At 40.9% G+C, this 61,592-nt stretch overlaps 1 protein-coding gene and 1 long non-coding RNA gene across 2 annotated transcripts; one reads left to right on the top strand and one right to left on the bottom strand.

Annotated features, from left to right (window-relative positions):
• Positions 1-27,659: 27,659 nt before the first annotated feature.
• Positions 27,660-54,806, bottom strand: LOC125288732. Its single transcript, XR_007192522.1, has 3 exons — positions 54,680-54,806; positions 49,793-49,872; positions 27,660-28,974 (listed from the first exon to the last, which is right to left on the bottom strand). It is a non-coding gene; the product is annotated as an uncharacterized LOC125288732 (long non-coding RNA).
• On the top strand, positions 54,046-61,064 carry atp1b1b (ATPase Na+/K+ transporting subunit beta 1b). Its single transcript, XM_048235317.1, has 6 exons — positions 54,046-54,272; positions 56,530-56,658; positions 57,999-58,154; positions 58,648-58,832; positions 59,059-59,142; positions 59,513-61,064. Exons 1-6 carry the CDS (start codon positions 54,182-54,184, stop codon positions 59,771-59,773), a joined length of 906 nt encoding a protein of 301 aa, XP_048091274.1. The 5' UTR covers positions 54,046-54,181; the 3' UTR covers positions 59,774-61,064.
• The last annotated feature ends 528 nt before the right edge of the window (positions 61,065-61,592 follow it).

The following is a 61,592-nucleotide window of genomic DNA, read 5'->3' as shown; positions in this document are numbered from 1 at the left end:
TTGATTACAGCTTGGTAGTTGTAGTCTGTGAAATTAAAAGCATCGTGTGTGTGAAGTATCCAAACAATGACACCTTCATTTCATTATGGCTGTTTTAGCAAAACACCTTAAGCTACTGTGTAGTAGGTCCCATTTAGAAGTGGCTACTTCATTTTAAACTTTCATTGACTCATGGAGCTGCGTGAATGTTATTACAACTTTAGCCACGATATGACAGTTTAAGTCCGCTTGATACTGTAAGGCGTAAGCCATTGGTTTCAAAGGAGATTTTATTTGTGTAAGCCAGCATAGCCTATTGACAATTTATGTTGTCAATAGGCCTACCTTATAATCCTACCTGTAGCTTAGGGGAGCTAACAACTTTCTATTAGGATCTAGTTTGTTAGTTACCGTTTTGTCATAACTCCCTGATGCATTTTTGCATTTAGAATAGCCAGAGCGTATATCTCAATCGGAAAATTAAACAATATCGGTGCCTATGGACTAGGCTGGGTGAACCCAGCCTGATCTGCGCCGCTATTTATTTTTTGATTTCTTAAAAGATTGAGCTTGGTCTGATGAAAGCCAGACTAGCCATGGACCTCAGTTAAACAATGCAAGGGGAACATGAATCAGCCTATATTTGCACTAACAATAACGGACAAAAGCTCTTCAACGTTGGCCCGTTAAAATGTGTATGAACAGTCTAGCGGCGCATTTCATCAAGGCCCATTTGGACATGTCAGTTATTTGCCACTGGTTAGATGTAAAACAGCACTTCGCTTCAGACTAGGCTACTGTTACTTAATTTGTGCATTAACAATAACGTTTCAGACTACTGTTACTTAATTTGTGCATTGACAATAAAGTATTACATGAACTAAAGATGACTAAAATCTTATGTAGAAGAAGAAACATTCACAAAAATCCATCCATCCAAAAATGACCTTTGTTTTTGATAGCTGTTGAAAACGGCATGGAACTGACAGAGATGTTTTTGTTTATAAATACATAAAAATAAATAAATAAATAACATTATGCTGATACCTTTTGCTTTTCCCAAATACAATGTAGCCTACAGGTGTAAGTGACCTTTCATCAATCCAGTTGCAATGGATGAACTGTGATGAACTGCCCCTACTTGTGATTGTTTAGAGATTTTAAAGGTTTTATAACAATTCTACATCTTCTTTGGCTATTCTACAATCTATTCACCTTTTCAGCACCAGTAGGGTACTTTCTGTGCAGCCGCTTTACACACACACTCAGGCATGCCAAACAAGCATACACAAAAAGTTTCAAGAGTGGGGATGGAGTAAAATATGGAGACAAATTGAAGTGTGATTTATTTTCGGCGGAACGGATGTACAGGACTGAGCGGCGGTCATATTTTTACCGCTTATGCGGTACATCTAGTTTTGTTTTAAGTGCGTGCAGGGTGTGAGAGGGGAATCGATGTGCTTTGATTACAGCTTGGTAGTTGTAGTCTGTGAAATTAAAAAAGCATGTGTGTGTGAAGTATCCAAACAATGACACCTTCATTTCATTATGGCTGCTTTAGCAAAACACCTTAAGCTACTGTGTGTAGTGGGTCCCATTTAGAAGTGGCTACTTCGTTCGGCTTTCCTTGACTCATGGAGCTGCGTGAATGTTATTACAACTTTTCGCCCGCGATATGACAGTTTAAGTCCGCTTGATACTGTAAGGCGTAAGCCATTGGTTTCCAAAGGAGATTTTATTTGTGTCGCCAGCATAGCCTATTGACAATTTATGTTGTCAATAGGCCTACCTTATAATCCTACCTGTAGCTTAGGGAAGCTAACAGCTTTCTATTAGGATCTAGTTTGTTAGTTACCGTTTTGTCATAACTCCCTGATGCATTTTTGCATTTAGAATAGCCAGAGCGTGTAGGCTATATCTCAATCGGAAAATTAAACAATATCGGGTGCCTATGGACTAGGCTGGGTGAACCCAGCCTGATCTGCCGCTATTTATTTTTTGATTTCTTAAAAGATTGAGCTTGGTCTGATGAAAGCCAGACTAGCCATGGACCTCAGTTAAACAATGCAAGGGAACATGAATCAGCCTATATTTGCACTAACAATAACGGACAAAAGCTCTTCAACTTTGGCCCGTTAAAATGTGTATGAACAGTCTAGCGGCGCGATTTCATCAAGGCCCATTTGGACATGTCAGTTATTTGCACCACTGGTTAGATGTAAAACAGCATTTCGTTTCAGACTAGGCTACTGTTACTTAATTTGTGCATTAACAATAACGTTTCAGACTACTGTTACTTAATTTGTGCATTGACAATAAAGTATTACATGAACTAAAGATGACTAAAATCTTATGTAGAAGAAGAAACATTCACAAAAATCCATCCATCCAAAATGACCTTTGTTTTTGATAGCTGTTGAAAACGGCATGGAACTGACAGAGATGTTTTTGTTTAAAAATACATAAAAAAAATATAAATAAATAAATAAATAACATTATGCTGATACCTTTTGCTTTTCCCAAATACAATGTAGCCTACAGGTGTAAGTGACCTTTCATCAATCCAGTTGCAATGGATGAACTGTGATGAACTGCCCTACTTGTGATTGTTTAGAGATTTTAAAGGTTTTATAACAATTCTACATCTTTGGCTATTCTACAATCTATTCACCTTTTCAGCACCAGTAGGGTACTTTCTGTGCAGCCGCACACACACACTCAGGCATGCCAAACAAGCATACACAAAAGTTTCAAGAGTGGGGGATGGAGTAAAATATGGAGACAAATTGAAGTGTGATTTATTTTCGCAGAACGGATGTACAGGACTGAGCGGCGGTCATATTTTGTACCGCTATGCGGTACATCTAGTTTTTTGATTTCTTAAAAGATTGAGCTTGGTCTGATGAAAGCCAGACTAGCCATGGACCCCAGTTACACAATGCAAGGGAACATGAATCAGCCTATATTTGCACGAACAATAACGGACAAAAGCTCTTCAACTTTGTCCCGTTAAAATGTGTATGAACAGTCTAGCGACGCATTTCATCAAGGCCCATTTGGACATGTCAGTTATTTGCACCACTGGTTAGATGTAAAACAGCATTTCGTTTCAGACTAGGCTACTGTTACTTAATTTGTGCATTAACAATAACGTTTCAGACTACTGTTACTTAATTTGTGCATTGACAATAAAGTATTACATGAACTAAAGATAACTAAAATCTTATGTAGAAGAAACATTCACAAAAAATCCATCCATCCAAAAATGACCTTTGTTTTTGATAGCTGTTGAAAACGGCATGGAACTGACAGAGATGTTTTTGTTTAAAAATACATAAAAAATAAATAAATAAATAACATTATGCTGATACCTTTTGCTTTTCCCAAATACAATGTAGCCTACAGGTGTAAGTGACCTTTCATCAATCCAGTTGCAATGGATGAACTGTGATGAACTGCCCTACTTGTGATTGTTTAGAGATTTTAAAGGTTTTATAACAATGCTACATCTTCTTTGGCTATTCTACAATCTATTCACCTTTTCAGCACCAGTAGGCTACTTTCTGTGCAGCCGCACACACACACTCAGGCATGCCAAACAAGCATACACAAAAGTTTCAAGAGTGGGGGATGGAGTAAAATTGGAGACAAATTGAAGTGTGATTTATTTTTAGTGGAACGGATGTACAGGACTGAGCGGGCATATATTTTGTACCGCTATCGGTACATCTAGTTTTACTTCAGTTATCCTTTTACAAAAGTAAACACCACCACAAGTACAGATTTAGCAGTTATATCAGTTAAGTAGTCCATGTGAGGTTGAGGTTGACTGGATGCTAGGCCGTCTCAAGGAGAGGAACAAAAAGAGGAGAAGTTGAGGGAAACTGCAGAATGTGTCCTTTCACACACACCGTAGTTTAAACCAGCCCTATAGCAATTTCCTCACTGTGTGTCTCACATACAGTAGTCACAAGACTGTATTCACTCATTTCCTTTTTGTCTTTATGGCTTCTTGTTATATCAGAACAGACAGTTGAATGAAGATATTGCACAATGGGGTAGAGAATACTGCAAGATCTCATTTATGAAATTAGGACTTTATTGTCATTGTGTCAGAACAAAACTGCAGAAGGTGTCATCCTTAAATCAATTGTGTCTGTTTACAGGATCATACAAATAAAACGTATGACAGAAGTACAGTATAAAATAGGATTCCTTAAACAGCACACTTATTATGACCGCCGCGCAGCGAAGCGGCGGTCATATAGGTTTAGTCAGATTTTTTTTTTTTTTTTTTTTTTTTTTCATGCCCAAATTTCCGTCAATGATTCCCGGGACACTGAAAGACCGGGGTACACGAAACTTGGTGGGCATGTAACCCCACATGGATAGCATGGAACCATCGTTTTTCGTTTTGATCTGTAGCCCGCCCGCTGGACTGGACCCCCCGAAAGGAGGGTAGGGCAGACACAGTTTTCTGTGAATATCTCGAAAACCGTAGGGTTTAGGAGGACCATTTTTTTGTATGTTGATCTCAAGGGGCCATGTCAACCCATTCCATAACCACTCATTTCATGTATAGCGCCACCTAGTTAAACACAAAAAAGTAAAAATGAGGTGTTGTAATTGAAGGTATCTGTGACCTAACATAGTCAAAACTGCACGAAATTGGAAGTGTAGGATCATTATGACACCCTCTGTATGCACGCCAAGTTTTGTGGAATTCCGTTCATGGGGGGCCACACAATAAATTAATTTATGTTACTATACACCAACTGGCCTGTAGGTGGCCGGAGACAGTTTTCTGTGAATATCTCGAGAACCGTAGGGCCTAGGAGGTCCACCTTTTTTATGTATGTTGGTCTTAAGGGGGCATGTCAACCCATCCCATTACCACTTATTTCATGTATAGCGCCACCTAGTTAAAAATTAAAAAAGCAAAAAATTAGGTGTTTTCATCACAATATCTCTGGCTGACAAGGTCAAAACTGCACGAAATTAAAAGTGTAGGATCATTATGACACCCTCCGAGTGCATGCCAAGTTTTGTGTACTTTCGTTCATGGGGGGCCAAACAATAAAATAATTTATGTGTACATTTAGTGACGTACACCAACAAGGATTCCCGGGACACTGAAAGACCGGGGTACACAAAACTTGGTGGGCATGTACCCCCACATGGATAGCATGGAACCGTCATTCTTCGTTTTGATCTGTAGCCCCCCCGCTGGACTGGACCCCCCGAAAGGAGGGTAGGGCAGACACAGTTCTCTGTGAATATCTTGAGAACTGTAGGGCCTAGGATGACCAATTTTTTCCTCCAGATGTTTGCCTCCAGGGGTCATGTTAACCCATTCCATGTGCACACATGTGCATAAACAGATACACACGCACACACATACATTTACAGTAATCATACGTATGACACATACTCACATAGTAGACATATGTACGCATGCATGCACATGCACAAACACACATACGCAGGCAAACACACAAGCACGCACATACACACACACCCACACACCCACACACATAAACATCAATTTGTACACGCACACATGCACATAATTCAAGAATTTTTCCCGTCATCTACTCCCTGAATTTTTGGTCATTGATACCGGGACACTGAACCACCGGGGTACATGAAATTTGGTGGGTATGTAGCCCCACTAGACTTTTACGGAAAAATTTCATTTCGTACCCGGGGACCACCACCAGACCCCCCCCCCCCCCCCGGGCTGGGCCCCCCGAACCGCAAAAAAAACGAAACAGTTTTTCCTAAATAACTACCTGAACCGTGGCACTGAGGATGAAGAATCTTTTATGGTATGTTGGTCTCAAGGGCTCACATCAACCTGGCTCATGATCTCATTTGTGATTTGCACCCCCACCCCCCGGTAAAAAATGAAAATGCAATATTATTTTGCTTTAATTGCCCCTATCTTCAGTTAAGATGTTCAGAACTGCACCAAATTTTATGTGTATGATTGACCTGGCATTCTCTGGGGGTATGCCAAGTTTCGTAGAATTTCATCCATGGAGGGGTCTAAAAAAATTAGGTTATGTGTACATTTAGTGACTGTACACTCATTGGCCTGTAAATGGCGGTGCACACATATACACATGCACACACACAGGCACCCACATACTATCGGTATTAGAACGGCCGATACATAATTACAAATTCAGTAGGATTAAAAGAAAGCCAAAATAAATATTCATCATCATCATCATGGCTGCATTTTCAGTATTGGCAATAAGTAGTCGTTTGTCCACTAGATGGCGATCGCTGTTGCAGTGAGGCGTAATTTTGTTGGAAGTTAAAAGTGGGTTGGAAAAAACAATGGACGCTTCCTACAAGGACTGTAATTTACCGCAGTGGACATCTAATAAGGATAGGACGATGTTCACATAAAGTGTAATTCCCATTTCTTCTTGAAGCGAAATAAATCTGAGGATGTTTATCGGACATGCTTGGTTTTACTGCAGGTAATTAATCTTGTAATATCAATAAGGACCTAGGTAATGTTACCGTTAGCTTTGGTTGAGTGATGGAGGCATTTGATTTATTGCATTTGTAGAAAACTATAAATGCGGTTATACCAAGCAAATGTATAGCAGCACTGTTTGTATCTTTCGACTGTCATTTATTGCACGTGCTACAAAATCATTCTGTGCAATGGAAGATTTACCAACGTTACACTGGTCTGATACAGTTTTGCCTATACATGCGTGAGACTGAGACGCCTGTTTATTTTGTTTTAAGTGCGTGCAGGGTGTGAGAGGGGAATCGATGTGCTTTGATTACAGCTTGGTAGTTGTAGTCTGTGAAATTAAAAAGCATGTGTGTGTGAAGTATCCAAACAATGACACCTTCATTTCATTATGGCTGCTTTAGCAAAACACCTTAAGCTACTGTGTAGTGGGTCCCATTTAGAAGTGGCTACTTCGTTCGCGCTTTCCTTGACTCATGGAGCTGCGTGAATGTTATTACAACTTTTCGCCACGATATGACAGTTTAAGTCCGCTTGATACTGTAAGGCGTAAGCCATTGGTTTCCAAAGGAGATTTTATTTGTGTCGCCAGCATAGCCTATTGACAATTTATGTTGTCAATAGGCCTACCTTATAATCCTACCTGTAGCTTAGGGAAGCTAACAGCTTTCTATTAGGATCTAGTTTGTTAGTTACCGTTTTGTCATAACTCCCTGATGCATTTTTGCATTTAGAATAGCCAGAGCGTGTAGGCTATATCTCAATCGGAAAATTAAACAATATCGGGTGCCTATGGACTAGGCTGGGTGAACCCAGCCTGATCTGCCGCTATTTATTTTTTGATTTCTTAAAAGATTGAGCTTGGTCTGATGAAAGCCAGACTAGCCATGGACCTCAGTTAAACAATGCAAGGGAACATGAATCAGCCTATATTTGCACTAACAATAACGGACAAAAGCTCTTCAACTTTGGCCCGTTAAAATGTGTATGAACAGTCTAGCGGCGCGCATTTCATCAAGGCCCATTTGGACATGTCAGTTATTTGCACCACTGGTTAGATGTAAAACAGCATTTCGTTTCAGACTAGGCTACTGTTACTTAATTTGTGCATTAACAATAACGTTTCAGACTACTGTTACTTAATTTGTGCATTGACAATAAAGTATTACATGAACTAAAGATGACTAAAATCTTATGTAGAAGAAGAAACATTCACAAAAAATCCATCCATCCAAAAATGACCTTTGTTTTTGATAGCTGTTGAAAACGGCATGGAACTGACAGAGATGTTTTTGTTTAAAAATACATAAAAAATAAATAAATAAATAACATTATGCTGATACCTTTTGCTTTTCCCAAATACAATGTAGCCTACAGGTGTAAGTGACCTTTCATCAATCCAGTTGCAATGGATGAACTGTGATGAACTGCCCTACTTGTGATTGTTTAGAGATTTTAAAGGTTTTATAACAATTCTACATCTTTGGCTATTCTACAATCTATTCACCTTTTCAGCACCAGTAGGGTACTTTCTGTGCAGCCGCACACACACACTCAGGCATGCCAAACAAGCATACACAAAAGTTTCAAGAGTGGGGGATGGAGTAAAATATGGAGACAAATTGAAGTGTGATTTATTTTCGCAGAACGGATGTACAGGACTGAGCGGTCATCATATTTTGTACCGCTATGCGGTACATCTAGTTTTTTGATTTCTTAAAAGATTGAGCTTGGTCTGATGAAAGCCAGACTAGCCATGGACCCCAGTTACACAATGCAAGGGAACATGAATCAGCCTATATTTGCACGAACAATAACGGACAAAAGCTCTTCAACTTTGTCCCGTTAAAATGTGTATGAACAGTCTAGCGACGCATTTCATCAAGGCCCATTTGGACATGTCAGTTATTTGCACCACTGGTTAGATGTAAAACAGCATTTCGTTTCAGACTAGGCTACTGTTACTTAATTTGTGCATTAACAATAACGTTTCAGACTACTGTTACTTAATTTGTGCATTGACAATAAAGTATTACATGAACTAAAGATAACTAAAATCTTATGTAGAAGAAACATTCACAAAAAATCCATCCATCCAAAAATGACCTTTGTTTTTGATAGCTGTTGAAAACGGCATGGAACTGACAGAGATGTTTTTGTTTAAAAATACATAAAAAATAAATAAATAAATAACATTATGCTGATACCTTTTGCTTTTCCCAAATACAATGTAGCCTACAGGTGTAAGTGACCTTTCATCAATCCAGTTGCAATGGATGAACTGTGATGAACTGCCCTACTTGTGATTGTTTAGAGATTTTAAAGGTTTTATAACAATGCTACATCTTCTTTGGCTATTCTACAATCTATTCACCTTTTCAGCACCAGTAGGCTACTTTCTGTGCAGCCGCACACACACACTCAGGCATGCCAAACAAGCATACACAAAAGTTTCAAGAGTGGGGGATGGAGTAAAATTGGAGACAAATTGAAGTGTGATTTATTTTCGTGGAACGGATGTACAGGACTGAGCGGCGGTCATATTTTGTACCGCTATGCGGTACATCTAGTTTTACTTCAGTTATCCTTTTACAAAAGTAAACACCACCACAAGTACAGATTTAGCAGTTATATCAGTTAAGTAGTCCATGTGAGGTTGAGGTTGACTGGATGCTAGGCCGTCTCAAGGAGAGGAACAAAAAGAGGAGAAGTTGAGGGAAACTGCAGAATGTGTCCTTTCACACACACCGTAGTTTAAACCAGCCCTATAGCAATTTCCTCACTGTGTGTCTCACATACAGTAGTCACAAGACTGTATTCACTCATTTCCTTTTTGTCTTTATGGCTTCTTGTTATATCAGAACAGACAGTTGAATGAAGATATTGCACAATGGGGTAGAGAATACTGCAAGATCTCATTTATGAAATTAGGACTTTATTGTCATTGTGTCAGAACAAAACTGCAGAAGGTGTCATCCTTAAATCAATTGTGTCTGTTTACAGGATCATACAAATAAAACGTTATGACAGAAGTACAGTATAAAATAGGATTCCTTAAACAGCACACTTATTATGACCGCCCGGCAGCTTAAGCGGGCGGTCATATAGGTTTAGTCAGATTTTTCTTTTTTTTTTTTTTTTTTTTTTCTTTTTTAGCATGCCCAAATTTCCGTCAATGATTCCCGGACACTGAAAGACCGGGGGTACGAAACTTGGTGGGCATGTAACCCCACATGGATAGCATGGAACCATCGTTTTGATCTGTAGCCCGCCCAGCTGGACTGGACCCCGAAAGGAGGGTAGGGCAGACACAGTTTTCTGTGAATATCTCGAAAACCGTAGGGTTTAGGAGGACCATTTTTTTGTATGTTGATCTCAAGGGGCCATGTCAACCCATTCCATAACCACTCATTTCATGTATAGCGCCACCTAGTTAAACACAAAAAGTAAAAATGAGGTGTTGTAATTGAAGGTATCTGTGACCTAACATAGTCAAAACTGCACGAAATTGGAAGTGTAGGATCATTATGACACCCTCTGTATGCACGCCAAGTTTTGTGGAATTCCGTTCATGGGGGGCCACACAATAAATTAATTTATGTTACTATACACCAACTGGCCTGTAGGTGGCCGGAGACAGTTTTCTGTGAATATCTCGAGAACCGTAGGGCCTAGGAGGTCCACCTTTTTATGTATGTTGGTCTTAAGGGGGCATGTCAACCCATCCCATTACCACTTATTTCATGTATAGCGCCACCTAGTTAAAAATTAAAAAGCAAAAAATTAGGTGTTTTCATCACAATATCTCTGGCTGACAAGGTCAAAACTGCACGAAATTAAAAGTGTAGGATCATTATGACACCCTCCGAGTGCATGCCAAGTTTTGTGTACTTTCGTTCATGGGGGGCCAAACAATAAAATAATTTATGTGTACAATTATTGACGTACACCAACAAGGATTCCCGGGACACTGAAAGACCGGGGTACACAAAACTTGGTGGGCATGTACCCCCACATGGATAGCATGGAACCATCATTCTTCGTTTTGATCTGTAGCCCCCCCGCTGGACTGGACCCCCCGAAAGGAGGGTAGGGCAGACACAGTTCTCTGTGAATATCTTGAGAACTGTAGGGCCTAGGATGACCAATTTTTTTTGTATGTTTGCCTCCAGGGGTCATGTTAACCCATTCCATGTGCACACATGTGCATAAACAGATACACACGCACAAACATACATTTACAGTAATCATACGTATGACACATACTCACACAGTAGACATATGTACGCATGCATGCACATGCACAAACACACATACGCAGGCAAACACACAAGCACGCACATACACACACACACACACACCCACACACATAAACATAAATTTGTACACGCACACATGCACACAATTCAAGAATTTTTCCCGTCATCTACTCCCTAAATTTTTGGTCATTGATACCCGGGACACCGAACCACCGGGGTACATGAAATTTGGTGGGTATGTAGCCCCACTAGACTTTTACGGAAAATTTAACCGGTTTATCGGACATGCTTGGTTTTTACTGCAGGTACGTTAATCTTGTAATATCAATAAGGACCTAGGTAATGTTACCGTTAGCGTTGGTTGAGTGATGGAGGCCGCATTTGATTTATTGCATTTGTAGAAAACTATAAATCGCGGTTATACCAAGCAAATGTATAGCAGCACTGTTTGTATCTTTCGACTGTCATTTTATTGCACGTGCTACAAAATCATTCTGTGCAATGGAAGATTTACCAACGTTACCGGTCTGATACAGTTTTTGCCTATACATGCATGAGACTGAGGCAGCCTGTTTATTTTTGTTTTTTAAGTGCGTGCAGGGTGTGAGGGGGGATCGATGTGCTTTGATTACAGCTTGGTAGTTGTGGTCTGTGAAATTAAAAAAAGCACGATGTGTGTGAAGTATCCAAACAATGACACCTTCATTTCATTATGGCTGCTTTAGCAAAACACCTTAAGCTACTGTGTAGTGGGTCCCATTTAGAAGTGGCTACTTCATTCGCGCTTTCCTTGACTCATGGAGCTGCGTGAATGTTATTACAATTTTCGCCACGATATGACAGTTTAAGTCCGCTTGATACTGAACAGCTTTCTATTAGGATCTAGTTTGTTAGTTACCGTTTTGTCATAACTCCCTGATGCATTTTTGCATTTAGAATAGCCAGAGCGTGTATATCTCAATCGGAAAATTAAACAATATCGGGTGCCTATGGACTAGGCTGGGTGAACCCAGCCTGATCTGCCCGCTATTTATTTTTTTTGATTTCTTAAAAAGATTTAGCTTGGTCTGATGAAAGCCAGACTAGCCATGGACCTCAGTTAAACAATGCAAGGGAACATGAATCAGCCTATATTTGCACTAACAATAACGGACAAAAGCTCTTCAACTTTGGCCCGTTAAAATGTGTATGAACAGTCTAGCGACGCATTTCATCAAGGCCCATTTGGACATGTCAGTTATTTGCACCACTGGTTAGATGTAAAACAGCATTTCGTTTCAGACTAGGCTACTGTTACTTAATTTGTGCATTAACAATAACGTTTCAGACTACTGTTACGTAATTTGTGCATTGACAATAAAGTATTACATGAACTAAAGATGACTAAAATCTTATGTAGAAGAAGAAACATTCACAAAAAAATCCATCCATCCAAAAATGACCTTTGTTTTGATATCTGTTGAAAACGGCATGGAACTGACAGAGATGTTTTTGTTTAAAAATACACAAAAAATAAATAAATAAATAAATAAATAACATTATGCTGATACCTTTTGCTTTTCCCAAATACAATGTAGCCTACAGGTGTAAGTGACCTTTCATCAATCCAGTTGCAATGGATGAACTGTGATGAACTGCCCTACTTGTGATTGTTTAGAGATTTTAAAGGTTTTATAACAATGCTACATCTTCTTTGGCTATTCTACAATCTATTCACCTTTTCAGCACCAGTAGGCTACTTTCTGTGCAGCCGCACACACACACTCAGGCATGCCAAACAAGCATACACAAAAGTTTCAAGAGTGGGGGATGGAGTAAAATATGGAGACAAATTGAAGTGTGATTTATTTTTGCGGAACGGATGTACAGGACTGAGCGGCGGTCATATTTTGTACCGCTATGCGGTACATCTAGTTTACATACAGACACCCAAACACATGCAGACACACATGCACGCGCATACACACACAGAGGAAATTTCTTCTAATGAACAAATATTGCACATGATGCATGATGACAAATCTGTGGATGGATATGAAGTGTGTGTGTGTGTGTGTGTGTGTGTGTGTGTGTGTGTGTGTGTGTGTGTGTGTGTGTGTGTGTGTGTGTGTGTGTGTGTGTGATGGAAAGAGCTGAAATAGAATATATGTCCAGGATGTGTGACGTCTCTTTTGATGGTACACAGCGAGTGTAATATGAGAAGGGCTAACACTATCTGGATTCCCTTAAATTGGTTGTCCTTGTGCGTCAACAGTCATACCAGGAGTAGCAGTTCTGCATTAATACAGCATTAAATCTTCATTATGTACTCATTGGTTTTGCGGTAAAAGCAGTTTGCATCACACTGCTATCTATTGTTATGAGAGAGGGCGACATGAGTGTAGTGTGTGTGTGTGTGTGTGTGTGTGTGGGTGGGTGGGTGTGTGTGAGAGAGAGAGCGAGAGAGAGAGTTAGGGGTGGGAATCACAGAGTAATTCACAAATTTATAATCCAGATACTTTGGCCAAGTTAACAATAATATCTTGATACAGCTATCCAGCAGTACTCAATATGTTGCAGAATACTATTGCGTAAAAAATCGCATGCCTTCGTGATAGCATCATATCGTCACCTCTGTGGCAATTCCCACCTCTATTATTTACTGTGTGCATACTCATGCATATCATTTACACATACAGTATGTCTGTTTATATGTCTGTATACGCACCAGTGCAAGAGTGAAAGGAAAAGTTACATTTTGTAAATCACTAAGCATGTTAACCTTTCAATCCTACCGTAGCTCACAATTCCAGTAATATCCTGGGGCCGCAGCCAAGAGGCCGTATATCTGAGTGACACTTCCCATTTGCTGGCCAACTATTGGACCAACTACACCATAATGAATATTTTAATTACTGTTTGCTGTACACATTTCACTGAATTACAGTGCTCGTGGAGATCTATGCTGCAGTTCTTGGTATGTACTTTATCTTTCAGGAGGTGAAAGAAAGTATGTTTGCAAGACTTTATGACTTGCTTCACAGCTAAAAGCCATAACATATCCAGTGACAACCACTAGCTACCCAGGGCCATTGAACCGTTCAATGCTTCACTTAAGGGAAGAGGAGAGATAGACTTCTCTGCATAGTCTGTCTGCCTCTTCACCCCCTCCATGTTTGGATACTGTCTGTCCACGAGCCACTTTTTACCACTGTCTTTCTGCCTCACTGTTTGCGTGCTATATTAGCACATATGCATAACCCCTCCCTCCATGCCACAGCCGGACTGTGGCCACACTTATACCTTTTCTTAATATAGTTATATATATAGATATATAGATATATAGACTTTATTCTTGCACTGTTGCACTCATTTGCACTATCACCATGATCTATCACTCACTAATACAGAGCACCTTACCTTACCTTACTATGCACAGACACATTCTGCTGTCAGTGAATGTGTGTGTGTTGTCTGTATGCTACTGAGACCTTGAATTTCCCCTGGGGATCAATAAGTATCTATCTATCTAGCTGTGCAACCAGCAGCCTTTAGCTGTGTTTTCCTTCATTCAGCTGCATGCTAATTCACAGATCCACGCAGTGTCTCTGACAAATCATAGATGTGTAGTATCAGCTCCAGCCTTGCATAAATGTTGCATTGCCTCTGCAGCCAACTAAGCAATATTCCAGTCAGGGAAGTTGAGCTGATCTGGTCACAGACAGGAGAGCCAGAGATGGTATTCATCACTGTCTGTGGATATTGATTCTGACATAAACTCACACAATACTAGACTCATCCGCCGACAATGGATTAACGGACTCCGTACAGTGATTAGCTTCGCCGTTTTTTAAGCCAATAGTTATTTTAATTATTTTTGGATTAGATGTTTCTCTGCCCGCATGTGTTGGCATATGGAGAGAAATGTGAATGTGACGACTCTCGAGAAACGTGTTTGATGGTGGCAGTGCGTCTCTGACATACAGATGTCATTTTCAGAAAAGCCATTTAAATGTCAGTTGGAGGATTAGCACGAGAGTGGCACAGACATAAGGGATTCTTGAATAGGACATTTGAATATTTGTGAACTAAGGCACACAAAGGATTTTTCACAGATTTCCGTTCCACTAAACGATAATCAAATGACATTAAATTAATTTTAAAAACATATACTGTATACAAGTGCACAATGATAATGGCAAATACTGTCTTGTTACTAAGCAAATTAGAAGTGATTCATACTGTGTAATGTGTGTGTGTGTGTGTGTGTGTGTGTGCTGTCTGTCTCTCTCTCTCTCTGTTTGTGTCTGTGTGTGTGTGTTTGTGTGTGCTGTCTGTCTCTGTGTGTGTGTGTATCTGTCTGTCTGTCTATCCGTCCATCTGTCGGTCTCTGTGTGTGTTGTATGTGCGCCAATTGCCGCACACAGGCACCCTCTGCCCTTCTGTAGACAGTTGAATGAGTATTTGCTAGTGATATAGAGAGAGAATTCATGCAGTATACCATATGTCAGAAGGAAAGAAAGAGGAAGAGAGAGAGAAAGAGGAAGCGAGAGAGAGAGATAGAGAGATGAAGAGGAAGTGTGACTCTCTGCGACCCCTGCCTCTCTAATTGCGCTGGCACTGTTCAGATGTGAATCAGCCTCAGCAGGATGCGTGTGGTGGAGAGGTGTGAAAGTGCTGGTACAGTTTGTCCTCATCTCGTTCCGAGTCCTTTCCACGACCATGAGCCGAGGGAGCACAAATAAAACCGTCATCTCAGCAAAATATGGCTTAGCGCTCCATGCACTGCGGTGGGAAGTGAAAGAGAAGACGGAGAGATAGCGTGTCTCTGTCACATGATCTCTTTCTCTCCTTCCTGGAATTGCTTTGTTCCTCTCATTCTCTCACTGTCTTTCTGTCTGTCTACCTCTTTTCACTGTTCTGCTTCTTCTTATCTGCTTTCTGTCTGCGTGCGTGTGTGATGTATGTGCATGACAGTGTGTGTGCGTGCGTGTGTGTGTCTGTGTGTGTGTGTGGTGTATGTGCATGACAGTGTGTGTGTGTGCATGTGTGTGTCTCTCTGTGTGTGTGTGGTGTATGTGCATGACAGTGTGTGTGTGTGCATGTGTGTCTCTGTGTGTGTGTGTGTGTGTGTGTCTGTCTGTGTGTGTGTGGTGTATGTGCATGAGAGTGTGTCTGTGTGTCTGTGTGTCTGTGTGTGTGTGTGTGTGTGTGTGTGTGTGTATCTGGTCTGGTCCATGAGGGTATAAGGGGCTTACTCAGCACACAAGCCCAGCCTCCTGCGCACCTGTGTCAAGCCACCGGGCAGCCCACACCTGCTCCCAGCCCCCTGACCGTGCGCTGAACGTCAGCAGGCCTGCACCATGCCTGTCCCAGCCCTCAGGGCCAAGGGCCTCCCTCTTGGGCCCATCTGTGGAATAGCCATGACACACGCACGGTATAGGGACAAAGGTCCGGCTGAGATAGCGGAAGAGAGTCGAGAGCATGCTAATAACAGGATCAATTATTTATATTTGTGAATGAAGCATAGGTGTTGCCAATATTCCTCACTGTTGCTAAGGGCTATGGGTGTGTTCAGCTCTGCTGAGTCCTGCTTAATAGAAATACTTCTGTACATTTGCACCATTGCGTTGCCTAGCAGTACTAACTCCTACCAGTCTTCTTGCATGACTCCTCTGTACTTCTAAGCACTTCACCAGTCCCTCAGCTGCAAATCTATAATGCGATCCATGTCCTGCATATCTGACTGCATGCTACTGTATGTCTGTTATGCCAGTGCCACTTGTGCGTCCAGACAGTGTGTCTGGTCGTGTGCTCTGTGTTTGTGGTGGTGGAGGACGTCGGACAGACCTACAGGGGCCTTTGCTGTTGACTGTCAACACGGTCTGCCATCCAGATCTACTGTGCAATACTATGGACACACACATGTCCACACTCTGCCCTTGCTGAGGCCAGGGACGGAGTGGGGCCACTTTTCAGCCCGGGAGTTTCAGGCCCAAGACCGGCCCACTTTTCCATAGTGGTGGAAATTGGATAAATTAAGCAACATTTCAGCTCTTACTATCCTGTAGTTATCACAAAATATTCCACTATTCTACAAGTTAATAAAAACAGAAAGAATGACAGAAAAAAGAAAGAAAGAACGAAAGCCTTTGAAATGTAGCCTATCCCACTCTTCCACAAAGAGGCATATTGAACTAATGTTTAGGCTACATGTTTTTTGCATTGGTAGGCTATATTGTTGTTTGGTGATTTAGCCTACTCCTTTACTACACCCTCTTCTGAGCATACAAGGTTTATCATGTAGCATACAGGTAATTGCTCTTTCTTACATGAATTAACTTTAACTTATCCTCTCTACTTGTCCCTGTAGTCATGGCCTCCTCATCACTAATTTCGGGCTCATCATTTTCGATCGTCGACTGGTTGATCTCCTGCTCAGAGGCTACAATTTTTACCGCATAGTTCTACACAGATCAAGCTTCAGTTTTGTTATCAATATTTGCATACTGCAAAGTCTATGAATCGGATAGAAAAGGCTAATATTTTAAGTAATTTAATATGTTGCTTGCGAATACAACGCTACAACATCCAATATTAGCCAAATAATTACATTGCTAATAATCTTTGCCTATAGGCTATCTCTCTTTACCAGTTGTCACTTTAGTCTGTAATCTGGAAGCTTGGCACATTTAGCAGCATTCTATCTGGCCGTTTCAATCCCTCCTGGCCTCTTTCTAACCAACCATCCCTCCTGACGCTTATGGCCACTGTAGGGCCAACTCTTTTTGGGAGGGGAGAACTCCCTCACATGGTAGACTACAACCCATGCAGAGGCACCGGTGTCATGCACAGAATGCGGAACATGTATAGCCTACTTTAACAGAAGATAGACTAACGTGACGTGACATATGTCAATATTTTGTTCCTCGACCGGCCAAAAGTGAAGCGGCCCACCGGGAATTCTCCCGATTCTCCCGATTACCCACCTCGGGCCTGGCTGAGGCTGTCTGAGAGGAAGAATGGATTGTGATGCAGTCCCTTATCACCTCCTCAACACTAATCAAATAGGCCTACTGATGAGATGTAGCACTGTATATAAAGTATGCAAGTGGTTATACATACATGGGTAATACATACGCAACTATAACATTTGATGGAGTAATTTAAATGGGATTAAGAAAGAAGTAGCAAAGCAAAGAATGGTCAGTTGTTCCTTTCGGTTTAATTCTTAAAAGCCTACTTTACTTCACACAATTACTAAATACTTAAATAACCACAATTGTTTTCTTGAGTCTTCACAATGATCAGGTGTTACTCACTTGCAAGATGAGATGGGTTTTACCTTCCCAGGTAGAGTTTCAGTGGTGTAAGGTGGTGGGGGTGATGACGACTACAGGCTAACTACACTTCATTCAATGTCCGGAAACATGATGCTATTACGACAGCAGTCCGATCTAATCGGCTAACAGCTTGCTTCTCTTGATTACAGATGGTGTGGGTCTCACTCCGCAATCAAAAGGCTGACTGACTTGGCCCGCTTGGTAGTAGGGGGGCCTATGTGTCTAATTTGGGGGCTTGTGGGATGCGCATGTTAATTTTTGGAGACCATTATATCTTTGTTCTAGGGGTTCTTAAGAGTAAAAAAAAAACATGTCTCCATTTTTTTTGAAGGTTTTAAAGGACCCAAATCAAAGGTCAAATTCAGAAAAGGTCAAATTTGGTGTTTTGTCCATAAAACCTCACATTGCCGGTATTATAGCATAGGGTTTGGTGCCAAAAAGCAAAGATATTCTACAAGGTAGTGTGCAAAAGTGGACCACATAAACAATACAACATTATAAAACATTTTTAGGCTGATGATTGATCTCTTTAACAAGAAATTGTCCGCTTAAAAAAAAAATACTTCAATATCAATACTATCAATTCATTCTATTAGTTCTGTTAGTGTGCTTGAGTGTAGGCCTAGCCTGCTCTGCCAGTTCTTATCTACGCCCGTTCAGAGTACAAAGTGCAGAGATCTCTGTTAAATCAAGTTGAATAGACTTTTACATAGCTAGTACCAGCTGAAGTCTGTAAGGCCTTCCGTAGCCTATGTAAGTGTGAAGAAAAGAAAGGGTAAGATAGACAAACAGACAGGTGAGTAGGTGAGTGTGTGTGTGTGTGTGTGTGTGTGTGTAAGAGAGAGAAAGAGATACACTACCAGTGACAGCTGGCTGTTGATAGCTGCCATTAGAATTTAGAATATCAAATAACCTGAAGCACATAGTGCTCTGTTCTTCATGGTTGGTGATATTAGTGACCTTCTAGCCTTCTACATTTGAGCAAGCACATTTTCATAGTTCATGGTGGCACAGTCTAGTTAGGTTATATTCTGAGGTGTCTTTCTGTTAGTCAGGTGATGGCACACATATTCTAAAATAAACAGATTTTGGGCTATGTATCCAGTGGCAGGTATGTGTGGACTGGTGAATGACCCTATCACCATTACTATCACCATTGCACTATCACCATGACACTCATTCACACAGAGCACCTTACCTTACCTTACTATGCACAGAGAATCACAGGCTCAATATCAATAAAGTATCTATCTATCTATCTATCTATCTATCTATCTATCTATCTATGACCCATCACTAGAGACATATGCCAAATTTCTTGTTTTTGTCCATGAGAGAGTATGGAGATGGTGATCACAGATCAGCCAAAGATTACATTGTTACAGTGCAGTTATTTTACAACAGAACAAAGCAGTTTGGCACAGGAACTGCTACAAATCCACCTGTAACAGTAAGCATCTGCAGCATGCTAAGATTCGCTACTAGAAGTCATGTGAAGCAGGCAGACTCAGTGTCTTCAGAAAAGACGTGGTAGACCATCTTCTGAACCTGCAGCAACACCTGCAACTGCATCAAGTCCATCTAGAGGGACTAAGTACACTTGTTCAGTGTCATGGAATTTACCTCGACATATTAGACACAAGAACCACAACACGTAGTATTGGTTTGCTCACAGACTCTTGGCGCCACGAGGAGAGAGTGCTAGTGAAAGGTTTGAAACCCCTCACCATCAGTCTCTGAACCTGCAGCCCAAAAAAAAGCTATCTTTTATTGTACAGATGCACACAGAAAAACAGGATGCCATACATCTATCTCCTTCAGCTTGATTTCCTCAAAAACCCACGCACAGATGTACACAGAGGCGGGGGCCTCTTCCTATGCGTCCCAACTCGAATTCTGTGTCCTTGAAACTCAGCATAATATTTTTGCTACAGAGGTGATTTATATATCTACTTACACAAGTGTTTTATACAATGATAATAATAATTCCTCTACATTCAGCAGTAGCTGCTGCCACCATAAGTGCTTCTTCTGTCAGAAGCAGACAAAAGAGCGTCTTCATGAGGTGTCCTCTTTCAATGCAGGCAACCAACCAAAAGATATAAGTAATATTTTGAAGTCAATTACTTTTAACAGGTAGCCAGTGTAAGGATGCTAGGATGGGGGAAATATGTTCATATTTTTTGTGTGTGTGACCATTTTGTATAAGCTGTAAGGTCTTTAGACAGGTATTATTACAGCCAGCGTAATAGCATTGCAATAGTCTATCCTTGAGGTGACAAAAGCATTAAGTTTTGGTGATCTGTTTTATGTGATTATTTAGTGCTAGGTCCTGCTCAATTATAACTCCTAGGTTTTTAACAATTGTGGATGAGGTCAGTGGAAGATCACTATATGTAGCCTGTGATGTGGATAGGATATGCCTCATCTTTTTAGAACCTAAAACTGTGACTTCTGTTTTATCTGAGTTCAAGAGCAGGAAATGATTTGTCATCCATGTCTTTATATCTCTTATACATGTGTCAAGTTTGGCTAACAGGATTAATTCATCAGGTTTTATGGAGAGGTATAGTTATGTATCATCTGCTAAACAACAGGGGCCCCAGTACTGAGCCTTGAGGCACTCCATATTTTACCATAATCTGGGTAGATGGTTTATTATGGACCTGTACAAATTGTTGACTGTTAGGAAGGTATGATCTAAACCAGTGTTTCTTAACTGGTGGGTCGCGACCCAAAAGTGGGTCGCGGAGGGGTCCTTGGTGGAGCTGTGGTGAAAAAAATGCTAATTCATTTATACGGTTAAAAAAAAAACACGTCCAACTTTTCCCGGGAACAATTTCCACTCTTATTTTGACAGACGATTTCAGCTCCATATCATCTGTTGCCATAGATACTGTCGGAGTGTTTATGCGAGATAACGTGCAGTCATTTGAATGAACACGATGTCGAAACGAAGGTACAATCCCGAATATTTGAAATATGGATTTAGTTGTGTCGAGGACAAAATGGTTCAGAAACCCATCTGTGTGGTATGTGGTGAGACACTCGCACATGAGAGCATGAAGCCGTCGAAACTGAAACAGCACCTGGACACAAAACACCCGACGGTCAAAGATAAACCAGTGGAGTACTTTCAAAGACAGCGCCAAGAACTGAGGGCTTCACAGAGACTGCTAACGGCAACATGCTCCACACAAGTGCAGGCACTCCGCGCATCTTACCACGTACCTCACCGGATCGCGAAGGCCAAGAAACCTCACACCATAGCAGAAGACCTCATCTTACCTGCAATTGTGGATATGGTGAGGGAGATAGTCGATGAAGCGACTGCAAATAAGTTAAAAACAATACCGCTGTCCAATGACACCATTAGCAAGCGCGTTGAAGACATGTCAGAGAATGGATGCAGATGCAAACAAAATTAGGCCTATAATAATAATAATAATAACAACAATGATAATAGGCCTATAATAATAATAATTATAATAATAATGATGATGATGATGATGATGATGATAATATTACACAGACCTATTATGGTTATATATGGTTATATTATGGTTATCATAACAACAATGATAATATAATGATGATTATTTGAGAATTACATTTAAATTGACTTGAACGCTAAAAAAAATGGGTCGCGACCTAATGACAGAGGAAAATTGTGGGTCCCAAGACTGTTCCAGTTAAGAACCACTGATCTAAACCAAGCGAGTGCTGAGTCTTTGATGCCTATCAAATTTTCAAGCCTAAGTAGTATGTCATGGTCTATGGTGTCAAAGGCAGCGCTGAGGTCCAGGAGGACCAGTATTGATACAAGGCTAGGTTTTTTGAGGGAGGACTTAATAACAGATGTCTTAAACGACTGCGGTACATGCCCTGATAGCACTGAATTATTTATAATCTAGAGCAAAACATTATCCAGGAAGGGGAGAGCAGTTTTAAGAAGGTGAGTAGGAATAGGGTTTAGTAGACTAGTTGCAGATTTTGATGAGGAAATTGTGGAGGTGAGATCTAATATGTTGCGTATATGTAAATGAATTAAATGTTGTTTGAGGTCTCATCTGTGATTCTGTTATGTTTTTGCTATCTTTCAGCAATGGAGTATGTGTATTTGGTGAAACTGATTGGTTATTGATCTTATCTCTAATTGTTTGACATACAATCATACTGTTGAAAATAACTGTTTTGTGAACTTTATTCATCATAGCCAGTGATTTAGGCGAAATGTATGGTGTTAATTATAGTGAAATATACAATTTCAAAAAAATAGGGTTCAAACAGGTAAAAAAAATGGAGACATCATTTTTCTCCATGTTCAATGACCTCTAAAGACAGTCCAACCACTCTACAAAAATTAACATTCCAAACCCACAGAAACCACATAGGTCCCCTGACTATGAGCAGCCTTTTGTTGTAGCACCTGAAAAATTGATGACATTGCACCCCATTATTTTAGGTGTGCTTCACATTTATCACTGTCTCATGGAGGTAGTATCAGGGCTCCGAACCGGTTCAAGGAACGAAAACGAAAACCGAAAACGAACGGAATTTTACGTAATTTTACGAGGAGCGGAAACGGAAACGAAAACAAAATTGTCTTCAACTGTTCCGGAACAGAAACGTTATTCTGAAATCCACAAAACCGGTTAATAACGTTTTTTTTCGTTCTCTATATATTTTATAAAATTTCACAAAAGCATATCCTATGTCAGGGAGACTATTTTAATGTGAGCTAACAAGCCGCTATGTAGCCAACTACTGTAGTACTGTACTGATTTCTGCAGTTTGAAAAAAAAAATGAATAAATGGACCTTTGGTCCAAATGTGTATATTTTGTCTTGCTGTTGTAATGTAACCTATCCGTCTGCCACTTCGGATCTTAGGCCAGCTCGTAGCGTAGGCTACTGAAACTGATTTGGAAATTGTTTGTAGCCTATATGCGTAATAGCCTATTTTGCCTGTCCACGCCTTGTCGTTTTAAAGTCGGGATTTGAAATGTTTGCGCAATTATAGCCTATTCTATGTAGAAGAGTTAAACGAGAAATTTGAGATAGGCCTTGTCAGCAACAGACAGGTTCGTTTATAAACAGGATTGGAATTATAGCGCAAGCCTCTATATCTCTATATGGATAAAACTAGAAATTATTTATAGGCATAGGCAGGCTTGGAATTTCACCATTCTGGGGGCAAGGCCACTTGGCCTTCAGTTGGGCATATTTGGTGGGGGGCACAAAGGCCACATGTCAGGGCACCAAGGCCAAAGTTAACTATAGCATATAAAAATGATCAAAGTTGTATTTAGCCTATTCACTGCAGTAGCCCTGCATCACTGTATGAAACATGACAAAAACATGAAAAATGACATATTACATAGAACTGTAAATCTTCTGATCATCTAATAATTACAGATATCTAGGCTACATATAACAGTTATTTTATATTTGGCCTGCTATGAAATCATGTATTGAACAATTTAAGCACAGCTCAGCTTTAAGAAACTCAAATAGCCTAGATGCATGCTTAGCATTTTGTGATCATTAAGGCTACTTTCACAAACTGTTAGTCAGCTGTCCTCTGATTTACCAATATCTAGGCGATATTTGTAACATTTATTTTGTATTTGGCCCATTATGAAATCATGTGGAACAATTTAAACACATTGTAAAACTTAAAGCCCAAATTTGGAGACATCCATGCATGTCGAAATTTACTGCAAATTCGAAACTGGATTACTCTGGAACAGCTAACTGTACAGGGGACTGTTTTACACCTTTGTGTTCGGTAAGGTCTGCTGTTTATTCTTATATATGGTTTGTCATGTGTTAAAAGAAGGGTTCGTGAAGTATTCCACCGATATGAATGGGTAGGGAGATCATGGACGCAAAACCTTCAGTAGAATGTATGATCAAATTGAATTATATTATTTACTTTTATCGCGAACCGTTCAACACAGCAATTATAACATCGTTTAAAAGCTGAGAAAAAGCTCTTTCATGTGATACTTGTGATGTCTGTGTGATGATGAGTAGGCTACTTCGCGAGTAGTTAAACTGAGAAGAATGGGTGAATTTGGACGCACTTTCTTTCTTGCACTGTCACTTTCTCCACTGCGTAAAATACTAAATTAATTTGCGCTGTGAATGCTAAGATTATTTTGACAGGCCACAGGCTAAATAAAAATCGCTATTAGTAGGACGCAAAGCAGAATATTGAAAGAAGGGGGAACCAAGGCCATCGTGGCCTGTAAACCTCTGATTTTCAAAGGGGCATCACGGCCAACGCAAGGGGCCACGACGGCCATGGCCGTCGTGGCCGCCGTGAAATTCCTACCCTGGGCATAGGTTAGGCCTACAGTAAGTCTGTAGGCTATGGGATGGATAGCCCATCTGAATGTTTTTGGATGCCGCCTGTGATTTATTATTTTTGGGCATAGCTACGGTATAGGCTAAATCAAGGTGAAATAATGAGTACGTCTATTCTAAGGTAAAGTCCACAAAAATAGACTTGATAGGCCCGCCAAACACTGCCAGAACTTTAAGAACGAACGATATTTTGCGTTCCGAACCGGTTCAGGACCGATATGTTGGTGGCGGAACGCATGCAAGAACGAAAACGTTAAACATAGGCCTACCTGAACCGTTCGGAACGGAATGTTTGAAAAATAATTTCGTTTTCAAGCCCTGGGTAGTATGCAGGTTTCTTTTCCCCCCTCCCTCCTTATTGTTGCTGGGTAAAAATCTCCCTCAATAACCCTGAAAGAAATGGGGAAAAAGAGTTGGAAACTGACAACTAACCTGACATATCCCAGAATAGGTTCAGCACCACCAATAACCACTCCTTTCAAATGAAACCATCCATAGATATATAACTAATGAGAAAAGCCACATGACATGAAAGTTCTTTTAGCTAGGCTAGCCCTCCAGCATGCTAATGAATCACGACCAACCACCATGCACTACTATGGAGGGCTGCTTTTCAGAGTGATTGAGAGCCCACTCACTCTTGATGTTGCCTTGGGTGACCTTGCAATGCAGGTTCAGTAACACAAGTCTTCCAGGAGAGGGCAGTCACAACCCCTGCACCATGCCTTCATCCCTCTTCTACTGAAGTTTCTCTTGATTGTGGACCCAGAGTACATTTTTACCTTAAATGGATCTGACTCAGCAGAGAGGGAGGAGAGCATTTAAATAAGAAGTGCGGTACCTTTACATGCAATTATAATCTTACATACATCATTCTATTATTACACATGCCTAAACTCACATGTAGTTGATTGTTGGGAAGTTGTTGTCTAGTGAGAAGCAAACCAGGGAGCAGTCAGCATCATCATGCTGTACCTATTGATATTTTAAGACCAATTCAGATGGGTCCTTAAAAAAGCGCATTCCCTCAACACAATGCATTTTAAATGATTATCGAGCCTTGAGTGTTTGTGACCTCACTGGCATCAGTCGTAATCTCTCCTGGGAGCTTCTAGAAATATTGCTCGAGGCCACTGCAGCAGTCCAGCCAGCCGGGCAGAGCAGAGTGGACCAGACAAAAGGATGGGGAGCAGAGAGGGGCAACTGCTTAATCTTTTAACATGACTGCCCAGCTGTCTAACACCCCCCCCCCTCCACAAACACACATACATGTACACACCACCCGCACACCAACACACTCACACACACACACACACACACACACACACACTCACGCACACGCACACTCACACACACACACTCACACACACACACACAGCCTCCACCCCAGCCTCCCTCCTTTAAAACTCTGGAGAGTACCGGAGTGCGGCTCGTGTCCAGTGCAGGTACTTTTCCGTCAGCAATGACGTCAGTGTGGAACAGCACAGACGACCTCCATTTAGAAACAGTACGCCAGTGCGTGAGCACATGCTACAATTTTAGCAGCCAGCTCTCGTATTCATTGTTGCTATTTTTAGAGAGCATCCCCTTTAGAGTGTGCACTCTTTTTCCTCTCCTGCACCATCCACCCGAGTCTATATATATATCTTTCACTGGTCTGATCATTATTCCTCTCCCTCTCTCTCTATCTCTCTCCTTCTCTATCCCTCTCTCCAGCACATACCAGCAGTATATCCCATACGTCACACTCTCACGCCTACTGCGTCACAGAAGGCAGTGCTGATGACCTTCCCACATGGCTCGCCGGTGGAGACTCCAGTTCCACGGTCACGGGAAGCCGCATGTGTGTGTTGGATCAATGCTGTTTAACAGAGGGCACAAACATGGAGTCAGAGCAGACAGCGGCATCACAGGCAAACAGGGAGTAGAGGATAACTGCATATACACAGCATACTGCAAAAACATAGAGCAAATGAAGTGGGTGAATGGCTCTATACCATCTTCTTTGTAGATATCTAAACTGTCTCACAAGTATTATAAAGAAACCGTCTTGTCACCATCACCACTGATTCACTAAGGGTGATACTACAGCATCCATTGGTAGTTGGTGCTCTCAGCAGCACACATATTGGCATTCTGGTGGAGGGCGAGTGTGTAAGCGAATGGGAAAACTAATGCGGTGATGCCACCACGTGCGGGAAGATGAGCCACACAGAGCGGTCGCAGCCAGAAGTCTGTCGCTGTGACTGATGCGGTAATGACACGCAGCTTGCTCACAGCATCCCAGGCTCACCTTCCTAAACCCCCTCAAAGCTGTCATTCATTCACTCAGCACCTGAGCTAACCAGATAATATCCCAGAGATGGAATTATCCTTTCTGCTGAGCTGGTATGCCAGTAATTGCTTTTTGTAGAGGGGTTGTGTACTACAACTCCCTTGGTACTTTGCAGAGGCAGGGATAAGGATTCAGGAAGATACTGCCATGTTGTTGTCCTCCCAGAGCAAAATGACATGACGGTGATGAATGATGGTAGATGTGTTGTTATAGCATTGCCATTATCTCAGGCATATGAGGAATATTGAGGGTGGACATACAGTACATGAAATATACAGTACATCACAGAAATCTGAAAGAGAGAAAGAGAGCAGTTTCTGTTTATTCATCAGTATCAGTTATATCTTCCTGCCTACTGTATCTAAACCCATGTATACTATTCTTCTCCTAATTCAAAAGGACACATAGACAGAGAGAATCTCACACACTCACACACACACACACACACACACACACACACACACACACACACACACACACACACACACACACACACACACACACACACAGACACACACGCACACACACACAATGTAAGGAACAGGGAGAGAGAAGGGGGAGGGCGAGAGTAAAAGAGAGAAGGACAGAGGAATGGAGATTGAGCGTAAAAGAGAGCAGGAAAGCGGGGAAAAGAAAGGGAAGAGGGGAGGGAGGGAGGGCGTCGTCGCTCTGCTTCAGGAGGCACTAGGCACGTGGAGGTGACAGAGGAAGAGTAGTGGCCCCAGCCCCAGGCGCTGGCCCCGGCACACCCACTCAGCCACTGAGGGGCCTCCTCCTCTGTAGTGCGCTGCAGGCAGGGACAAGGTGACTCCTGGGCCGTCCTGATCCAGCTCACCGGTGGAAACGTGAGGTTGCCCTCAACCCCCCTTCCCTTCCCTTCCGTGGGCTAGGCTAGCTTAGTGTTTGTGCTAGCAGCAGGCAAACTGCTGATGTGGGCTGCCTGATAGGAAAGTAACTCGACCGTCATTCCTTCATTAGAAGCTCATAAAATTGCTTGTATAATAACCCAATATATCACAACACAAAATAGTACTGCATTACTGTTATTATTATTTTCGAAAATAATGGAATCGATCAATCAACCGTGTTGTGAGCATATCAGGCCTATAGAGGCCACTCCAAGGACACATCAAAGCAGAAAATGTTCATGTTGATTTTCCCATGATATATTGGGTTTCCATTCACCCTCACAGGCACCACATGCAGACATGTACGGGGAAGGTGGTGGGAAGATATGTCTGTAATTAGAGTGAGTTTCGGGGACAGCTGTCCAGTGTGATGGGGACAGATGCTGGAGACAGGTGTGCATGCGGCTGGAGAGGAAAGTGGACAGGCCAGCTCCACTGTACCAGGTGCTGCTTAATATTCAGCTGGGACATCGCTGCGTGAAGGCAGGCAAGTGCGCCGTCCTGAAAACTGCAAGTAAGCTGTCCTGACAACCGGAGGAAGAGTCCTCATAAACCAACACAACATTTATATGTTTTATATGTTTTGCCAAAAGAAAGCATTTACAAACATTAAGGATTTCCCCATGACACATGACTGTAACTGTGCTTTAGGTTGTTACTGATTCAAATTTGTGGCACAAAAGAAAATAATACATTCATGTCAATGGATACACTACTTATTTTGTGGCGTGATGACATTAAGATTGCATTGGGAGGGCAATGTTGCTTAAACAAGTGCTAATAAAGACCACACAAGTTTACTGTACACAAAGTGTCTTTACAGCTATCTTGCCATCTGACGGCTTGTAGTTCCTGCTTGGTGTGGGGGTGGGACTGCAGAAATGCTTTCATGCTCTTCACTCAAGGACAAGCAATATGGGCCAAGAGGACTGTACACAGGAAATGTACATAGCAGCTTTAGCAGGCTTGTGCTCCCTGATGTACCTTTCAGTGATGTTAGTGTGTGATGACCTCGAGACCATAGCGTCGTTGGCACCCTGCTCGGCCAGTTGGGATGGGAGTGGTGGAGTTTCAAATCAGCCCAATTGTGTGCCTGCAGGTGAAGTACAGTGTGGATAGTATCTGTGCCGGTACATCCATAAAGGTGACCCTGACAGAGTAATGGTGGACAGTGTGTTCCCTGCTGTTCCTTTAAATGAATAGGGCATGGCCGTTTCCTCCTTCCCTTCCTATTTCATAGCTGGACAATCACTGTCAAAGCCCCAGGATACTGCCAACTCAGCTGTGTCTGTTCTCATAGACATCTGAGGACACATGAGAAGAAATATGTAAGAATATGCCCTTCTGACAACAGCTATTATTAATAGTTTTATTTAAAATATGTGGACATTTAAAATAGACTTTTAGAAATCATAGATGTAATTGTAAAATCATTATCCGCATACTGATATGTACAAAATGTAGCCTAGAAATCTAGACGCGCCCCTAGCAGCAGCTGCCAGGGCTAGTCTAGCAACTCTCCGTTGGCTTGTGAGCTCCAGAAATCGAAACTTAATCAGGACATTGAAATCGTGTATAGAGTCGTTTGGTGGGCTTAACATAATGATTGATGGCAGAGTTACAATGGTTTGGCTTGAATTCCCTGCTACTTGAAAACAAATATCCTATTAAGGCCCTATTAAGGTGCAGAGGGAATTTGAAAGACAACTGATTATCCCGCCCCTCGGACTGAGCACTGCGAACGGTGAGTGCCCAGACCCTACATTTTAATGTGGGTCTGGCTCGCCAGGCTTACAAAATGACAAATGTACAAAACTACAAAGTGTTTTGGAAAAGGTTTCTAAATAAAAATGGTCACACTACTACACACCGTCACATTAATTTGCTGTGACGTCATCTCTGCAATTCTAAGCTTTACTTCTCTTGTTGTAATTAGCATCAATTAGCATCATGGCCTTTCTGTTACTCCAGAGAATTCCCAGTCTGTCTCATGCACAGACATCCAGCCCTGGTTACCCTGGCAACAGAGGCAGTGACTCAGCTAAGTCTGCCTCTGTACTCATAGAGGCCAGCTCTCAACCAAATTGTTATTTGTCTTTGAGTCTCTCCTTTGAGGAAGAGTCGCTACATATAAACAAAGGAGAGAGCTTACCAAATGATGACGTCTCCAGAGGGGAAGTCCAGCTTACAGTCACAAATCTCTTTTGAGATTGTATAAGAGGGCATTGTAGTCCTGATTGTGTAGACTTACCCCTGAAAAAACTACTAAGCATGTGAGCTGCTGCTGCAAATGCTAATTCATTTTGCCGTTTAAAATGCTAGTGTAATCATCAGGCACACACTGTCTTGCAAGTTGGGAAAAGTAGGCCTATCTGTGATAAACTACAAGCCATAACAGCTAGATTTTAAAAATTGAATTATGAGTTATTCCAAAAACTGAGAGCTACTAAACCAATGGTTTAGTTAGATTTATAACAAGCATGTAGGTGTGAAATGACTTGTCACCCATTCAATATTCAAATTAATATTTCATTCAATGTGACAAAATAACTATTAGATAAAATGGTGCCACATTATCTGCCCTTAGAGCCCTAAGCACTTCATCAGTGGGTTTATTTTTATTGTGTATGGAACCCCCCGTCGGAAAACACACAGGCGTCACCAACAGTTGTTTAGGGAGACAGCCTCTCTCCACTCTAGTGTTTGGCTGGGAAGTCCATGGAGGTGGTTTTCTATAAATGTCAGTCTTCCAAGAGCTGTTATGCCTGTGGCCCATTTGAGACACGCTTTTTGGCCTGGGTCGCTCCCCACTGTGTAACCCTCTGGCCCTAACATCCAGATAACATTCCCTGCCAATCGGTGTATCGGTCAGTCTGAACCATGGAACCTGATATGCAAGGAAAGAATCCAGCGAGTAACGTAGCAAGGGATAATTCCGCTCTGCGGCTAATCTAATTTTCTATTTGGATCTTTCCGAAAGAATCAGCTGTGACTCTTAAACATGTGTCACACTGATTGGAATCGTTGTCACTTGTCACACTTCTCTAATGGAAAGTGGAATTGTTAGGTGTTTGTTGTTGTAACTGTCTGTAAATAATAGCTCACAGATAGATGATCTAATAAATACACTGTTACAGGGCAGAGGGACTGATGATTTGGGTCTATGGATAATTTACGACTTACTGACTGTTGTCAAAGGGGCAAAGTTACAATCATTGACATCCATAATGTCCAAGAGCTATCTATTATTTTTTAATCTAAAATGGTGATATATTATATATTTTTTACATATATTTATATACTATATACTATATAATCATTTTACTCATGCTTCTGAAGAGTCGGATACTCAAGCATGTTTATCAAAGTCTGCTTTTAGTGGACTGCATTCATTTTAGGCTCATGAAGGGAATTCTGTGGTCAGTGGCAGCTATAACTGAATCCCTGGGATCATTGCTTTGCCACTACTTTTGTCAAAAACAATACTTTCTATGAAAACACAAAATACTTTTCAGACATGGCATATGATGACCTGCTTGGCAACACATGTTCCCCTTTTGATCCTTGTACCTTGTCAAGGTCACATTGTGCAATTTTCACTTGCATGGATGTTATAAGCATGTGGTATCCGGATACATTAGAACATCTCTCAACACCAGTTAATGTTTGCTTGTGCGCCATCACAGAGGGGAACTATGCAAGGTCTTACTAAAACTAATATCCAAATACAGGCAACTATGCCGATCAGAGATTGGAATCTACCATCACATGTTAGTCAAGTCAAGTCAAGTTTATTTATAAAGTGTATTTGAAGAGTTTGGTTCCAAAACATCTCCGTTTTTAAAAACATCAACAAGTCATTTAATTGTGTATTTCAGGTACATACACAATTCAATTATCAACCAAATTGCAATTGATTGAGTACAGATAAATCAAATAGCAATACCCAATTACAGCTTTACTGAAATTACTTGGAAAACAAAGTGTAAAAAAATATTTATGAAAATTAATCAAAATGGTGGATATAGCGTTTTGGAACCAAACTCTTCATTTCATACACAGAGGTCATTCAATGTGCTTTACATAAACAAAAGCAAACAGTAAAAATAAATAAAAGCATAAAAGGGCAATAGTCAAAGAATAGTTTAAAAGGTAGAGATCATAATAAAAACATAAAACGCACAAGGTAAAATAATTTAAAAATAAAAAATAATTAAAAAGACAAAATAAAAGACACAAGGTAGAATAATTGTCAAGGCAGATTCAGAATTTGTAACTCAGTGCTGTTAGCAGAAACCATCTGAAAACAGTTTGGTCTTAAGTCTAGATTTAAAACTGGCTACAGTTGGGTCCTTTTTATTGTCATCTGAAAGTTGGTTCCAGAGCTGAGCCGCATTGCAGGTGAAAGCTGCTACACCATGTTTAGTTCTAACAGCAGGTTTTACTAACAGGTTTTTCTCCTGAGACCTGAGAGGACGAGAAGGTGTGTACTGCAGATGTTAGTCCAAGTTACCTTGAGTAGCACAGTGTGGAGTTTTCTCTGTGCATGAAACACCATGGTTGGTTATAACTAAATATTCTTAAAATCTATCATGCTGGTTATAGGGTATAAATGGTCTATGTTGCCTTATTGGTTAAGACAGTAAAATATCCAATCCAATGTCACTGGACCCATGTATTTCGGAAGGTGGCACTTAGACTCTATGTATTCAAACATTCTTAATTTCAAAAACGCATGTGACACATTTTTCTTTAAGTTTTTGTCTTCCCCCCCTTTTCTCTCCCGGTCTCTCTTCTCTCCCGGTCTCTCTTCTCTCCCGATCTCTTTTCTCTCCCGGTCTCTCTTCTCTCCCGGTCTCTCTTCTCTCCCGGTCTCTTTTCTCTCCCGGTCTCTCTTCTCTCCCGGTCTCTTTTCTCTCCCGGTCTCTCTTCTCTCCCGGTCTCTCTTCTCTCCCGGTCTCTTTTCTCTCCCGGTCTCTCTTCTCTCACTCAGGACATTTCCTGACTGGATCACTCCTTGCTTACACTGGAGAACATGAAAAGGTCTCCATCACCACAGGATGGCGGGTCAACAAATGCCGAGACAAACAGGAAAACTCTGTCAGGAGACATGATCTGCGGGACACCCATGCCATGACCGATCACCATCGCTTCAGGTTTGCAGAGCTCAGCACAGAGCTTGAGTTGGGCTTCCAAAGCGGCGCTGACCATCCATACTGCTTTAACTTCTCATGGTGAAATGCTGTGCAGTCGTGCCATGGAAAGAAAGCCGAAACTCAACAAAGTATGGTCTCAAATAGGAAGACCTATACGTTATCTATACACTACAATCAAATAGGGAGACCTATACGTTATCTATACACTACAATCAAATAGGGAGACCGATACGTTATCTATACACTACAATCAAATAGGGAGACCGATACGTTATCTATACACTACAATCAAATATCGATATTTTTACTAAAACATTCAATTGTTCAATTCGTAGTCTAAATGGACTAATCTGCATATTTACCTTACCAGTCACTACTTCATGCAGAAACATAAGCACTGTACATTTATAAACACTTAAATGTGTCTGGAAATAGGCCTATTTAAATATGCATTTTTATTAAAATACATCTGTTTGGTATTTCTTGAGACATATATCTTTTGTTCATATTTGAGGCACTAAGTTAATTCCAGCTTTTTGCCTTTTTCTTCTTTTATAATGTATTCTAGATTCAACTTCTGCAATGTACCAAGTATTACAGTATCAATGAATCATAATATTACCATTATCATGGGCAAAATATCATGACAGTATTGACTTGTGAGTTACTCTGCGATTCTCAAATGGGCCAGAGGAGTATTTGCTGAGATTAACAGTAATACTTTCAAGTAGACTACCACTGTCACATAAGGAATTAAAGGCCTTCAATTCATGTAGCAAATGCAGAAGTTGACTTTGGGTATCTGCAAGGAAAACGTCAGATGAGGTACAGAGAGAGAGAGAGAGAGAGAGAGAGGGAGAGAGAGAGAAAGAGGTGAAGAAGAGAGTGAAGGAGAGCGAGAAGACACCAGCATAATAAGGTCTAATTTAGCTCATGCCCCATTTCACATTCATTTCAGCGCCTCCTAACAAGGCAGCTATTCTCAGTGTTTGTGCCTGTCACCTTCTAAGTAATGACACTTGGTGTGTGTGTGTGTGTGTGTGTTTGGGGGTGTATGTAGCAGGTACATGGATTTTTTGGGGTGTTTCTACTAATGAAACAAAAACATGGCTCCATAGAGCCAAAGACATTGGCCCCTATCTTGCACCCGAAGTTTCACTTTGCCTATGAGTTCAAACAATAGACGAGTGCAGATGTGTGTATACTCTGCTAGTAACAAACAGGTTTTAGTAAAGCATGGTTTAGTGCAGTGGCCCCCAAACTACGACCCGCCACCTCATTTTGGGTGGCCCCCCAAAACATGTCCGTCGTATATAGCAACCGGCCCGCACGGGAGTACGACATCGTCAAACTATAACCTCCGCAATTTCCCCCATTCATTCTCTAAGGCGAGTCTTAACAGTACACATGTAATACTCTTTTTGTCCACTGGTGGTTATTTTGGCGCTGTTTCGCGTTTGCCATCAAAAACGGAATGAAATGTAGGCCTACCTCCAAACAATGTAAGAGGCCTATGCTGACTGCATCAGTGCTCAAAGTATTGTAAAAGTTTATCAATTAATTGTTAATAACTAACTAACTTCTATTCAAGTCATATTTCTGGGACTTTCTGGGATAATTATTTCTATTTTGTATTCACTCGTTCAAATGTTCATAGGCCTACAAAGAGGTCACAAGTTCAGGTGAGTGAAAGTTAGAATGGTGGTCATTTCAGACCACTTCAACGCTTCATAAAATTCTCATAGTTTGAGAACTTAACATTTTCAGATTTCAGAGTATTTTTAATAAAATATACTTTTGGGAATGCAAACGTCTTTTTATTAGTATTATTTAATTTGAGTTACGTTTTACACTGATATGGCATGATGGCAATATAAACACAGCTAACAATGGTATTAAATTGCAATAGCCTATAGATTAAATGTAATGGAATATTCAACTAAGGTAGACTGCTGTTGTTCACAGCTCTAAGCTATTTATGATTACTGATATACTCCGAGTCTCTGGCCCTCTCTTAGAGCCAGGCATAGTAATCTGGCCCTCGGAAGAAAAAGTTTGGGGACCACTGGTTTAGTGGAATACCTGTTCCATACGGTCTCGCGTGCAAGCAGATTCCTTCAAATGTGCCGCTGAATATCAAAATACCGATTCGCTGTTTGAAGTTGCGCTGCTGCTGTTAAAGGAAATGACAGATGTCATTCTCATTGGTTTAAAGGATGATACACCTAAAACACACCCTTGAGTGATTAAGAAACATAAGAACAACCTTTTTGCACCAAGCGCCTGACGTTTGATCACATAATCACGTCATTAAATTAGTGAATGTGTACTAGCCACACCATTAATGTCTGTGTACTTAACACCTCTGACCATCCATTTCTGATTGTCAAAATAGAGCCCTTTGTGTTGACGCTGCTGACCTTCACAGCCAGGGTCAACCCTCAGACTGAGGGGTAGATGTACTATCGCTTTTGCGCCCACTTGAGGCGTATTTTCTTCGCAACATGCACTTAAAAACATGCCGTGGGGTGGTATGTACAAACAGACCGCACTTAGGTAAAATCGCAGACTGTCTGTCGCAGGAGCTGATAATGGCAATTTGTGCTATTTTGTGTCTTGCATTCATAGGAGGGTCAAGGAAAAGTGGGTGTTTTGTTTAAAAAGGTGGGAGGAGAAGCGTAAAATGTGCCTTATTAGGTAATCGGCTGTATGTACGAAAACTGCCCATTAAAAAGCGCACATCAGCAGGTGTTAATCCGAATTGCGGTTCAATGCGTCAGTACGAGAATTGTTCAAAGACAACAGAGTAACAGAATCGGCATTCATAGCACCAGTTTTGCTTCTTTGTACTATGTCAGAAGCAACCTTAACTTTCGCCGGCCTTTCTAATGTCTAACTTTCACTTTCACATCAACTTAAACTTTCCTACCTGCTAGATTTAACTATTAAAGCCTACGTGCACAAGTAGTTTGAGTATTTTCTTAGAATACTGCTCTGCATTATCTCTCTGCTTGTTGACATTTTCTTATCATGTATTGTTTTATTTCATGACCGCTAAACTTTTTATTCCTTTTAATGTTGTCATCAGTTGACTCCGTTGAACTGCACTTGTGATTGAATCATGCCGTTCAGTTGTGAGCAGTGCAAATTGCGGTAGGGGGCGGAGAAAGGGGCTGATTACCCAATGAGCTACGGGTATGATAAATAGCAAGTAAATTGAAGAGGAACAGCATGCGCTTCCTGCGATTTGGCCATTGTGCTGCTAATGCTGCGATCGCAAATGTACGTAAATCTGGCCCTGAGTTCCTCTGTGTTCCATCTACTCACAGCCTTCCCCCAGAGTTCACTCTCTCCTCTCCTCTCCTCTCCAGTCAACACCCCTCCAACACAAACGCTGCATGCCGATTGTGGAAATGTCAGGCTCTGTCTTGCTCACTTTATGCGAGGGTTTGATCCCATCACGAATCTATCTATAATTAGACATTCACTGAAAAGGACACCACGCCATCATACAATCGGCATTCCTGGATTCATTGTGCCGGAGCAGTTGAGCATAAACTCTGGGGACAAGGAGGTCATGCATTTCTCTGAATACTGGTAATAAAAAGTGTTGGAGGATGTACTGTGTCACAATTTACTCATCTGGAGTAGTAACACAGATAAATCTCATCTCCAGTTTACACTTCGAGCCTGTATTATGAATGGAGTTCTCCACAGACAAATTCTTGAGGTTACTGTTAACCATCAGCAAAGTTTCAAATACAGAAAAAGTAAGATGGGTCTTTCAGCCCAAGCTAGGGCAAATCTGCTCTGTTGTTCAGAATAGTATTCTGCTAAAACACCATAAGCTCCTCCTGGGTATCTTAAATATGTGGAATGAGCCCAGATGGAGAATTGGATGAGGTTTGTTAAATCTAATTACATTTGACGTGAAAAGATAGATTATGTTCCTGAAGCAAAACAAGCATAATTTCTGGTATCTGCCCAGTCCAAGATGCAGGCCAAGCTTGCGACTAAGTGGGCCATTTTTTTTGCCAGTTTTGAAATTGGTTTATATTTACTCTTGAAAGGTGCATTCTGCAATTTGGTCTTGGTTTTCCCAGAAGATTGTTGCTATTTGAGCTCAACATTTGAGCCAATGACATGACATATCGTCTTTCTGTGCTTATGAAGTATCGAGTTGATTGGTTGGGATTGTTTATGGCTCGGTCCGAGCTACAGCCTTCACATTGGATCACTTTGACCAGCGGCAAGCCACAGGTTTCCTATTGTTTCCTATGGATCGGCAGCGGAACGGTGGCAATGCTGGCGTTCAACAAGTTGAGCGTTGAACTTGGTTCAACTTTTAAACATCAACGTGAGCGTATTCAATTGTCAGTTAAGGCAAACCGTTTGTGTTACCATAGGAACGAGATAGCTCTTATTATGATCTGAGCGTTGCAATACGCTTGCCGCTGCCGCTTGCCGCTGGCCAATATGATCCCATTTACAGAAGCAGGACTGCCCATGAACACTGGAGTGAGTGAGTGGACAGCCAAACAGCGAGTGGGCAGCAAAAGCATTGTGAGGAGCAACTAGATGAATTTGGCAAAAGTGAATGGGATTAGAATCACAGAGTGAACCCTTTAATAGGCTTGAGACTGGAGGATTTCAGCCATTTTGGGCCACTATTTAACAATGACAGCTGTAAATGAGAACACAGTAGTGTTTTGTACTGCAGAGGATGGATGGTGACTAACTTTAGTCAGCTCAGGTTTTATTTACGAGTGGGAGAGAATGGCCAGTGGTAACGCGAGCCTCGGCCTCAGTGTGTGTGAATGGTGCTGGAGTGTAGCACCTTATTCATTGTCTCAAGGACATCCAGACAATCAGAAAAAAGACCCTGAGTCTGAGATTCAAACACTAAAAGATTTATGAGGGATGTATACTTTTTTTTATATAAGTTGACCACCTGCATCCAGTTTCAGGCTTGTGGTTATTTTTTTTTGGATGATGTGACCACGGATTCCAAGTTTCTATGAACCGAATTTTTGTTTCAGCACAATGTCTAATGATTGATCTCCTTCAGTAGTTCTGGGTAATGACATGCTTAGTGTATGATACAAAAACATCAAATGTTCGTGTTTGTGTGTGTGTGTGTGTGTGGGGTCATGTTGTTTGATTCATTGTAACTTCAATACTTTTTTATGAGGTACAGTATTATGAGTGCTTAACAGGGCTTTGGATCTGGCAATAAAAAAGGCAATGACACCAGCGTTACAAAGGTTTAATTTATGATGTAGCTATGTAGCTGTTTGGCTGTACTGAATTGTACTAGAGATTAAGGTAATGCAATTGCATGTTATAGCAACACTGTGTATTAATGTCCTAGGGACAGCTGCAGTCAGAATGATTTTTAAGTCTATACAAAATATATTAAACAAGTCGCATCACAAGCAACTGATCCAGTAAAGTATGCACCTCTCTGACCTGCGGCCCTAATTTAAATGGTGGGCAAGGGTGATGTTGCCTAGTTATTAAACTACCTTTAGTTAGACTTTGCATTTAAGACGTTTTAGGGTTTTGCCCAATTAGGGCCCTCTCTGTTAAATGGATTGGCTACTAAATAGACTGGCCATGATTAAGTTAAGCAGTACCCAATACCTGTGCACTCCAAAAACTGCAGCAAAGCGCTATAAAGCAAATGGTGGCTAATGTGCAGGTTTGAGGAGCCATGCTTGGCTTTTCTGTTCCATTGAATGTTTTATGAGCCTATTCCTCAAGGCCAGGGATCAAATTGAGTACTCATGTATTTTTCACTGAACATCCCTGGTACTTACAGCTATCTCAGTCAATATGCACAACACATAAAGGATTGTAAACAGACATAAAGGCCAGAACAGATGGATGGATGGACAAATACAGCGCACACCGTATTTGTCTGTATTTGTCCACTCCGTTTTTGGCACCCCTAGTAAAGATGAGTACAGAGAGGTAGAAAAACATCATCGTTGCAAAATATATTTCACAATGAAAACAATGAGGAAAATTCAACCTTGAAGAGAGGCCATTTTATTCTAAGAAAACAAAAGTCCTTATAATTAAAGAAATGTTTCAAACAAAAACACACATGGCACAATCATTAGCACCCCAAATTAACTGTAATGTTTCTCATATGAAACATTTCAATTGTAATCAGAGTGCTTATGAACTTTCAAGCAGAAATACATAATTTCCTGTTTCATTATAATTTGGTATTCGGTATAAATATAAAGTCACACAGAGGTCAAACGCCCTGGTCATTCTTCAACGTGGGAAAGACACAAAAATACACCATTCAAATTAGGGGAAAGTGTATTGACGTCAGTAAGTCAGGGAATTGGGATAAAAAGAATCAGGTACTTGGTTGAAAATGCTCTTATTTACAGTTAAAACAACAGTTAAGCAATTCAGATCAAATGGAGCTGTTACAAACTTGCCTGTAAAGGGATCCATGTCTATCCTGCCCTATACACACAGTGATGTGGATGGCAGGAGGAGGAACGCTATCTAAGGATCACTGCAGGACAGATGCAGATAGCATCTTCGGATCACCAAGTCTAAAACAACATGAAATGACCTCTATGCTGACAGATTACTTAGAACGCATTCAAGGGAAAAGCTTTTCATGCCATTTAACTACAAGCTGGAGTTGCTACAGAGAGTTTACCTAGAATCATGTTCTATGGTCAGATGATAAGAAAATTGAGCTTTTTGCCAACACACATTCAATGTAGGTTTGGCATACATAGAAGAATGACTATACTGAAAAGAGCCCCATGCCTAAGATGGCCTAAGTCTGTGATGTTCTAGGGCTGTTTTTAATCCAAAGACTCTAGGAACCTCATCTGAGTTCATGGCATCATGAAATACCTTTCATGACATTTCTAAGAAAATTTGGATGCCTCGACCAAGACACTAAAAGTAGGTCATGATTGGATCATCCAGCTGGTCAACGATCCAAAACATATGTCCAGATCAACACCAAAATGGTTTACTGAACACAGAATCCTGGCAAGGTTTCTGGCGAGGTTATCTCAGTTCCCTAATCTGAACATAGAAAACCAGTGGGGTGAGTTTAAGAGGTGAATGCAAAAGAGAGGACCTAGGAATTTGGACGATATGAGATATTCTGTAAAAAGGACTCCTCTCAAATCCCCTGCTTTGTACTCTCTAACTTTAGTAGATGCTATGAAAAGACAAAGAGCTCTTTTATTGCTACAAAGAATTAAATACATGGGTGCCAATAATTGTGGCACATGTGTTTAGGTGACGTTTCGGTGAAGTCTGGTGAAGAGTGTGAGGCTTGAAACGTCACATATGGTGTAATTCTAAACAAGTGGAAAAAAGGGGAGCTAGTGTGCGGATATTCCTTATGTTTTTTTAATTGAGACACTAACATAAAATGGTAAAATATTATTTTTTTACTCCAATATATATGTAGAGAGTGCTGTATATAGATAGCTTAATGTACAGACAGACAGACAGAGAAAATAAATATCAGCTGATATCTATCAACTTCTACATTAACAGGGCTCTACACTAACATTTTTTTCCAGGAGCACTTGTGCGCCCAAGTTAAAAAATTTAGGAGCACAGACAAAAATTTGGGCGCACAGTCAGTTCTGTACTTAACTTAAACATAATCTAACATTACACTGCAGCTAACACTTAAACATGCCAGTGCACCAATTGCGAATATTAAGAATGACTGACAACATTTAGGCTACAGGAAATTTTAAAGATCAGTGCCTACTTTATTTTCAGTCTGTTCTATTTTCCTACATTTTGTTAATGTAAAATAGTATAATACATTGCCATATTTGCATTTAGCCTGTATATCAAGTATCCTGCCAAATGTAGGCTAATTTATTTATTTGTGAATCCATCTGTAGCTAATCCAAATATGCCCATGGTGACTTATCTGACTGCATACTGCCTAATACTACTACTAAAACAGTCAATTTTCTCTTCCACAAAACCCATATAGGCTAATCAAGGATATATATATATTTTATACTTTTACTTTTTATTTGAAATATCTGCATTGATGGGGGCAGTAGGCAAACGTTAGGCCTACTTTCGTTTTGCACTTCAGCTTGTAGCCTATTCGGTGTTTAAACTAGATGTACCGCATAGTGGTACAAAATATGACCGCCGCTCAGTCCTGTACATCCATTCCGCGAAAATAAATCACACTTCAATTTGTCTCCATCTTTTACTCCATCCCCCACTCTTGAAACTTTTGTGTATGCTTGTTTGGCATGCCTGAGTGTGTGTGCGGCTGCACAGAAAGTAGCCTACTTGTGCTGAAAAGGTGAATAGATTGTAGAATAGCCAAAGAAGATGAAGCATTGTTATAAAACCTTTAAAATCTCTAAACAATCACAAGTAAGGCAGGTCATCACAGTTCATCCATTGCAACTGGATTGATGAAAGGTCACTTACACCTGTAGGCTACATTGTATTTGGGAAAAGCAAAAGGTATCAGCATAATGTTATTTATTTATTTATTTATTTTGTATGTATTTATAAACAAAAACATCTCTGTCAGTTCCATGCCGTTTTCAACAGCTATCAAAAACAAAGGTCATTTTTGGATGGATGGATTTTTTGTGAATGTTTCTTCTTCTACATAAGATTTTAGTCATCTTTAGTTCATGTAATACTTTATTGTCAATGCACAAATTAAGTAACAGTAGTCTGAAACGTTATTGTTAATGCACAAATTAAGTAACAGTAGTCTGAAACGAAATGCTGTTTTACATCTAACCAGTGGTGCAAATAACTGACATGTCCAAATGGGCCTTGATGAAATGCGTCGCTAGACTGTTCATACACATTTTAACGGGCCAAAGTTGAAGAGCTTTTGTCCGTTATTGTTCGTGCAAATATAGGCTGATTCATGTTCCCTTGCATTGTGTAACTGAGGTCCATGGCTAGTCTGACTTTCATCAGACCAAGCTCAATCTTTTAAGAAATCAAAAAAAATAAATAGCGGAGCAGATCAGGCTGGGTTCACCCAGCCTAGTCCATAGGCACCCGATATTGTTTAATTTTCAGATTGAGATATACACGCTCTGGCTATTCTAAATGCAAAAATGCATTAGGGAGTTATGACAAAACTGTCACTAACAAACTAGATCCTAATAGAAAGCTGTTAGCTTCCCTAAGCTACAGGTAGGATTATAAGGTAGGCCTATTTACAACATAAATTGTCAATAGGCTATGCTGGCGACACAAATAAAATCTCCTTTGGAAACCAATGGCTTACAACTTACAGTATCAAGCGGACTTAAACTGCCATATCGCGGCTTAAAAGTTGTAATAACATTCACGCAGTTCCATGAGTCAAGGAAAGCGAATGAAGTAGCCACTTCTAAATGGGACCCACTACACAGTAGCTTAAGGTGTGTTGCTAAAGCAGCCATAATGAAATGAAGGTGTCATTGTTTGGATACTTCACACACACGTGCTTTTTAATTTCACAGACTACAACTACCAAGCTGTAATCAAAGCACATCGATTCCCCTATCACACCCTGCACGACTTAAAAACAAAATAAACAGGCGCCTCAGTCTCACGCATGTATAGGCAAAACTGTATCAGACCGTGTAACGTTGGTAAATCTTCCATTGCACAGAATGATTTTGTAGCACGTGCAATAAATGACAGTCGAAAGATACAAACAGTGCTGCTATCAATTTGCTTGGTATAACCGCATTTATAGTTTTCTACAAATGCAATCAATCAAATGGGCCTCCATCACTCAACCAACGCTAACGGTAACATTACCTAGGTCCTTATTGATATTACAAGATTAACGTATTCTGCAGTAAAACCAAGCATGTCCGATAAACATCCTCACTTCATCCTCACTTACACTTCATGTGAACATCGTCCTGTCCTTATTAGATGTTCGCTGCGGTAAATTACAGTCCTTGTAGGAAGTGTCCATTATTTTTTCAACCCACTTTTAACTTCCAAAAAAATTACGTCTCACTGCAACGATGCGCCATCTAGTGGACAAACGACTACTTATCGCCAATACTGAAAATGCAGCCATGATGATGATGATGAATATTTTGGCTTTCTTTTGATCCTATTGAATTTGTAATTATGTATCGGGCGTTCTAATACCGATAGTATGTGGGTGCCTGTGTGTGTGCATGTTTATATGTGTGCACCGCCATTTACAGGCCAATGAGTGTACAGTCACTAAATGTACACATAACCTAATTTTTTTAGCCCCCCATGGATGAAATTCTACGAAACTTGGCATACCCCCAGACCCCCAGAGAATGCCAGGTCAATCATACACATAAAATTTGGTGCAGTTCTGAACATCTTAACTGAAGATAGGGGCGATTAAAGCAGAATAATATTGCATTTTCATTTTTTACCGGGGGGGCAAATCACAAATGAGTGATTATGAGCCAGGTTGATGTGGGCCCTTGAGACCAACATACCATAAAAGATTCACAGAGAACTGTGTCTGCCCTACCCTCCTTTCAGGGGGTCCAGTCCAGCGGGGGGCTGCAGATGAAAACGAAAAATGACGGTTCCATGCTATCCATGTGGGGGTACATGCCCACCAAGTTTTGTGTACCCCGGTCTTTCAGTGTCCCGGGAATCCTTGTTGGTGTACGTCACTAAATGTACACATAAATTATTTTATTGTAAGGCCCCCCATGAACAAAAGTACACAAAACTTGGAATGCATTCAGAGGGTGTCATAATGATCCTACACTTTTAATTTCGTGCAGTTTTGACCTTGTCAGCCAGAGATATTGAGATGAAAACACCTAATTTTTTGCTTTTTAATTTTTAACTAGGTGGCGCTATACATGAAATAAGTGGTAATGGGATGGGTTGACATGCCCCCTTAAGACCAACATACAAAAAAAAAAGTGGACCTCCTAGGCCCCTACGGTTCTCGAGATATTCACAGAAAACTGTCTCCGCCACCTACAGGCCAGTTGGTGTATAGTAACATAAATTAATTTATTGTGTGGCCCCCCATGAACGGAATTCCACAAAACTTGGCGTGCATACATAGGGTGTCATAATGATCCTACACTTCCAATTTTGTGCAGTTTTGACTATGTTAGGTCACAGATACCTTCAATTACACCACCTCATTTTTACTTTTTTGTGTTTAACTAGGTGGCGCTATACATGAATTGAGTGGTTATGGAATGGGTTGACATGGCCCCTTGAGATCAACATACAAAAAAAAAATGGTCCTCCTAAACCCTACGGTTTTCGAGATATTTACAGAAAACTATGTCTGCCCTACCCTCCTTTCGGGGGTCCAATTCAGCGGGGGGTCTACAGATCAAAACGAAAAACGATGGTTCCACCCATGTGGGGTTACATGTCCACCAAGTTTCGTGTACCCCGGTCTTTCAGTGTCCCGGGAATCATTGACGGAAATTTGGGCAAAAAAAAAAAAAAAAAAAAAAAATTTGACTAAACCTATATGACCGCCGCTTCGCTGCGCGGCGGTCATAACAAGCATGCAAACAAGCAAGCAAGCCTGGAGTTGTCAGTAGCGTTCTACCTTTGAATAAAATGGGAGTATTACGGGAAGCTACTTTTGTGCCTGTTCGCTACAGCTATATTTTGCATATTGCAGCAAATACGTCAACTGGGCTAAAAGGCATGTTAGGTTACCTTTCCTTCTCTCACTGCATTCTCAGAATCTCATCCTGTTCCTACGATATCCGATGAATTCGGTGGATAGAAGAACTAATTTCTTACATTTTTGCATCTTGGCTGGCTAGTCTAACTTTCCGAAACTGCTAACGTTGATGGGAGGTGTAGTTTTTATGCTGCATTCGCGACGTGATTCTATGGTTTGCACCAGTAATGTTTCTTGATGTTGCGGTGTATTTTGTAGACAAAGATTGACATGGTTAGAAGTCATTCGCACCAGTGCGCCTAAATATTTTTTTGCACTCGCACGCCATCATTTTTACTCGCATGTGCGAGTAAAATGGGCGCACTGTAGAGCCCTGATTAAGCATGATATCTGAAATCTCAGTAAGGAAATTGTATACTGTGCATTCACTTTGTTGATTTTACAAATTGATATATCATACAGACATATCTCTACTGTTTTTGTTATTTACTGTAAGTGCATTTATTTATATACAATATTTGCCACTTTTATTGATTATTGCTATTAACGCAAGGTAGAGAAATATAAGGCAGTTGGTATGATAATAAATATTTTAGTTGGGGAAAGATTGTTTTTTGCAAGATTCATTCTGCAGAGGATATTGGACAGAAATGATGGTGGTGTTCACAAGTAATTGCTTGTCACATTTATTGTTGTGGGGAACAAAACATGTCTGTTTTTTCTATAACAGGGGTGACATTTCGGGACCAGCATTGTTGCCTGTGCTGAAAATGCCATCTTCTGCCTTTGCTCATTGTGCACACACAACTGGCATCACAAATGCAAAGGGTGGTGTCTCTTCTTTGCACGAAATATAACTTCACAAGTCTTATGACACTCTGCAAGCTTTGTCAATACATTTTAAGTCACATTTAAACAGTAAACTGCAGTGCACCTTTATCCAGATAATAAGCAGTGTTGCAGTTATTTTGAAATGTAATCCATTACTGAGTACAGACTACACGCCAATATTTGTAATCCGTAACATAATCCATTAGATTACCAAAATAATGTAACATAATTTGAATACTTTTGGATTACTTCAAAATAAAAAAAAATAAAAAAAATTAAATACATTGAATAAAACTCACTCAGCAATCAAGATCATTTTGATGCTACACTGATATTTATGGAGAATAGCATGTCTGACATTGCCAATACACGCCCACAATGCCTTCTATATAATGTTACTCTCAGAGATTATTGCAAAATAATCTCTATGAGACATCTATGTCATCTATGAGTGGGCAGCCGTGGCCCACTGGTTAGCACTCTGGACTTGTAACCGGAGGGTTGCTGGTTCGAGCCCCGACCAGTGGGCCGCAGCTGAAGTGCCCTTGAGCAAGGCACCTAACCCCTCACTGCTCCCCGAGCGCCGCCATTGTAGCAGGCAGCTCACTGCGCCGGGATTAGTGTGTGCTTGACCTCACTGTGTGCTGTTTGTGTTTCACTAATTCACCGATTGGGTTAAATGTAGAGACCAAATTTCCCTCACGCGATCAAAAAAGTATATATACTTATACTCTACTGTATGTGATGATGTCATAAAAGTGCAAAATGATGGAAGCTAATTGCTGCTGACTTATGCCAAGCAGACACTGTGATGTTGACCTGATTTTAGCCCAGAATCAGATGGTTCTGACAAACTTTTAAATCTGGGGCCCATTGCACAAAAGCAGAATTAAGACATCCGGGATAAGTTACTGAGCTGTACACAATGAATCCAAAACAAGAGTGTACAGGCTTAATTGGTTGCTCAAAGACCAAGCCAGGATGAGCAGACATGGATTCATCAAGCCAGGTGAAACCTATCCTGGATAAGTGCGCGCTTACGACTCCCTCAAATAGACCCCGCCACCGATCATAGATAAAGTAGGTAGCGATAGCCTTTTCACAACAGCAACAAACAGCAACACCTCTGTTTAGGAGAATATTGCAACTAGTGTCGCGACCACCACGCACAAAATTCTTACGGCACTCCCCTGACGTCACATTGTCGCATGACAGGTCGGGAATGGCGAGTATGTAAAAGTTAATTAATGATCACAAATGTTTAAATAATGACAGTGGGTCTAGTTATATGTGTAGTACAATGTGTAGTGGGCAGTGGAATAACTATTGGTTTCCATTTGTGGTGACTGCTGACTGAGATAAGGGATGAGATTAATAAATAGATCCTGGAACAACCTGGTCTGGAGCAGGCTAGCTCCACAGAATAATTCGCCATGGTGACTTATACCATAACATATTCTGCTGCCCCCTATCCGGCTTTTGTGCAACCGGATCACGGATAAATTGAGCCAGGATAACCAAGATATCCCGGCTTAATCCCTTATCCCAGTTTTGTGCAATGGGCCCCAGGTATGTCCAATTTGTTGTGTAGTTTGAGCAGGCTCGCAACTAGAGCCCGACCGATGAATCGGTGTGGTGATAATATCTGCCGATATTAGCCATTTGCCGATCTATCAGTATCAGGGAGCTCCCCACGGAAGAAACTTTTATATATTCTAACATTTTAATGCATCATTCTGGTGCACTTTAAAATAAATTCAGGGGTTACAGTTGCTTATTTTTATCTATGGATGGAAATATTTGTGCTGTAGCCTAAACTATTTTGCACTTCAGATTTTTAATCATGCACATACAGGTGGAATAGTTATGATGATACTGCAATAGGTTCACAACCACAAAGCATATGTGCTGAGTTTTACATTTCAGAAATGGTCAAAAATGGTGTATCTTTCAGCACTTCCTGAAATTATACAGAAGTGATCACCTGTCTTCAGATAGTTAATCTAAGATAAGATAGTTATCTTGGTCATTGTAATATACAGCCTATGTATTGAAACACATAAACAAAATGTAATCAAGTAATCTTCGACAATGTAACTATAATCTGATTACACATTTTTTAATCTGGTCTGGTCTGATTATTAGTTACTTATATTTTGTAATCTGATTACATAATCCAGATTACTTGCAATTAGTTACTACCCAACCCTGATAATAAGCACTATCGCAATGTAGCACTAAAGGCCAAACAAGGTTCTCTTTGGAGCCAGTTCCCTGTCCACTCTGGATCATATTTCAGTGCACCTGTGAGAGACAGAGAGAGAGACCAAGGACAACGCAGGTCCCTGAGCGCACCAGTCATCTCTGTTTTCACATTAAATACAGACTGTTTACTAGCTGCAGCCTTGCAGTAAGCCCCTATAAGACAAGTTGACCGGCCAGCTGAGGTGTCCGACTCGTTTTACTCTACTGTTGCAGAGAGAAAAAAAGACATGCATACAAGCTCATGTGTACACCAAATGCCTCCCACCTGTAGTACAGAATCTCTATTGTTTCAAGTGTACACATACTATGAAAGGACTTTGCTGTTCTCACTCGGTTCATGGAGTTTCAAGGTCATTCTTCTGCCGTCGCTTAAGGTTTTCTCAAACCTTTCACCTACTCTCATGACTTTTTTTGATATCACTACACAGCATCACATCTTGTATTCACTTACAGTATTTGCAAGTCATTAATCTCACATAAATGTATGCTAGAATTGATTATGCATAAGATCTGCAAATAAAATTATTGAAATTGATGTTATTGCTAAAAATATCTATTGAACATCTTTATATAATGCGAGAAGAAGTTTCTGAGTAAAAGAATACAAGAATTTAGACAGAAAGGATTTCACCACTGGATTAAAACAAGTTACAAAAGCTGTGCTCACTGTGAAGGTTAAATACTGTTGTTTATTTACAGCTCAATCGATTGATTGCTTGCACTTGTTTGGACCTAAAAAATGCATTAGGCATACTTAGCATGCCAATAAAACAGGTTATTTAAGTGCTGTAAGTCAGGTATAGATCACACTGCTTCTTGTTTCAGTGAACTAGCCTCTATCAGGACAGGTCATTATTCCAATCACTACTGGATCCAGAAACGGGACCATCACTGCCAGTCTATTTTGCCAGCACAATCACTACTGGGACTATACAGTCTGGAAACTGTCACTTGACAAGTACTGTAGGTGGCCTGGATGATTTTCTACAGTACTATCTATACAAGCAAGCTTTGGGATGTGGTTTATTTAATAACAGACTTCCTGACATTTCAAATAACTAATCCAATTGGTTGGCACAATGTCATGTTGGCACTTCATCAGATGTTTCCCCACCATTTTTACCGCATATAACAAACTGGGGCACAGAGAGACGCAGTAAAAGTGCATTACCTACATGTGAATGATGTGATGGCACCAAAGCTTCCTGTCAGATGGATATGCTGTCACTCACAGGACAGATTGCTTCAGAGACCTTTAAATTATTATTATTTTGTAATATTATTAATATATTATGTATATATATATATATATATATATATATATATATACATGTAATTTTTTGTTGTTGCAAATGTGTGGTTTTATGGATCGTTTCATTTAAGTGCCCAGTATCTTCATTGGTAAGGTGGTCAAACTGTGACATGCGGGCATTAGCCTCAGATGGGGAAACTGTAGGGACAATATTAGGAAGCCAGTGGGAGGTGGTGACTCCTCGTCAATCATAGCTGATGAGCATGCTGACTGGCTGCATCTGATAGCCCCACGTATCTCATGGCCAACTGCCAACTACCTTCCAACTTATCTGGGTCTCAGGTGGAATGCACAGTGTGATACTACAAATCTGATAATAGGACCACAGTGAAATGTTATTAAAATGATCCAGTGAAATCTTGAATACAGAGAAGTATGCAAATTCAACTATGCAAAGACTGTTAAAAAACATGATATATAGACTACAACAGACTAACCTTAAACACAATATGAAGAGACTTTGCTGCAGTGATTGAAAAAGCTATTTTTGCTGGTGTTTGGTAGATTTTAGTATGCTGGTCCTGCACTTGAGGCAGACAGTACAATTTGGTTTGGAGCTCTGCTCAGTGCTCCTTCTGCTTCTATTAGATAAGCTGCCATGATTTTGGCAGTTCGGTCCACAATGTTTCCATTTGAAAATAGACAAAAAAACGATCAACTGTTTACCTGATAAGGGGGTCTTTTAGAGCATAGTAAATCCTCATAGATGATGTTTTTTTCTAATTAATGCATACAATTGACACCATAACATTCACTGCTGAAGAGACCAATTAAAACAAAGTCCTGAGGAAAACTAACTCAATCAGGACAGTCATTAGTGAGCTCTAGGAGGGCTTCAGAGAGCCAAGTCAAAGTCAGGATAATGATTACTGCCAAGTGTCAAGTGATGGACTTACGCTAGAAGTCCTCAGAGCTGATAGGTGACATATTTCATTTGATCCACACCTGAAGGTCTGAATGGTGTCTCTGAAAAGCCCTGTGAGCACATAAAAGAGACAATAGACACTACAAAATAAGGGTTTATTTCCTTAAACAAAAAATACATTTGAAATCTAGGGAATGAATACAAAAGCAAAGCACAAAACAGCACTGTGAGCTCAAGACAAGAATGTAAGCCACCTCTTTGAGGGCAAGCAGGGTGGCTCGGTGTGACTGCAGAACATCTGCAAATCCTGTGTGTGTTTACACTTTACTAAAATAGGAACGCATACAAACACACTAGGACCGAAACATAGGGGAGAACACACAAGCCATTCCGCCCCCAATGAGCCACCACCACCAACAAACACACACACACACACACACACACACACACACACACACACACACACACACACGCACGCACGCACACACACACGCGCACACACAGGCACACACACATGCGCGCGCGAGAATATATATGCATTCCTAAATCTCTAGACCATTCTATACCTTGATTGACTGATCGATTGATTGTTATAAAAGGGTGAACTCTTCTTTCCACCATGGTCCTTTTGTCTTTCTCCAAAACTCCCCCATGAACAGCTGGTGATTACCTGTCTCATGGGGAGCTTTGGAGATGACAGCTGGCTATATTTCTATCCCTATCCACCCAGCACACCTCCTACTCACACTCCCACTGGGTTCCTATAATCACCCATGACTCATGCACACACACACACACACACACACACACACACACACCGTACACACACACATTTACATATATAACTATATATGCAGACACACAGTTGTATTCACTGTTTCACTCAATGGATCGAAGCTCTAATTGGATTTGGTGTACCCATAGAGTTGACTGAATGCTATTGAGTGATAATGATTCCATAACACTATAGAGTTGTGAAATGAAGAGATAGAGAGTGAAAACTGTGTGTGTGTGTGTGTGTGTGTGTGCATGTGTGTTTGTTTGTGCATGCGTGTATGATCGTGAGTAACATTAATTAAACTCCTCGTAGACAAGCCTGTAGGTCTGCATTATCAGTCACCCAGTGCTGGCCTTCATGCTATCTCAGCATCAGTGTGGGCCTGTGATGTCGCTAATTTACCATCAGAGAGAGCTGAGGAGAATTTTATGCTAATGGGGCATGAATGTCAGCGCTTGACTGAGGACGGAGGCTGCCAGCCTGGATGCAGAGCTCCACAATGAGCCTCTGTCCCCGGATGGCTCTGAGGATAGATGGGTCTGTGGCCACTACGGACAGACATTCCATCACATTACGGTCCTTGAGCGCGCGGTGTTGATGATCAAGCGCAAGCTATGTGAGGAGCACACAGTGCACACAGACTGGAGCTAGTTCAGGGAAGCAGACACCTATGAGCAGCACATCTGCCTAAGAATACTAAGGATCACATGTGGCAGGGTCCGTCACCTTAACAGATTACAAGGCTACACTACAACAGACCAACAACAGTGCCATTGGCCTACCTGACAGCTTTGAAGCACAGAACTTCATGCGCAGACATGCAAGTCCACACGCATCCCTGAGGAACAGGTCCTCCGTCTGGTCCTGGCCGATATGAGGAAGACACTGTCCAGAGTCCACCCACACAAATCTGCAGGCCCAGACAACATACCAGGGAGAGTGCTCAGAGACTGCGCTGACCAGCTGGCAGATATTCTCACAGATATCTTTAACAAATCCCTGAGCCAGGCTGTGGTTCTTCATAGCTTCGAAAAAGACTACCATCATCCCAGTGACAAAGAAGTAAACGATGAAATGTCCCCTGTGCCCTGCAACACTAACCCCATACTACCCCAACTGTTGAACTGACAACGCTATCTCCTACACCCTGCACTCTACCTTATCCCACTTGTAAAAAAGACCTCTAATGTTCGCATAAAAAACTACCATCTTTTCCCATACAAGGACATCCGTTATCTTGTGATTTTTCCCTATGCAGGGTTCCCACTCAGGTCAAATGACTTTTACCTGACAAAAAAACTAAATTTCCATGACTTACTACTGTATATGATGAATAGTACAATATACCGACCAATAATCTGGGCATTGAAAAACAGTTGGGCTACTCAAGCAAGCAGTAAAGCTAATAACCAGATTTACACCAATTCTGCATGGAAATATGTTTGTATTAATGTCTTTTGGCAAGTACATTTCAAGTAGATTTCTAAAATTCCATGATATTCCATGTTCCATGGGAACCCTGTGGTGAAGTAACATGGGGATTTTGAATTATTGCACCTGTTAAACTCTGGTGGGGACAAAGAAGTCTGAAATGAGATGTTTTGCTTTACACACTTTTGCCTCTGTGATCTTTAGTATGTTAAGATGGACAACTTTTTTGCTACCCCAGAGCTAACTTGCTGTGCAACTTGCCATAAGTAGTTAGCTTTGATTAACACTCGGACCTTCTTATATGGGCTAAGATGGCAGTTTTGGGTCCTTTTTGTAGGCAAATCTTCAGAGGTCTGGAAGCCCCCCACCCCTTACCCCAATCTATTACCATCTTCCTAACACGCTGCGCACACAGAGCTTCTGCAATTTTCAAACAGCCTGCTTTCCCTTCTGCCATCAGATATATGGTGATAGTTGGGATGATGTAGTAGTTTAGTTATCAGACAGATATTCTATTCTTTAAAAGACAAAATAAAAACACTCCAAAAAACTGCATGCAGGGACTACATACAGCTATAACAAGCTTCATGTCTCAGCTCCTGCCTGGCCTGTGTGATTGCATCAGCATGCTACATTCATAAATTCTGCTTGTGTCTCAATTTCTGTCAAAGGTTATAAACAGATGTTGTTTTGGGGGGGGGCAAATGTGTAGCTTTTATGGCACAGTTGATGTTTTTTTGTCAGAAACTCAACTCAACAGGTGTATGCAGCAAATAAGCATCTAGACAGGAAATCACTGGACCATGAAGAACCAGATGTGAATCTCCCAGGGGAATTTGTGTGCCACATTGAGTAGACTACTGTATAATGGTTAGAAAAACCTTATGATATAACTGATCATTAATCAAAGTCCTGATACTCTAAATCACAGATGCTTGGCTTTAGGCCAGTGCTGCATAACTTTAGGCCAATGCTTTTTAAAGAAAGAAAAGAGGGGAGAAAAGGCACAGTTCCTTATACACATTATTGGCTCCTACGCTATAGCTAAATCTTTTTATTATGTTTTTTAGAGATCTATATTCTTTTTTTGTTAAATCTGATGATTTTATGTCCATGCTTGTTTTAGTTTGTCTTTATAACTTTGTACCTTCAAAAAGTGCTCTATAAATAAAGATTATTATTATCATCATCATCATCATCATCATCCAGCGACTCAGATTCATGGGCTCTGTGAAGCATGTGGAGAGCACATCTATTGTTAAGGGCACTATTTAAATCAATAACACTGAATTGAATGGAATGAGGCGATGCTGTGTGTAAAGTTGGCGTGCTTGCCCTTCATGTGACTCCAACAGGGGTACGGGAACTGGCACACTGAGTGCAGTGGGGGTGGGGAAAGCAGAGGGCAGCAGTAGTATACAGAGTGTTCTCTTTTCTCCACTGATGTGTGTAACCAGAGACTATTATTATAGGGGAGCCAACAGGGATCACAACAGCACCACGATTACTTAGATCATTTCAATTGCTGACATGAACATTATATTTCATACAAGAACCAAGACTGGATATCGATTTAAATAAACTTTCAAACATTTCAGCAGACATGTAAAGGCCTGTCAACAGAACTGATAAGGACAGCACAAATGCTTTAGAGAAAACAGATTCAACATCCATTGACATGAAATGTCAACCACTAAAGCATGCGCCCTCTGTCATTTCAGAACAAGAGTGGCATCCCCTAAGTCACCACTGCTAGACCAGCAATTCAGGCAAACTTCATTCGACACGTTTTGACTCAAAAACTTCATTTGGTCGAACCCCGATATAACTCCACTGAGAAATCCCACTTGCAAAGCGACTGTGCAGTGTATGTACCTGCATAAACCCGCCCGCTTTTTACGCATCTGATGTGTAGGTGTACAGAGGACTCCCATCCACGACCACATACCAGGAATTACGCCGAGTAAAACACGCTTGTGATTTGCCAGGTCTGAACCACCCTTTCAGTAGCCAACTTATTGAGAGAGTTTGTGGGCGGACCCTCCTTCGACGAGGAATATATTGTGCGGAGCACGCCATTGCAAGCCGGGTACTACTCCGTGTATCAGGGGTGAAGGTGCTCCAGAGGACTTTTGGCCACCGGGGGACGATAAAGCAAGTGTATCCATTCATTTCAAAGGGAAATAAAACAAACAAGAAATCAGCCACACAATGCCTGCAGACAAAGATGAAGGTGGATGGTCTAGTTATCTGTGGAATTCAGAGAGGAAGGAATTTCTAGGACGCACTGGTGGTAGTTGGTGTAAGTATGAATTTAGTTTAAACATGCAGTTAAGCTATTACCAATGCTTTCGATGTGCATAAAGGGTGTATCGGCATGTCATCCGTTCGGTTAATGTGGCTAAGGCGATAGCAGTGACCGAGCCGACGCTATGCCTCCTCCTCATCACGACTCGATGCAACACCTGTTTGATTTGACTTTGCAGCGGTTGTTGTACAGGGCAACGTGTAGATTCTTGGTCAATTGGAAATGTAGCCTAGTAATGACGCATAGGAGGATACAGATTTTGGAAGTGTTTCTGGAGGGTGACAGACTGATGGCTTTCCCTTTTGTTCAGAAACTATCAGTTAAAGTGTTCGCTCACTTGCTAGTTGTCGACACAAAATAAGCAATGGTTCTTTGTTTGAAGATGAGCAGTTGTTTCTTACCTCTTAGGTTGGTCTTTAAAGCTGAGCAAGGTGAAAATGTGATTAAGAAGGTTGCTGGGCGAACACTGCAAATGTCACTGAAAGTCACTTCTGCAAATAAAGCTTGATTTGACAGACTCGCACCTGCCACAGAGGTATGTAGACTTTTATGTGTGCACTGACGGGACCCAATGGCGCAGTTGGAGAGATGACTGACGTTGAAAAGTGTTCTCTGCTTAAATGCATTGGCAAGGAGACTCTCTTTAAATTAACCTTCATCACGAAAATCCGGCCTTATGACTACTACATGCTGAAAACTGTGAAAGGGTTAAAAATGCATCATCGTCCAAGGTGAGTCAAGGTGATTTGGCCTTCTCGTGTGGATCCGAAGGGTGTTTGCCTGTCTAATGTTTCTTTAGCTGTGGCTCTGGTGTCAGTGCCGCCAGCAATAGAAATCAAATTGATCAGCCGCCGTTTTCCTGCCCCGTCATTTTCAGTGATCAGTGTCTCGTCCTGAATATCAGCCCAATGTCATCTCTCTGAATCTCACGACATAAGATCAGTGACAATAGGAGGAGATGTTTCCTTGCAATATGCTTCATTCATTCACTTGTCTAAGCTGTGTAGAAAAAGTTAGCCGAAACTCTAACGTGGTTGCGACCTTGAAATTGCGCACGGGCGATTTTGGACAATACAAGTGATGGCCTAATGTCAAATTGAATTTAAGTGTTGATTATAGTATGATTTTCAAACATAAAGTAACCAATTTAAAAGAGAATAGGGTGCGGTTTAAGGTGCATGACATGAGAAGGCGACTCCAGACTGATTAGTATGCGCTAGACTACTACAGCGGAACTGAGGATGTCACGACTGGATTTTTTAGGTCGAAGGAAAAGTATTTTAAAAAAAACTTGAACGCCTTTGTAATCTTCACTCTTTTATCTTGTACTTACGTTTACGTGTGGTCAGTAAGATGCTGAGCAAAACGATGACCTTGGTGGTGATCTAGCATTGGTTTTTGCACCACATAGCTTACCTTTGCTGATTCAACTCCCGTCGTGACGCTGGGAAGTGTGTTATGGGTTCAGCTGAGAGGCACTGTCACAAAGCAGCACTTCGCATGTAATTTGTACATAACTACAACCAACAGTGTCAGCTAAATTTATGAAAATATAATTTGTTTATAATGCCCTTATCGAATATGCTGATTCAAGAGGAGGTGACATGCTGACACTGTCCTTGAGAGCTTCCTTTTTCCCCCTTTTTTTGTGTCATGTTGGCCAACACCAAGTAGCCTATTGATCGCTGACACTAAAGTGTCTTTGTGGCATAATAAACACTGTGAAAAGAGCTGTAATGTATTAACATTAAGGCACTGTTATACATAGCCACATGGTACTCTGTAAACGTGCTGTATAACCATGCTGTATGACATATTGTAGACCTACAGTTAGTATGAATGTATGTCTTTGATTATGGTAGTGGTGTTGACCACTGTTCTTTGAGTGGGTTTGAGGATAAGTTCTGCTGCAGCACTGCTAATGCAGTGGTGTAGACATATGCAATGTCACCTCTCCCAAATATGCAACGTTCACTAAAATGATACTTCTCAGGAATTTTCTGTACCTTAGGGTTCAGGTGTCTGGTTACCACTGCAGTTATTGAGCAAACTGTCTGTATGAAATAAAAACCCTTTTTATTTGTTTGAGGTAATTTGCCCTGGCAAAGGACCTTTCTGTAAGAACACGGACAGAAACTATTCCTCTGCAATAAAATATATTTTTCACCTTACAAAATGCATTTTTTTCTTTGCTCTGCCTCTCCCTCCCAAAGATCTGTGTGACAGTGACACTCTTGCTCTCTCCCCACAGTTAAAATCATTGGCTTCTACATCATCTTCTACAGCTTCCTGGCTGGCATATTCATTGGCACAATCCAAGCCTTGCTGCTCACCCTTAGCGTCTACAAACCCACTTGGCAAGACCGAGTTGCACCTCCAGGTAAGGACACACCACTCTCTTGTGTGGGGGGTGTATACTGTATTATCACAGCTTAAGTGTTTGTTTGTGGTGACAATGGACAAGCTAGCTCCCACACAGTAGTGGAAATGTTCCTTTTTTCTTTTCTGTCTTTTTTTTTTTTTGGTAGAGCAACATGAATGTGTGCTTTGTAGACATCCTGGAAGATGCAGATGATTGAAAGGGAGATGTTTTTTGAGATGGTGCACATACAGTAGACGCCTTTGTAGAAAATGAGCGGAAGTGTGTCTGCCTGCAATGTGGATAATAGCATCTTTGAACCCTTTCTGATCATGGGGGTGAATAACTTGTCTTTCCAAGCATTATCATATGCTCTACAGTGGAGTCTGGAGTGTATACTCCGTGACCTAACAGAGGACTTCTGTGTCAAATCATCCAGCTCTTTTTAAAAAGTGATGGCAGCTGTGTATCTTTTGAACGGCCATGGAATGTAATGGTCTGGAGAAGTTGGCCTCAGGCATACATTTTGGGAGAAGCTATGGCTGTTAGTGGCGATGCGGTTAGGGTGGCTTTCCCTCCTAAAATGCCTTCCTCTGTTAGCTCTTCAGGGCTAACACAAATATGAGTCCAAATGTTCCTTTTCAGTCACCATTAACACTCTCTAGATGAAGGGGGACTGCCAGAACGCTTACCATAGCTACTGTATTACTTGCTACGTTGCCATAGTTTTACAACTCTACTTATTTTGTGAACGGGGATTAAGAGGACAGGACAGTGAAAAATGGCTTACTGTCATGATGTTCTTGCTTCTCGTGTGTGTGTGTGTGTGTGTGTGTGTGTGTGTGTGGTAAATGGTCATAGGCGATGTAATCTAATATGATTTTCACCTGAGTATTCCAGCATTAAGGCATGGAGGTAGATATTCTGATGAGCAACTTTTCTCTTTATCAGGGGAACAAGTTTCCATTGTAGGCGGGGTTTCTGATGGCTGACGAGGAGTCCTCTTTTGTCAAAGAGGGATGCCACTCCATAGGAGAGGTGGTCTCTCTAGCTTATTGTAGATGTAGGTCATCAGCCTGAAGTTGGGTCACTCACAGAGGCTAAGAAGCAGCAGAAATACTTCAAGTTTGAACTTTGACATGATTGCAAAGGGAAAGAGATGGGAGTTTCTATGGAATGCAATTTTTGTAGAACAAAAAGGATAGGATAAGGGCCTTCCAGGAAATGTACATGAAAATGTATGAGGGCCATGTCATTTCTATGAGAAAATCAATGTCCTCAATGCATTTTCTTACTATGACTGGACTGTATCGCACTACAGTAATCTGTCTTAATACTACTTCTATCTTTTGCCCTAACAGGATTGACACATTCACCTCGCTCAGAAAAATCCGAACTAGCCTTCAACTTGAATGACGTAGAGACATATTTGAAGTATGCTAAGTCAATGCGGGATTTCTTGGAACCCTACAGTGATGAGAAACAAAAGGACCCGTTGAAGTATGAGGATTGTGGACGTAAGTTCCTCAGACCATAACACAATTGACTTTTTCTTTTATCATCCCTCATCCTGTAGAATCATAGTAGAAGCCTTAAAGGTTCAACTGGGAACCCTCATACTTTCCTTCATACTTTCCTCTTCGCAATTACAGTAATCTCTACAGTCCTTTGGAAAACAGTGTTCACTAGCGAAGTGAACGGTGGTGAAATCTGAGAAAAGGGGTTGTCCAAATCCCAAAGGAACTATATGGTGTGATTTGTAGGAGTTTGTGCATTGAACGTTTTACCAGCAGCACAGATGGCGTCAACTCTGATCCATGCTCCTCATTATTTAATCATAGACAAAAAATAAACCTGATGTATGCCTAGTGCTTGAGATGATGAACAAAAAGGTTAAAATGGGTGTCTGGTGTTCAACCGTTACATAATACATATTGCTATTTGCCAAAGCTTACATGGATACATGAGTGGAACTGCACCCAATGAAATTCAACCTGTTGGCATTTCCAGCTTCACCTAGCCCATACAAGGACCGGGGTGACTTTGATAGTGACATTGGCAGCCGAAGAGCCTGCCGCTTTGAGCGGACAATACTCGGGCCATGCTCTGGAATCGAGGATCGTGAGTTTGGCTTCAAGGAAGGAAAGCCTTGCTTGATCGTCAAGCTGAACAGAGTTGTGAATTTCTATCCAAGGGTAAATACCTCTATCTCCTTGCACACTGATTTGGTATTTCCTTGAAATAATATTTATTTAAAAAAAAATATTTATGATTTTGCAAATTGAAAGACACTACATGTACCTTTTGTTGATGTGTTATGTTAAGTGAAGGAATACTCACTTGGTTTTTGGGTGGTTCCTGGATGGCGTGAGATGACCCTGTTTGTATGTTAAAAGTTTCTCACCTCTCATTGGTTCACAGCCTCCAACCAACAATGAAAGCATCCCGGAGGATGCCCAGCAGAAAGTTCAACCCAATGTGATCCCTATCCACTGCACCCATAAGGTATCAGATGTCAGATTTCTGTTTTGGTCAACTAAAACAGACCAGACAAAGTGGCAAGACGTGTTATAGATATCAAATCGATAAAACCACACAAGCTGAGGTACTTTCCAGAGATCTTAGTATTAAAACACAATGTGTTGTTATTCCAAGTGGCAGTGAGGTAGCCCAAACAGGAATGGCATCCTAGTCCTCACTTACAATAAGGACCATTTGCAGTTTACATCCTTGTGTGTATCCTGACATTCTTGTGTAGAAATTCCACAAATTGTCAAGTGCTAGATGACGTGTCATTAGTGCTTTTGAGCTCATGTGGTCATTCTGATATGCTTCCATTCTTGGCGTCTTCATCTAATCCTTTCTATCCTTTCAGAGGGAAGAAGATGCCGGAAAGATCGGTGAGATCAAGTACTACGGCATTGGTAATGGCTTCCCGTTGCAGTACTATCCTTATTACGGCAAGATCCTGCACCCCCAGTATCTTCAGCCGCTGGTCGCCGTCCAGTTTGTCAACCTCACCATGAACACCGAGCTGCGGGTCGAATGCCGAGTCTTTGGAGACAACATCAAGTACAGTGAAAAGGACCGCTATCAGGGAAAATTTGACATTAAACTCCAGGTCACCAACTTATGACCTCAGTAATGACGCACATGATAGGTATTTCTTCTCTGACCTCCCCTCCTTTCATGCCTCCATTTCAAAACAAACTAAATGTCATTTAGGAGAGGGTAAAAAAAAAACCACCATGGGATGATCTAAAATATGACGTCAAAGCAAAACTAGTCTCGAACAAAAAAAAAAAAAACATTGCCACATATGGGACCTACACTTAACCTGTATGCTTTCCACTAGCTTCTCTGCTTCTGTCTAGGGTTAGAACGCAAAACTTCAGGAGGATTAGCAATAGTCTAAAAATATGTACTCTATAAAGGTGAGTAGTCTTTGAGCCACACTACATATTCATTTATTCCTGTAAATGAGAATTCCACTTCTAATGTAGCGAAGCAGTGTTTTGTCCCTTTAAGTACTGTTGCCTTTTGTGGTTTCATCGATTTTTTTCCTTTTTCTTATTGGAGTGTACTGTAGTTACATGTTGGTATGTTGGTTCTTTCAAAGCCATGTTGTAATCTATTTTTGCTTTCTTCTAATGTGAGCAAGCTTTAGCAGTCCAAGATGTGTATATATATGTATCTATGTATGTATGCTTGCTTACTGAAAATTCGGGTATGGTACACTCTGATCTCTGAAGGTCTGTGTGTGTGTGTGCGCGTGCGCAAGTTGGGTGGCTGCACTCCCTAAATATTTCTTTGTTCTTGTTTTTACTTTCATGCGATCATTACTTTGTGTGATTTCCTTAAGTATGATTGTTGGAGATTATTTTTTCTACACTTAAATTGATTTTTTTTTCTTTCTTTCTAAGAATCACGTGTATTAGGGAAAGGGGCCATTATCATAGTTTCATCTTTCTGTTTTGCTTTTTATTTGATCACAGATTACTTTTTTTCCAAGTCCGTAACACTTTTGCCTTTTCTGGGGGTAATGGTGCTAGCTCCAGTGCTTTTTAAAAAGAAATTCTCCTTTTGCTGTATGCATCATCATCATGATGTGGTGTCACTGTCTAATGAATGTTTTTGCCATTTACATGGTGGGACAATTTTACATTAATGCGGTTTTACATTTTGTTTTGTTTTATTCTGCATAATAGTGTCATGTCTAATTCCAAAACCAAAGTCACTGTGGGAGGAAAGTAGAGTTTTATCAGAAAGATTTCAGTGCCCCATAGTCAACGATATGTCGATGTTGAGCGCTCATTGAATGTCCAAAGTCAGTCCAACATTGGAGGTCAAATGTGGATCTATCAAGTCCATTGAATAATTTATTTAATCCAGATAAACATTAACATGAATAAAGTGGAGAAACTATTGTTGTTGTTTGTAGTTTGTTATTAAGTGCTTGAAGGTGTAACTAAATGAATTGCCTTTTTTCCTTTTAAGAAGGGAAGTTTTACAGACAGGATTTTAGTTTAAAATTAGCCATACAGCACCAGAGAGCGTATGCAGAAATATATACCCAGATATGTGCTTCATACCCAGATATGTGCTTCATACCCAGACACAAGGTTGCTGACATATACTCACATCTCCCCTATTATGCCATTGCTATGGCCTAAAAAAAAAACTGTTAAAAATGTACTAGTGGAGGTCAGACACTAATTTGTGTAAAATATGACCTGCGGTTTGTTTATTTACTGTTTGACCTTGTCTCTTAATGACCACCGGAAAAGCACTAGATGCTAACCCTGATAAAGGCTGATGCTGGATCAGACCCGTGCCAGTGCCAACTGCTATCTGGTAAAAGATCAGCTGGCTGGAGAGCAGTCGTTTCCACAGAGACCTATCTGTTCTGTACTCCACAGCTCAATTTGTCACTAATGAAAGATGACATCAGTCCA

This window comes from Alosa alosa, chromosome 23 (genome assembly GCF_017589495.1).
Source record: "Alosa alosa isolate M-15738 ecotype Scorff River chromosome 23, AALO_Geno_1.1, whole genome shotgun sequence".
In the NCBI taxonomy this organism is placed as follows: Eukaryota; Metazoa; Chordata; class Actinopteri; order Clupeiformes; family Clupeidae; genus Alosa; species Alosa alosa.
This window is presented reverse-complemented; position numbering and strand designations above follow the sequence as displayed.

Excerpts from the sequence above, each read along its gene's own strand:
- atp1b1b (XM_048235317.1), top strand. The coding sequence starts at position 54,182 with ATGCCTGCAGACAAAGATGAAGGTGGATGGTCTAGTTATCTGTGGAAT. Across the intron at positions 58,155-58,647 it reads GAAGTATGAGGATTGTGGAC|CTTCACCTAGCCCATACAAG; the intron begins GTAAGTTCCTCA and ends TGGCATTTCCAG. Across the intron at positions 59,143-59,512 it reads CTATCCACTGCACCCATAAG|AGGGAAGAAGATGCCGGAAA; the intron begins GTATCAGATGTC and ends CTATCCTTTCAG.